Source organism: Phascolarctos cinereus, unplaced genomic scaffold (assembly GCF_003287225.1).
Source record: "Phascolarctos cinereus isolate Bilbo 61053 unplaced genomic scaffold, phaCin_HiC Scaffold_2;HRSCAF=192, whole genome shotgun sequence".
NCBI classification, from domain to species: domain Eukaryota; kingdom Metazoa; phylum Chordata; class Mammalia; order Diprotodontia; family Phascolarctidae; genus Phascolarctos; species Phascolarctos cinereus.
In genome coordinates, this window is record NW_027555625.1 from 370,801,781 (window position 1) to 370,873,869 (window position 72,089).

Genomic DNA, 72,089 nt, shown 5'->3' on the forward strand with positions numbered 1-72,089 from the left:
TGACTCCAGGGCCGGTGCTCTATCCACTGTGCCACCTACCTGCACCCATTTCTCTCAGAGTCGGACACTACTCACTATCCTTCCCCCTCCCTTAGCTGAGAGAACTCAGGTCAACCCTCTTGAGTGCCTTACTTTCTTCAAGTAATCCTTGTAGAACATGGAGTCAAACCTTTTGACATCCTAATTTCAGTCCTTTGGATGTTGCTGGCTCAGTGTCATGGCTAAACTTTGGCACTCCAGCTGTGGTCTGACCAAAACAGAGAAACCATCATCTTTCTCCTGAACACTTAAGCCTGCCTCTCAGTGCAGCCCATGATCACATTAGTTTTTTTGGCTACCACACTACACCTGGCTCAGTGACCCCTAGATCTTTTTCAATTGTTAATAATACTTGCCCAATCATGTACTTAAATTATCTGAACTCCATTATAAAACCTTGCATTTATCCCTACTACTGAATTTCACCTTATTAAATTTCAACTGTCAAGATTTTTGGAACCTGTTATCCATTATTAGCTATCCCAACTTTGTAAAATCTGCATATTTAATTAACATTCTCTTTGCCTTTATGCAAGTTACTGATAAAAATGTCAAAAAGTACAGGGCCAAACACTGAACTCCATGGCACTTGACTGGAGATCTGCTGCCACACTGACAACAAACTCTTCTTTTTGGTTTTAGGCAATTGGGGTTAAGTGACTTGCCCAGAGTCACACAGCTACTAAGTGTCAAGTGTTTGGTCTGAGGCCAGCACTTGAACTCAGGTCCTCCTGACTTCAGGGCCGGTGCTCTATCCACTGCACCACCCAGCTGCCCCAACAGCAAACTCTTAAACTATCCTTTGAGCCCAGCCCCTCAAACACTTTGGCATCTCTCATTTCTTTTGTGTAGTTCCCATCTCTTTTCCCAGAATAGTAAGATTCTAGGTAAGCTATACCTATATTTCCCTGATCTATTCAGTAACTAGCAATAAAGGAAATAAAGTTAGTCTGACATCGTTATGAGGGGCTTAGCTATCTTATCTCCTTGTTATAAGGTTATTTCAATCAAGGACAACGAGGCACTCACTCTTTTATTTCCTCCTTATTTATCTTACCAACTCCCAGTTAGCCATTTTTGTTGTCATTTCCACTGTTACATTCTTTCTACCGTACAAAACACAAGTAAAATGACTGAGTAGCCTGTCATGGGTTAGCAACCCAAGCAATGCCCCTTTCATGTTTGGCACTCCCAATACGGCTGAAACGAAAACCACCCATTAGTAATCTTTACCGTCTCTCACTAGTTTTCACCTCGTTCTGAGTTTAAGTACCCCTAGTTATTTGTATAGAACTGCCATGCTTACATTCATCTTCTTACCTGTCTTTAATCTCCATCTTTTTTTTAAAAAACCTAAGTCGTTGAGCTCCCTGCGTGTGGGCACAATTTCCCCATTTTCCATTAGAATTGTTTTCCCTTTGTGCCTTCAGAATTTCCTTGTTTCTTGTCCCACCTGGGCTAAAAGGTTCCTTTACAGAATTTAATTTCATTGGATCCTTCCTTTGCTTCTATCTACTCTTCCTCGGACTTGGGACAGATGTCAGCATCTCATCTACAAATACTAGGGAGTAGTCGCTTTTCCCAAAAGATCCCATCATTTCCAGGGAATAAGCATTCCTATCTGTTCCATGAAATATCTCTATGCAATTACTCTCTATCTCCATCTCCTAAATTTCAGTATTAGATCACTGACTGCCCTAATTTTATATGCTCTGTGGGGATCTGAAACTCATTATATAAAAAGAAAATTATCCCAAAACTTCCCACCCCCACCACCTTTATCCAGTAACCAACTCATACATGAATCCCTCTCCCTTCACCTGGGCATTTCTAATCTGCCCTTACCTCTTCTTAGCTTCCTTCAAGGCTTGCATCAATTGCCACTCTCTACAGGAAATCTTTTTGTACTGGTGCTCCCTTCTTCAAATCATCCCCTTTCTATCCCCTGTTGAATTTTAGTTCCTTGAGGTCAGGGCCTGTTTTTCGTGTTTGTATTCACATAGCACTAAGCCTTCCCTAGCTATGCTGGCTATGTAACAGTGACTTCATTCTGTCTTCTGATGAATACAAGACCCAATCCTAAGGAAATAAGCAACTTCCCAAATGTGAATGCAATGAGGTCTGAACTATCTGATCCCTGGCAGACTGGTGAAGAGGGTATCTGGACCACACTACCTGCTAGAATCACCTAGGATCTTCACTTCTAACATTCCACAAGAATCTTAGCGGATAAGTCTCCAAACACGTGATGATGGTGCAGTGGCAAAAAAAAAAAAAAAAAAAAAAGTTAGACAAAATGTTCAAGCTAATCCCAAGGCTGAAAGTTGTCACTCAGAAAAACTATTTTTGTGGCCACTAGAAAATACTCACTTTTAATTATTTCACATTAACCACACTGAGTTTTCTGTAAGTCACTTAGAAGCTAGTTGGCTGGTTAGGGCCTCTTCACAAAAAAAAAACGAAACAATGTTCTTTTCACATTTATTTTTCTTAAAAAATCCAGAATGGATCAAAAGAACAATTATCAAGGAAGTAGGTACCCAAAGCAAAAGCTAGAAGGTGGAGAAAACAATGCTTTGGGTAAACTGAAGAGCCTTATTAATCACTTTGTTTCAAAAGAACAGTTCTAGATCAAAGTAAACCCCATCTCTTTCAATGTAGTTTCTCCCTTCTCTGGCAATGCAGCTGACCCTGCGTGGGCTATCGATAAGGAGTCCATCAGTCATGGCTGATCAGTACTTGGCTTACTAGAAGGACCTATCCCTACTGAGTCTTTTAAGGATTGTGGTCCCCTACCATCAATTTTGTGACATGGTTTTGTTTCACTCCTTGGAAAAACAGTCACTGCTGCAGACAACTGTATCAAGCCTTTATAATGATCAGTGAATCCCCCCTGCCCCTTACATGCAGCTGGAAAATAGATAAGCTGGGGGTGAACATTTAGAACTCTATCATCTGAATTACCTGTCAAATGATAATTAGCTAATACACTCACTAGATTTATACGTCAAGGAAATTATATATAGAATACTGCAAAAACACAGTAAGACTGAAGTTTGCCCATTTCTGCTCAGGAAGGTCCTTTTGCCCCTTTGTTCCCAAGCTTCACAAATGTTTTCCCAATTTCTGCTCCAGTCAAGGTCAACTGGCAACATTACTGCTTCCCCTCCTTCTGATCTTCCTTCTGTTCCCCAGAAGTAGAACTTCCAGATCCTTCTCTCTCAGATGCCATCTACAAAGAAAATATTTGTAAAATTGTTAAACTAAAGCCCTATTGTTACTTTGTTTTAGCTAATATAGCTTCAATTTCACATTCTTCTCCTAACCCTTATAAGTACCCCACTCATATCATCCTACATTTATTACCCAAGAAGAGAAACTTTTATAATAAAGTTTTAATAGCTGGTAGGGTCTTCTACCTTAGCTGAATTCAACTATAAGAAATCACATCAGCCACTCTGCCTATGGGGCTCCCCACTCATCACCATCCTTATCAAAGCTCAAAAAAACAAAACAAACCTCCATACCTTTTTATATGCCATTTCAAAGAGCTTTAATGATGCTTGTTGGAGAGTAGATGCTGCCTGCCTGATGTTTTCCCCTGTTTCACTATCTTTGCGAGCCAAGAGCTCTCTCATTCTAGAGATTTCTTCTTTCAGTTTATTGCACTGAAGGAAAAAAAGTTTGAACACACATGTAATTATTGGTCTATATACATTCTTACTTTCTCCTTGCTTCTTGTCATTACCAAAACAGTATTTTTTGGACTGATGCTGGTTTAAAAACACAACTCACCTCATCTGCTGGAAGTTGGTCTTTGAATTCTTCCATCTTTGTTTCAGTATCGTGAATAATTCCTTCTGCCATATTGACAGCTTCTACACGTTCCTAAGTGAGATAATAAGCCCCAGTATTAGAGTGGGATGTTAACGCATAGTCTCCTAATCAGTCTAGCAAATATAAGAAAACAGGTTCTGAGAAGACAGCAGAAAATATGAAAGACAAATACCAGTTTCATAATTTCATCAGTATAATTTGCACAGCCCTGCTTCTATGCAATTTACTGTCTTCAGAATTGCCAAAAACACTGAAGCTTCCAGGCCAGCTCTCTTATCTACCGTGATAAGCTGCCTTTTCGGTTCCATATTATTATTAAAGTAAGTGTTTATTTTTAGGCAAGATCACTCTACTCCTCCCCCGCCAGCAAAATAGAGACAATAAGTTACAGGAGATAAAATGGACTACAGCAGTCTGAAATGACTTCAGAAGGATTAAAAGGATAGGTAGCATAATGGGTTGGCAAAGAGGAAGGGGAAATAGACAAAACCAAGAAGAAAACAAGAATAAGCTGAAAGCAATTACTTTCTTCCTCCTGTCTTCCTCAGCATACTTCTCTGCATTCTTAACCATATTCTCAATGTCATCTTTGCTTAACCCACCAGAAGACTGGATCACAACTATAGTAAGAAAAAAGGATAAAAGTACTGGTTAATTTTCCTCTTCCTCACACAGTATATCAAAAGGTAGATGGCACTGTTCATTGACTTCAAGTAGTAGTAATTTGTAGTCCAATTTGAAATCAACACCAACATCCAGTGTAGGTGATCAATCACTGGCAAATGGAGAAGGAAATGGCAAACTACTCTAGAATCTTTGCCAAGAAAACCCCAAATGGAGTCATGAAGAGTTGGACACAACTAAAACAACTGAACAAGCAAGCCAGCAAACAAGTTTTGCCTTTCAGGTAAACCAACCCCAAACTTTATATCAGAAAGGAAGTTAGAAGTGGCTCTAAAGTTCAATGTTCTGCTAGGATCAACAAGCCTACAGATTTAACTACTTCATGGCCAAGCCACTACCAGGCAGGTCTGGAGCACATCCTTACCTCTCCTTAGCATCAATGAGGTAATGGGAGAAGAGAACAAAACTCACTCACTAGCCTCTGAAAGCTAGAGGCCAGAGGGAAACTACAGCCTAACAGGTCTAGCCCAAATTTCTTTGTACTTACTCTACTTTTTATAAACTCACTTTGTTGTTCACGTCCTGTGCCTTTATCCTTTGCAGAAACATGTACAATCCCGTTAGCATCGATGTCAAATGTGACTTCAATCTGTGGAACTCCACGTGGGGCTGGTGGAATTCCAATCTGAAATATAACCAAGACTTTAGTTAGAGTAAGCTCACAACAGAAAGGGACCCATGCCTTCCATTCTCAATTCTACTCATTGTTCTCGTAAATAACTAATTTAGTCAGAGACGAGAACGTTTCCAAAAGATTAGGATGTTTAGGTGGTGGGGGTCCATTCCATCGACAAGTCTCAAATGCCCTCTGAGAAATTCTAACTCAAGAAACCAAAAATGGTTTGCCAGTTAATCACAAATATTGCCATTTTCTCCAATGTACACTCTGATTCTGTTACTTAGAAACTCCTGGGTGAAGCCTCACGCCACCTCGATTTTATAGGTGACAGTCTTAAGTTTACTCAGGAGAGAATTTACTCTTTGTGGAATACAAGGCTTTTCTAGTTTCAGGACCACATACCAAAGTAAACTGTCCGAGAAGCTTGTTGTCTGCAGCCATTTCTCTCTCTCCTTGGCACACTTTAATTTCCACTTGTGTCTGACCATCAGCAGCTGTAGAAAACACCTATGTTGAAAGGAGACAAGTCAATGGACAGGAAGGAGCTCCTAAGGCTCCCCTTTCTCCCCTATTTTTCATGAAAAGAGAAAGTCAGAAGGTAACTGTGTATATACCAGTTTCTTCCCTGTTGGGAATGGAAGTGCTCAGAAATGCAATAAGACAAGCAGCAGCTACTTCAGCATTTAGATGCCAGCCAAAAATCATTGTAGAAGAAGCGGGTAAAATGCAAGATGTGAGTCAAACTAATGGAAAAACTATTTAGAGAAACATATACGCTTATCAATTTTTAGTCAAGGACCTAGAGAAATACTTTTAGAGGATTTATTTTAAAAAATTGTATTTTGTGCTCAGTTTTAAAAGTTACCACATACTTTTTTTTTCTTCAGAATGAAGGGTTGACAAAAACATCACAGCACAAATACCAGAAGTTTTAGTTTCTTAGAAAACTCCTCCATACTCTACTCCTGTCAAAGACCAAACAAGCACACTGACACAGACTCCATAACTTTCTTCCCAAGGCATATGAGAACCGTTGGTCAATGAGCCTAGCTCTTGACCTCTCTTTCTGAAATCAAGATCTGGATAGGCTAAGGCACTTATTCTTCCCTACCACCAGAAAGCAACATCCATTGCTACCAGTCATCAAGAAGGAGAAGAATTTCTAAGCAAGGCCAGGCTACCTAAGGAAAAGTTCAGGACTAGGAAAACCGTAATGAGAAGAGCAGACTAAGTCTAACTGCTTATGGCTGTCTGGGAAAACAGAGCCCTAAAGCTGCCTTCTTCCACAAAGTAAATAGCCTCAACACAGGCTGGAGATGTTCTCACCTGGCTCTTCTTAGTTGGAATAGTTGTGTTCCTATTGATCAGTTTGGTGAAGACGCCTCCTAATGTCTCAATGCCCAGAGACAGGGGAGTGACATCCAGAAGCAGAACATCGGTGACATCGCCAGCTAACACACCTCCCTGAATGGCTGCTCCAATAGCCACAGCTTCATCAGGATTGACAGCTTTACTAGGGGCCCGGCCAAAAAGTTCTTGTACTGTCTGCTGAACCTAGGGAATCAAGGAAAAAGTCTGGTCACTCATGGAGTCATTCAACTTCCATCAGAACCAATCCACCTCTGGAAAATTAGGGAATTCTCCATGGGGGGGGAAGGAAGTTATACCAGTATTTCAATTTCCCTCAAATACTCCCCAAGTGGGAGGGGCTACTTCTAACACAAGCCTTTACTTAGAAGTTTTCAGGTTGTGATTGAGTTCTTAGTTTTACTTTATAATTTTTCTGATCCCTTGTTTTCCAAAGAAAAATTAACCTTCACAGATCAAACTCTACTTCCTCTCAAACTTAGAAGTTTTCAGGTTGTGATTGAGTTCTTAGTTTTACTTTATAATTTTTCTGATCCCTTGTTTTCCAAAGAAAAATTAACCTTCACAGATCAAACTCTACTTCCTCTCAAACAGCTGCTAAGCCAGCAAAGAACACCATTGCTCCAGCAGGTAGCTGGTGTTCTCTACAATGGTCTCTTCAGAATGAGGCACTGATGACAACACACATCCCTGTACAGACAGATACTCCTGCTAAAGAGAATGACAAGTTCCATTTCTTCCCCCATGCAACGGAAGCAGGCTAGACCTCAGAGGTCGTAAAGCATCCTAATAGCCATCCCAATTTGAAAAGGTCAATTTTACTTTCGCCCAATATGTAGGAACTCTAGCATGGAGAACAAGATCACTGGATGGAAATCCCACAAGATTTAAACCCTTGATTTCCCCCCCATTTAAAAGACTTATTCTTTCTTGAACCTGCCTTGATGGAAGATACTGCCCTCCTAACCTTGGAGAAGATTCCAAGGTTTACTAGGATTGCTAAAATATCCCCTACCCAAAGGACCACCAGCCCTCCCTTTACTCTGTGCTACCTTGGGCATTCTGCTCATTCCACCAACTAGGATGACTTCTCCAATGTCACTCTTGCTGACTTCAGCATCTTGCATGGCCTTCTGGCATGGGGCAACAGTCCTCTTGATGAGATCTGTGACAATGCCCTCAAACTGAGCTCTAGTTAGTTTCATGTTTAAGTGCTTGGGCCCAGAAGCATCCATAGTCAAATATGGTAGGTTGATGTCAGTCTGCAAAATTAACATTCAATGTAAGCAGAGAAAGCCAGTGGTAAAGTGCTTAGTACAACAGGATTATTTAGAAAGTCACACAGATCCTACAAAGTTGGAATATAATTTTCACTGAACTGTATAAAGCAGTGAGTCCACAGATGCAATTTCCAATTGTCCCTGCTTCTTTCAGCAGAGAAATGCCTCAAGAAATCTGGAAATTAGGTCATAAAACAGCTCCAGCAAAGAAAAATCAAACATTAATACAACCAAAATCAGGGTCAGAAGGATTGGCTTGTAACCAAAAACACAGAGTTATAATACTCATTTCTTATGTTGTCAAGGGTGAAATAATTCTGCTCTAAATCGCACACACCTGAACACTGCTTTGCCTTTAAGATGGATATTTAGTTACAAATGTCCTCAGTATAGTAAGCATGAGGATTGAGAATATGTATGTTCTGCTACATTCATCCCAATAGCAGGTTAACATTAAAACTGCATGGCCACAATTATATATACTTATATTCTGGGCTGTGGATTATGGCTGCTATCTCTCTATCCTTCCCTCCTCAAATATCAATACTGAATGGATTACAACCCTGTATGAACTTAATGTCAAGAACATGCAAGAGAACATGTCTGATAAACTTAAAACAACTAAGACTGGGTTCTGAATCCTTCCTCAGTCAATTACTAGGGGTGATCCAGGGCTAGTCACAACTCAGTTTCTCTGTCTGCAAAATGGGGGTAATAATAACCTACTACACAGGGTTGTACTAAAAATCAAATAAGATGATACAGATCAAGTGCTGTGCAAACTGCCTTAACTATTATTACCAATGTGTTGTGGAACAGCACAATTAATCACATCCTGAAAGCAACTGCAGTTAGGAAAGCACTAGATTATCCTGCTTCTCTATAACAATGGTACCTTGGGTCCTTCTAGACCACAGGTTATCATCAATACTATCCATTTTCAGGAAAATACTAGAAGTCCTTCAAAGAAAACAATTTATAAAAAACAATGTATTTTTTGCTCAGTTCTAATAATTACCACTTCCCCCCCCCCAAATGAGGGATTAAACAAATACATCATAGCACAAATACACCAAAAACATCTTTAAACCTTTTAGAAATGCTGTCCCCTCTCAATCTCTTCTTTCCCCCTCTATTGCTCATTAGCCTAAGTGCTAGGGAAGTACTAAAAGAGTGAGAATCTCCTATAAGATAGTTAGCTTCTATGACAACAGTATCTCTAAACCTGACCATCATTTCATATACATACACCATGCCACTGGTCACAAGAAAAAAGGCAGTATAAGGAAAAACATTCAAAATTACTGAACACTATTTCTACAAGCAAAGAATTTTGAAACGTATCACCAACCTGCCTTTGTCCACTTTGCTCTAAGGATGATCTACTATAGAACCTGATGACTATTTTTCGGTAGTCACTGACTTTTATCATTCGTCCTGAGGGGCTTTCACAGAATAGTTAAGAGTGAAAGCTGACAAAGCAGCCACATCCAGTACATTTTATATAGCACTTTGGACAATTAGTACTCTATCACAGTGTAATTCTTTCAGTATTAAAAAAGGAACTATTTTTTCAAGTAATATCTAAAAGTTAAGGAAGTAAGTTTCAGCCCTCAGGCCTCGGACAGGCCGAGTGACTTAAGATAAATTATTTCAGATGGCAGAAATGGCAAAGAGAGCATGCCTTTGACCTGCACTGTTTCTAAAATATGGAAATTAAAATTCTGTTGAAGATGGTGATAACATTTTACTCAAGGCACAATGATATCATTAGACGCAAAAGTTATCGCAATGAGCTTATTCTAAACATTCTGATTCTCACCTCACAAAGGCCAGTACTGCTAAAAACCATTACTCACAGTCACATCAGCAATACCTGAGCTCACTGCTGTTTTGAACATAATTCAATGGCTGTATCACTTCCAATAAACAAAACTCCTGATCTGGATATTTAAAAAAGTTCAAACAATCAATTCATCAAAGTGAGGTGTGATTCATTTCTCTCACCTGCACAGAAGAAGAAAGCTCACACTTGGCTTTCTCAGAGGCCTCCCGTACTCGCTGAAGAGCCATATTGTCTTTGGTCAAGTCAAGTCCTGTCTAAAAGATGAACCATACAACATATTTCAATTTGGTAAAGCACCATTATTTTGACAGGAAGAAACTGTGCCTTGGACTTCAATATTCTGTATTTCTTCCCCTCCCAAGCACCATCCCTTACAACAAGGAATTTAAGGAAAAAAAAATAAAGAGAGCCTCACACTTTTATTATTGTCATACTGAGCAAGCATAATTTGTTTATTTCTATGCCTCAAATTCCTGATTTGTGAAACTGAAGGGGGTAAGGATTGGACCACGTCACCTCCCAGGTCCCTTCCAGCTTCACTGAGCCTAAAAGTGGGTGGGGAGCCAGTACAACATTTTTCCAGCTCTTGTTCACAAACCAACCAATTTTACTAAATAGTATTCTAAAATGTGCAAGACTCTTTAAAGTTAGCTACGTTAGTCAATCTAGTCACCAACCTCTCTCTTGAACTCCTTCACAATGTGCTGGAGCAAGGCCTGGTCAAAGTCTTCACCCCCTAGGAAAGTATCCCCATTGGTAGATTTCACCTCGAAGACACCTTTCTGAATTTCCAAGATAGAAATATCAAAAGTTCCACCACCTAAGTCATACACAGCAATGCTTTAAGGAAAGGAAAAAGAAAGGTGAAAAAAAAAAGACATTTTAGTAAGACTGGACAAGGAAAGTGGATTTCCAATAAATGGGTGAATGTGAAGCTATTTTACTGGGCATAAAATGTCAAAATATGTTTGTTAATAAATTACTTTAATACCGATTCATTTATTTCTGACATTGGTAGTTTTAACAGGTGTTCAATAAAAATGAATTGAAACCCACTATATTAAGAGCAAACGAATGTTGACAGTATCTAATTACACTTTTAGACACCCAACATGTACCAATTCAATTTACAACATTTAAAAATTCTCTCCTGCTGCTTCTGAAAGATCCAATTTTCTTAAGATGAAAGTATGCACACACATGTGCACTGAGATCCCATATGTACTAGGGAAAGGGCAAATTTTTAGTCTAACTATAAATCTCAAAACACCAAAGGAGCACAAATGAGTATGTGTGTATGAATATATACATAAATAAATAAACAAACAAATAAATAAATAAATAAACTGTTCCCATAGGTCAGACAACTCAACCTTTTATTTTTTTGGGGATGGGGGAACTTTTGCTTACATTTTGTCTTCAGATTTGTCTAAGCCATAAGCCAAGGCAGCAGCTGTAGGCTCATTAATCACTCGAAGTACATTCAGGCCAGATATTTGCCCAGCATCTTTGGTGGCCTAGAAAAGGGGAAAAAAAATTCTATATTCTTCATTTTAAAGTATCACTGATTTTTTTGAAGAGAAGTCTGTGCAACCTCACCTGTCGCTGAGAATCATTGAAATAAGCAGGCACAGTGATAACAGCATTTTTTGCTGAATGTCCTAGATAGTTTTCTGGAAAAGAATCAAAGAACCGAAATCAATGGGGGCATTTTATTTGAGCTACACAACAATTTACACAAGATATACTCATTCCTATGTGACTCTCTGAGCCAATTAAAACAGTGAAGACTTCTGAAATACTTTAAAGCTTTTGTTTGTAAGTCACAAGACTGACTTCTTTGATCCAGTGATTCCATTGCTATGACATTATCCTTGAAATACAATGAAAAGGATTTAAAGACCTATCTATTCAAAGGATACATGACAACTATATTTCAAGTTGCAGCTATATGTACAATGGTCTGAGATTTAGAAGTATATTAATATAATGAAATATTATGTTACTACAAAAACATGAAGAACCAAAGTTCACTATTTTGTTTGGTTAATTAGTTAGATATAACATTAGTCCTAAAATTTCTTCATTTTGAATTTTATTATTTTTGATATCTTTTTACTCCCCCACTTCCCACAAGGTGTGCAGGCCAAAATATAAGATCAGTTCAACAAATATTTAATTTCTTTTAGCGTTAATACAAATTTCTCAAAATTGGAAATTCTCTTCCTCAACCTTCCATTCCAAAGACTCATGAACAATGTCTCAGAGATGATATTGTTAGAACTTTTCTATTTTTTTTATAATAACTCCACCTACTGGGAGAAAGGAGGAAAGGAAAGAAAAGCTGACCAGCTCCGACTTACACTAGGTATCAAAATCAGCAAACCAACAATTCTTTTAATTTGTAGAGGCTATGAATTAAGTACCGAATGTAGGTATGATGTTACTAACAGGACTGATGTTATGTACTTATGATTTTGCTTTAAAGTGTATTTTATTAATAAGTAGAAAATAAAATCAACAACAATCTACACAATAAAGCCTAACAAATATTAGTTATCCATATTTTCATCAAGTTAAAAAGGATAAACACAATAAGGCCTTCTCTGACTTTCTTGTTTTGTTTTTAAATCAGGACCAACTACTTACCTGCAGTCTCCTTCATCTTCATCAACACAAATGCACCTATCTGACTTGGAGAGTATAACTTCCCATGGGCTTCTACCCAGGCATCACCATTGGAAGAACGGACAATTTTGAAAGGAACATTTTTACTGAAAAGACACAAGAATTTGTGTTTAAATGAGAAAACTTGCTAGGACAATTCTTTCACCAAGTGTCTATCAAGGGCATGTCTGCAAGCAAACCAATTCTCTTTAAATTAACATAAACTTAAAACAGACTTCAAAAGAACTAATCATTAGTGCCTAAAAGGGCAAAATTCAAGACACGGAACTGTCAAGAGCTCATAAGACTTATCCACTACTCCCTAAAGGAACTGCTATTTTAACATTTGGGGGAAGGTCCACCTAGATGTAAATACTACTATATATAGCCCAGCAGACAGTTGATTAGTAGGTAAAAATCTATTTTTTCCTACATATAATTAAATGTTATTCATATGATCTAGGAGTACATAAGACTCCTAGCCAAATCTTTAAAATCAAAATATATAGCAAAGATAAAAAATAAAGACAATCTAGACACATATAATTTCTGAAACAACTTTTATAGATGACAACCATTTGGATTGTCACTTTTTAAGTTAGTTGACCCTTTAAGACAACATCTACCCAAACAATTCTCAGGTTTTTTTGGGTTCTGAGTAGTAATTTGCAAATAAATTTGACTCAAATATTTATTAAGCACTGTGTTAAGAATGGATGATAAAAAAGCAAAATGAAAAATATAGTCCCTGACCTCAAGGAATTTAAACTCAGCTACAGAATCTAACACTAAAACAGTTAAGGGGAAGATAATTTGATATGGGAATGAATACTAACACCTAAGGAATAAAAAACGGATCAGAGATGGCACATACACAGAACACAAGATTACACACACAACTGAAAGGGACCTTAAATGTCATCTAGTCCAACTCCCCCAATTTTAAATAGGAAACCGAAACCCAGAAGATGACCTGGCTACCATTCAAGTAATGTGTGGTAAAAAAGAGAATTCACAACCAGGCCCTATGACTCCAAATCGAGTGCTCTTTCACCTGTACCATGCTGCTGAGTCTTGAAGGAAGTTAAGGATTCTCTCGAGCAGAGGTGCATTCCAGACAGTTAAGGCTTTAAAAAACACCACTAAAAGGATCTAAATTACAGTAGTAGAATAAGGACGAGAAACTGAATACAGTGGAGATAAAGAAAAACAAAGTGAAAGGTGACTTAGATCATGAAAATTTTAGTGAAGAGAGGGAATGAGGGGTAGGGTTACAGCTAAGGGAGATGGGAGAGGGAAGAGATTTAATACTCACATGTCTTTCTGCACTTCAGGATCCTCAAATCGACGGCCAATGAGGCGCTTGGTGGCATAGAATGTGTTGTTTGGGTTGGTGACTGCCTGTCGCTTGGCAGGCATGCCCACAAGGCGCTCATTGTCTGCTGTGAAGGCTACAACTGAGGGAGTGGTTCTGGCACCTTCAGCATTCTCCAACACCTAAAACCTCAAGGTGGTACATCCATGAGAATCCATGGAATAAAGAGCCTCCATGCAAAAACACAGCAAACTTTATACGGAAAACCCACAAGAAAGAGGAACTATAGTGGTGGCTAATTACAGTTTTTTTTAAAAGTTCAAGCTGATTAAAAAATCTTGGGGGCTGGGGGAGATTATCTGCTAACACGTTGGATAATTAAGATGTTTATGAGGCCCCTGCTTTGCCTTACAACCATTTCAGTGACTGCTAGGGGATTTTTAAAACCTTTTAAAACCCTAAAGTCTTCAAAGAAACATACTAATCAGAAATGGTAACTTTCCTGTTTATTCTGTACAGAATCCTCCTTTGAATAAATACATCAAAGGCACATTATCTGTCTTTCTGAAGACTCAAATGAATCCCTAAATAATTTTTTGGGGGGGCAGGGAGGAGAAAAGAACAGACCTATGGTTTTATTGAAATAAGGAATTCTAATGAGGAACTCCCTCTCCCATAGAACGTCAGCACCTGATCTGTAATTCAGTATTAAGACTGTTAAGCAACTTGCCTCCAGGATCACAGAGTCCATATCTGTCAGAGGCAGGACTTCTAATAGATGACAGACGCCATTTCTATAACCACTATGACAGAATGCCTCCCTCTAAACATTTTTTCTTCTAACAGTATCACACGCTGAAGTTAGGGGGGAAAATGGCACTAAGGAAATGGGAAAATCAAGTAAGATTTGGCCTGGTTAAGATGATCCTCCTTCTGGTGAGTAGTGGACAAGTCTTAATAGATTCAAGGGAGCCCAATTTCTTTTGGCAGAGGGTAAACTGAGAGATTCACAGGCAGTGGGGCTTAATGGAGGCAGCCTTCAAGGACTCAATGAGCTCAGGAACAAGAGAAATATCTAAGAAATCAATACAAGGAAAGCTTTAGGGAAATGACCAAAATGAGATAATGAATAGCTTCTTATTAAAAGGATGGCTAATAAAGTCGTCTCTGAGAACAACTAGATGCCTTATTCAGAAGAAAAGGAATGGGTAAAAGGTTGGTGCACTAGCATTTATATTAAGAAGGTATACTCATGAAGGAAAGTGGGAGATGTATGGGAAGGTTAAAATGATAATATCTGGGTAAAATCAAAGGGGAGAAAAATAAGTGATTGTCAGTGAAATGCATAACAGACCCTAGGACAGAATGATGGAATAAGGAGTTTGGGAAATAGAACACAAGCCTGGCACAGAAGCATGATAAGAGTACTGACAGATTCCAATTATCTGGACATCTACTGGAGCTGACAAAGCAGAGCAACGAATAACTTCTTGACTTGCTTTAGAGACAATTTCAACCTCTCAAAAAGTGGAGGAACCATCAAAGGAAAATTCTATTTTGGATCTGAATGTTATTAACAGGGGAAGAACTGATGGCTGAAATGGAAATATAGGGAGAATTGGGGTAGAGAGTGACCACTTTAGAGTTAGTGATAGAGGAAGGGTAAGGATAGGATTCCATGGACTAAAATATTTCAGGACAAGTCTGCTCAGAAAGGATGAGAAATGTTCACCCATGAAATTCGGAAGCTATAAAATGAAAAAACTTCAATGAAAGAAAATGGTGTGTGTTTGGGAAAAAAAAAACCCCACCAAAAATGGTCCTATAAAAATAGTACTAAGTGGCTGAGCAAGTTGTGGTATATGAATGTAATGGAATACTATTGTGCTATAAGAAATGATGAACAGGCTGACTTCAGAGAAACCTGGAAAGACTTATGCTCTGATGCTGAGTGAAGTGAGCAGAACCAAGAGGACTTTGTACACAATAACAGCCACGTTATGCAATGACTAAGATTGTTAAACTGAACCCTTCTCAGCATTACGAGGATCTAAGACATCTCCAGAGGCCTCAGGATGGAAAATGCTGCCCACATCCAAAGAAAGAACTATGGAAGTCGAATTGCTATCATTTATTTTTACCTGCTGTTGAGTTTTGTTTCATCTTTCTGATGGTTCCTCGTATTGGTTTTAATTTTTACTTACAACTTCACTAATGTTGAAAATATGTTTAATGGGTATGTAAACGTAATGCCTATATCAGATTATGTGCCGTCTTGGGGAGGGTGGGGGAGAAAAATTTTCAACTCAAAAGCATATGGAAGTGACTGTTGATAAATCAAAATAAATTAATACAAAAAAAGACAGCAAAAAGAAATAGTACTAAGAAAGCTAAACTTCAGAATGAATAGAGATTGGCAAATAGAGTTATGAACGAAAAGGTGTTTTTTGTTTTTTTAAGCTACATTGGAAGAAAAAGCAGATCAAATATAGAACAGGACCTCTCAGTGGGGAGGACAGAACAACAACTGACAGAAGAAAAGGCAAAAATGGTCAATTAATTGTTTGCTTGGATTTTAGAGGGACAACACAATTAATCAAATGATGATGGCTTTTCTCCTTGGATGTGCACTGATACCCAAGATTTAAGGAGACGGTAAGAAGGCACATAGTTATGCTTAATGAGTTTAAGTCACCTGGCTCAAATGAACTCCAGACATCCTCAGGCCCTAAACAAAATGACACGTGTGACTGCTGAGCCACTGAAAGTAGTATTTTGAAAGATCATGGGAAATGGGAGAAGCACGATAAGAATGGCAATGGCAAACATATCAATTTTCAAAATAAAACCTAGGGTAGTTGGCAAACATCTTTTAGAAAGAGCCAGCATGGCTTCATCAAGAACTGGTCAAATCAAATCAGATGCCTCATTTCTTTTTTAGCAGGCTTACTAAATTCTAAGGAGAATGCTAATGAGTATTGTCTGCCTAGATTTTAGCAAAGCTTGCTGGTAAAGTATATTGTACTATTCTAGGGAAGAGCTATACCTTAGATGATAACACAATCAGAAGGATTCAGACTGGCTGGACAGCTACACAGAGTTAACGATTCAATGTCAACGAGGTCCCCAGGGATTGTACTCTAGGGATCTGTGCTTGGCCTTGATCTATGCTGCTTAACATTTTTATCAATGACCCAGATAAAGGCATAAATAGTATCTCTCTCAAATTTCTAGATCAAAGGTGTCAAACTCACTGCCTGGGCCACAATTGGCCTACCAACATTCTCAATGTAAAATGTAATTGTGAAATATTTAACAAAATAAATAAAAAATAAGATACAATATAGATAATGTTAATATGTGGTTTTCTAAGTCAATAAGCTATAATCTTCATGTATAGTTTAGTGGCCCCATTTCTTTGAGTCTGACATCACTGTTGTAGATGACCCAAAGGATAGTTTGACACATTTGATGACAGAATCAGGATGCAAAAAGATAATGCCAGGCTAGAGTATCAGGCTGAATCTATTAAGATGAAATTCAACAGAGAAATAGTCTTCTATTTAGACTAAAAAAAAAAATGATAAAAAAAAAAACACAACCAAAACCAAAACCCATAAAAGTATAAGGGGGAGGAGGTATAAATAGACAGCAGATCTGAAAAAGATCTGGGGGTTTTAGTGAACTGCAAGATCAGTGAGTAAGCACTGAATTGGAAGGCAAAAAAAGCTAACACAATCCATGCCTCATTAAGAGGAGCTTAGCTTACAGGAACAGGGAGGTAACAATTCCATTGTGCTCTATTCGTGTTAGATCTCACCTGGAATACTGTGTTAAATTCTGGCTACCACAGCTTAAGGACATTATAAAGTGGAGTCTGCCCAGAAGTAGGCAACTAGGATGTAAAGAGCCTTGAATACATGTCATATGAGAATTGTTCGAATAAACTAGGCATATTTAGCCTAGAGAGAAAAAATACACAATGATGTATTTGAAAGTCTGTAATTCGGAAAAGGGATTAAACTTGTCACGTCTGGCTCCAGAGGCAAAATCAGGAGTATCGGATAAAATTGCATAGAGGCCAGCTTAAGCTTTATGTCAGAAAAACTTATTAACAATCAGAACAGTCCAAAAGTGGAATAGGCTGCCCTGAGAAGTGTGTTCCCCTCTAGTTGGAGGTCTTCAAGTAGAGGCTGAATGGCTGTACACTGGGTATATTATAGGGAAGATTTCTTTCATGTATAGATAGGTTGTACTCTAAAGGGGTCTGAATCTCTTCTAATTCTCTTATTACAGGATTTCAATAAAGAGAGAGAGAGAGAGAGATGAAGTTAGCTCAAGCTGCTAGATCAAGACATAAATGAAAACTAAGCCCTTCTATGGGCCAGTTAACTTTGTTCTGCTCCTCCAGCACAGCTTTCACCCTCCCTAACCAAAGGAGCTGCAAATTCAGATCACAAGGAAAGTCACTCTCAGTCACTCTTTTGAGTACTGGTACTCAAAAGCCCTGCCAGAAAACCACAAGCATATCTTTTCATAAAGAAGGTTAAATTTTCATTTCCTTTGGGGGGGAAAAAACTATTCCAAGTTCATGGGTGACTTAAAAGCTAGGAGAATGAAAGAAAAAAACTCAGGAGAAACGTTAACACTATTCATGTAGGTTACTTGTAAATTAGAATTGAGCTAATAAATTCCATGACCTTAAAAGTTTCATTCAGAAGAAAAGTCATGCTAACAATCCAAGTTTCTCAGTACCCATGCTAAACCTAAACAGCAAAAACAAACCAAAAAAATCAAGTATCTATTTTGTATACAAAATTACGACCTAGGGTAAATATCAAGGTGCAAAAACTCACCTTTGCTTGTTTCCCTTCCATTACTGCCACACAGGAATTAGTTGTACCCAAGTCAATACCAATAACGGCCCCCTTGATTGCCTCAGATCTGAAAGATAACGTATAAAACGATGTCAATTACAGATGTCAACCAGAAATTTAGTACTGACTTCCTTGCAATGCAAATTCTGCCACACTTACGCATAGTCTCTTCTTGAAATAATTCGAAAAGCCTCATGACTAAGACCATTCCAGCCATCCTTTGAGGAGGAAAAAAAAAAAGATTATTAGCCACCACATATGGAAATACCAAACCTAGCACTGAATTATTATAGAAAAACAAAGTCCAGAGAGGATTTGGCAGATCAAGGACTAGGACCTAGTGGAAAGTCTTTCCCCTACTGCACTAATTTTAACATAAAACAACTCTTGCCACAAATTATTGCCCAACATAACGTAAGGACTGGTACTATTTGTTTTGTCTTTGTATCCCCAGCGTGTAAGGCACTTAAAAGATTTGAACTCAACCATTCTTATACCACTGTGACTATACAGATTGCAGATTCTTCATTTATACAATATTTGTATACATGGTATTATGCACTAAAACCAACTATTTTTTTAAAAAAAGTATTCAAAATTCCTAATGATTCTAAGTAGAGCTTAGAAATCTGATAAATCAGCTGAAATTCACATTTCAACAATAAGGCCATTCTATATGAAAGCAAAGTGGGTTAATAAAAAATTTCAATTTGATTTCCACCAGCACTTGAAAATCTATCAAAGTTTAAGTGATTCCAAGCCACTTCCTGTGACCTTGTGACACAACTGGTTAAGAGAACTAGGATTTATCTAGCAGAGTCAAGGACTTGGGAGGTGGGTGGGTGGAGAGGAAAGAATCCCCAGAATGGCCTCCAAAGTTTGTCTAACTCACAAACCCTTAATGAGTAAGATCCCTGCAACCTTGCCTCAGCCTAGAAGCCAATTCTTTATATAATCCATGTGAATAGATGTAAAAAGAACAAATACTTCTTTGGGCATATTACTTCACATGGAGTAACTGCAATCAGAACCCTTTAACTTTTCCCACAATCTATGCATGTAAAGTCAACACAGATTCCTTAGGTTTTGTCTGAAATCACAACAGCTACTTTATGGAAACTAACTTTGCACTGACTGCTGGGAGGGAAGAGAAAAAAAGAGAATGCCACTCACACAAGACACAGGAAAGGCTCCAGGAATCATTTTGAACAACATCTGGCCTAAAATAAATCTGGTACCCAGGGAAGAGGTGCCTTGCCTATGATCTAACAGTCAATTAATAACATAGCCAGGACTAGAACCCAGATCTACCGACCCCCATATCCAACCCACAGATGTTCTACCCTCCACCCCCCCAGATCTGCTAACGGCCAACGATGAAAGAGACGAGAGCCCCGATGCTCCAACAGACCAGACTTCCGAGGGTGGGAGCGCCCTCAGCTCCTGGTATTCTCACCTCCCTTTTCTTCGCACACGTCCCCCTCTCTCCAGGAGCGAGCAGTGTCTTTCTCACGTCCTGGATGACACGTGCCTCATTAGAGCTCACCCCCCCCCCAATTCAAGGGCCCAGGGAGCTCAAGAGAGAGGCTCCTACCTCGGACCTGCTAAACCTCCAGATAATATAGCAAAACCACAGACGAGGAACACTAAAAAGAAGTACAAGAGATGCAGGGGCTGCAATCGAGAGTCAGAATGAACTAGGTTCAAATCCTACCCCTCACATTTCCTAGCTTTGTTACCCCGCATCCCTTAAACTAGGAGCTTAACACACGGACCAAACACGCCCCGTGGCTCTTCTCCCCCCGCCCGCGGAAATTTTTACGTGAAGCGGTCCAGCCCCGCCACTGCTCTCACCGGTCCCGCAGGCCGGGCTGGCCCTTATGGCCCCCGCTGACCTCCATAGCACGGTGGAAAAAGAACGGGCCGTGACTCGGCACGGAACCGAAGGGTGGCCGGGCTTCGAGGTCCCAGTCGGGCTCCTCCCCGGCCACAGCGCGGTAGAGGGGGTCCCGGCGCCCCCAACCGTCTACGCTTCCCTCCCTCCCCTATCAAGTTTTTCTCTTCGCCTCTTTTTTCCCGGCGGGGGCTGAGGATCCCACCGTGGCCGCTGGGTCTCAGTTTCTCTGAAATCCCGGCTCGGCCGCCCCACAGCCCTCTCACGTCCCCTGAAGGCCTACAAGAAACCGCTATCCGCTAAGGCCCTAAAGCCAAGGCCGAGCAACCCACTCACTCGGCGGAGGCCGGCAGGCGGGCCCCGGGAGGCGACTCCGGTGAGGCGAGCAACGGCGGCGCGGCTGGCGCTGAGCATGGCGGATAGGAGGACAGGGGTCGGCGGCGAAGTGGACTGAGGGGGCCGGGAGGTGCGCAGCACAGCGGTCGCGGCTCTTCTGGAAACCTCTAACCACGTGGGGGTGGGGGCGGGGGTTGGGTCACTGCGTACCACAAGACCGCTCTCTCCCGGAGGAGCCCACGTAGGAGCCTGAACATAAAGCTTTCATGCTATGGCTCCTTGGACCCAGATTGCCCAGGTATCCAGGGTGTGGTTTGATTGAGAGGAATAGGGAACTAATTTTGGGGGGCACATCAGGGCTTTGGGCCCCGGAGAAAGCTTGCAAAACTAAGTCAATTATGTAGGCACTGCTTTAGACACCCTGGGTCCTCGTCGGCCCGCAAGACTCAAGGTCACACCGGATAAAATGCGAACCTCTTACTGTCGCCTTGCGTCAGATACGTGGGAGGAGGGTGCCATTACGCCTGCGCAGCAGGCGACGGCACTACCGCCAGTGGCGCAGGTGCACAGGAAGAGGCGGAAGAGAGAAGGGGGTGGGATGGTAAAAGATTGATTCTGAATTTCGTTGGCTGTCCTCCGCGCATGGTTGTTGGGAGAGCGTAAGCGCTTCTGGAGGAGGGGCGCGTGCGCGTTAGGGACACGCCGGTTCAGTAAGATGGGCGTTGTCTTCTTATCTTGTCTTGGCCGGCCGCCATTTTACTGTAGAATTTTTAAAGATGCGAGGGACTTAGTAAGGGTCAATTGTCGTCCTTGCCAGTTAGTCTTAGCCTTAATTGTCGCAAGACTTAAAAATACAAATAATCCCAGGTCTTTTAAGCAAATTTGTACAATTTCTGTATTACAGACAACTGAGTGACTTAAATGAGCAATTCCTTCTTTCTTCCAGCAAGCATTTTGTTAAGTGCTTGTCATGTGCCAGGCACAGTGCTGGGCCCTTAGGATACAAAGACAAAACTAAAAGACCTAAGTAAGACATGCAAGATAAAAAAATAGCGTGAGGGTGGAAAGGTATCAGAAAATGCTGGCTGTAGAGGAGCTGAGCCTTGAAGGAAGCTGGGAGGATTTCAAGAGGCAGAGGCAAGGGAAGAATGCAAGCCAGGTTTGGGGGGACAGTCAGTCCGAAGGCATGGAGGTGGGAAATGGAAAATCAGGTATGGGGAACTAGCAAGTAGGCCTGGTTAGGTTCCTAGAAATTCAGAGCTTTGTTCATATAGGTAAAAGGGAATTTAAATTACCCAATTTAAGGGGAAGTACCAACACAGATTTTTATTTACTCCATGCTCATTGTCACTGTGGATTTGCTTGTTCCCTGTCAAGTTGTGAAAACCAAGGTCAGCATGGGGCCTCTGAACTCAGGTGATTATAGCTGTGGTAAAGTGGGTAATTGTGTATGGCACCAAACTTTCTGGCAAGAAAGAAAATATCTGTTATGCAGATCCATGATTGATGCCCACAATTTTAAGGAAACATGACTTCAGTGAAATAAAGATGTGAGCTGTGCTTCCCACTCCAATCCCTGCAATCATTTTCAAAGAAAAATTAGTACTACCCAATTTCTTCAGTCAAAGCCAGTCTTTTTGGTATTGAAAATAGACTAGTTTCTTCCCTTGGAAGAGTTTAGGACCTGATAGAGATAGAATTATTCCAAGTAAGTGAACAAAAAAAATCCATATAAATACAGCAAGTGCACAAATAGAGAAGTATTATGAAGCTGCTGAAGGAAGTACACATGCTAATTCAATTCAGCAAGCACTTATTAAAGGCCTGCTCTGCAGAGCACTATGCTAGGGGATGAGGATACAAAGATAAAATAAAAGCCCTTGCCCTCAAACAGCTTACTTTTTTATTCTTACAACATGTACCCAAATAAGTAAATACATAGCGATTGTAAGAGTGAGAGAAAATAGTGGAGTTGGGGGTGGGGGTGGGGGGAAGAATCAGGAAAGGCTTCCTCTAGGAGGTGACACCTAAGTTCTGCTTTGAAGGAAGCTAGGGATTCTAGGTGGTATAAGTGAGGAGGGAGTATAGTCCAGACATGGGAGACTAATTGTATAGAAGTACTACTCAGGCAGGAGATGAAATGTCACGAAAGGTCAGTGCAACTGGAATGAAGAGTGTCTGAAAGTGAGTAATGTGAAATAGGAGCTGGATTGTAGAGGGCTTTAAAATTCAAGGCTAAGGAGTTTGTATTTTATCCTAGAGTCATTGACAATTTTTAAGTAAGGGGGTGACGTGATCAGAACAGTATTTTAGGATTTGTTGTTTGTCCTTTGTTCTCCAAGAGGACCGTGACATCAGGGAGGTGATGCCATGACATGCAAATGAATTGGATTTAAGTGAGGGAGGGCTATGTAGCGTCACCAGCCTCACTTTCTCCTCCAGAGCCTACAAATTTGTTAGCTGTATACAGGATGGATTAGGGAAGAAACTGGAGGCAAGGAGATTAATTAGGGGGTCACTGCAATGGTCCAATGAAACGTCATTATGAGAGAGATGTGAAAATAAGATTGACAAGTTTTAACAAATGATTGAGGTAAGGAAGAGAAAAGGGGGTTCATCATCATAAAAAATTAAAAAAAAATTTCTCTCACTTTTCTCTATCCTTTATTGTCTTATTAGGGTATATGAGACATTCAAGGAGGACTAGTACATGTGGTGTGAGGGCTGCTTTTCAGGGATGCTCATCCACCTTTTTTTTTTTTTAATTAATTTATTTTGAATTATCAACAATCACTTCAATAAGCTTTTGAGTTTTAAATTTTCTCCCCCTCCCTCCCCTCCTCCCTCCCCAAGATGGCACACAATCTGATATAGGCTCTACGTATACATCCCTATTAAACATATGTTCACGTTAGTCATGTTGTAGGTAAGAATTAGAACCACTAGGAGGAACCACCAGAAAGAGGAAACAAAACAGAACAGAAGAAAAAAATAGCTAATAGCAAAAAAAATAGCTTCGATCTGAGTTCAAACTCTATAGTTCTTTCTTTGGATGCGGATAGCATTTTCCATCATGAGGCCTTTGGAGATGTCTTAGATCCTTGTATTGCTGAGAAGGGTTAAGACTATCGACATTAATGCTTATCTGCCTTTGTTGTCCACCTGTCACCCAGCTCTTACCTGTGGCTCCAAGAAACTGCTGCATATGCAGTGGCCACACTCAGGTAAATCTGTCTCAACAGACAAGCTAAACCAGGTTGAGGGTAACCAACAGGCCTGAAATCTGTCGAAGAGTTAGGGGGATGTCTACCTCAAGCATATAAAGACTTCCCCTGAGGGAATGGGAATTTGTTCCAATGTTCATGAAGGCTGCTAAAGCGGATTCAGTGGAGTGTGTAGAGCTTGGATTGCCATGGAAGAAACCAAGGTCATCCACTGCATCCTGGGCCATTTCCAGTTGTCTGGACTTTTGTCTTCTTGCTGGACTCCCACTGGACTTCCACTCAATGACTCTGGAAGAGAGAGCGAGGCTGACAACTTCGTACAACTCTGCCTCACTTAAATCCAGTTCATGAGCAAGTCAAGCCATCGTGTGATGCCATCAGTCCATTTTGAAGATGGAGGACAGGCAACAACAGTTGTCATCACTTTTATTTGTGTTCTGTCTTCTTTCCTTATTCCTTGGAAAGCAGCACTAAGTTGATGATACATATTTGTAACATTTTGTTTTTCTTATTTTCTCAATAGATGGAGGAGGGAGGAAATTGAGAACTGAAAAATAAAATAAAATTTTTTGAAAAAAGGACAGCAGGGCTGAGGAGGTTGCTGATCTCTGTTCTGAGGGCATACATTCTAAGACAGGCAACAATGATACAAAAGATCAAATAAATAAATATTGAACCAAAATGTAAGTAGGAAAGAAACTACAAAATAGGGATACTGTGAACAAGACATTGACTCTCCCCACAAGGAGCTCAATGTTTATATTGCAAATAATATTAAAGGGTAACCATATTTGTAGGTGATTTGGTAAGGACAAATAGTTAGACACTTACATGTAATAAACAGGTAATTTGTATGATTGTAGGCCTTTTACTTTTTTCTGCTGGTCCTCCTGTGAATTTACTTATGCCTCTCTATGCAGATCTGCTTCCCCCAAGGCAGGACAGTATTAACAAAAGTTATTATTAAAATTAAATTGAATTAGGCGGAGAGCTTCTTGAGGCTATGATTCTGTCCATTTATTCATGGTGTTTCCAGTTAGCTGTTGACCACAAGGGGGCTTAGGAGGAGAATATGAATGGATTAAAATTTGTAAAGGTAATTCAAAGTATTTACCTTTTTTTTTTTTTTGAGTCACTATCATCGTGTTCCTAAATGTTTCTGGACTGGCCCTTAGAGACCCTTCCTCTCCCAAATCTGTCCTCCAGTCTAACTTTACAGACTTATTTCTTATTCCCCTCAGCACTCTACATTTCAGTGAAATTAGCCTGCTTGCAATTTTCCGAACTTATCATTACATCTCCTGCCTTTATGCTTTTGCCCAGGCTATCCACCCCAAATCAGTATAATCATTTTAAACACTCTGCTTATATAGTATATAGATGAAACCTATATCTATAACACAGGTTCTGGTGCTGAAGTTTAGCCTTGTCCAATCTCATCCAGTTAGGAAAGAGGTCCTGCCAAGAGCCTATCCCTGGCTGACTGACATTTTTCTTAATGCTTCTGCATTATGTGATTAGCTGACTGGAACCCGTTATGGAAATCCTACATTCTGATTGCATCAGAAGAATGCTTTTAATATTCTTATGAGGACTGGGCTCATCAGCCAGTTATACCTATACTAAACCTGGACATAGGAATGAGGGTTCAGCTTATAGATCTCTCTGCTTCTTATTTATTTTTTCTGATGAACACCTAGGGATAGCTTAGAGAGTGGTTGTAGGAGGCACCACTGGGTTTAAGAGTTCCTGGAAAGAGCTCATTGTTCTGTCTCCCTTGGGGCCGCTAGATGAAGTTACTGAATTATTCCAGACTTCATGGCTCCCAATTTCTGTAACTCATGTAATACAGAAACAAGTGTTGGCGGCTATTATTATATTTTATATAAAAAAATGGCGGAGGAAAGGAAAGAAGTCACAGGGTTAAGAAAGGAGAATCACCGTGGGTGTACACTGACAAAGTGCTGCCATTTGCCATAGTGATCAGGGATTTTCTGCTTAATTTCTTCTTCTTACAGGAAAGAATTAAAGGAAAAATTGTTGGAAGTGTCATGATTAAGGGCAGCTTCCTTGAGAGCCATGAGAAGGAGAATTTGTCTTTAGGGCAGCAAAGGTCATTGGTCCACTTGGCTCATTGTTCATTGGTCACAGTCATTCCACAGGCCTCACTTATATTGTTAAATGAGCAGTTGTCACTGTGCTAGCTAGCGTAACCCCTTCTTTCAAAGTCCTTGAAGAAAATACAGAAGCACAGATCGCATGCTAAGTAGTTGACTCTGCAAAGTCTGCATGCTCTCAGGATGGAGGTGACCTGACCATGGATCCTTGAGCTATCGCTTCCTTCTTCTTCTTCAGGATGCTTTTTTTTCCCTGGAACTCTCCATATAACAATCCCAGAAATCTTTACACAATTCATGACTTCAGTGGCCAATCAAATCCTGAGAAAGCTTTCAGACTCTCTATGGTTACCATGGCTTAGGGCCAGATTCCAGTGCAGGGTTATATCTGAAAAACATTCCCTCCTCACCTCTCTGGTAGATTGTTTAGTTTCTTTTTAAGGCTTGACTCAGCTCAGGTACCACATCCTACAAGAAACCTGCTCTTCCCCTAAGTGGTTAGTGTGTTCTCTTCTTCCTGAAAATACTTTGCATATACTTATCTGTATACAAGTTGTATTCACTCTACTAAAATATACAGTCTTCTTGGGGGAGAGTCCAGGGGTGTGGGGAACCTGTGGCGTCGAGGCCACATGTGGCCCTCTAGGTCCTCAAGTGTGGCCCTTTGACTGAATCCAAACTTCACAGAACAAACCCCCTTAATAAAAGGATTTGTTCTGTAAAATTTGGACTCAGTCAAAAGGCTGCATGCAACCAAGGACCTAGAAGGCCACAGGTTCCCCACCCCTGGCAGTAGACTGTTTCATTTTTGCCTTTGTATCTTCTGTGCATAGCAGGCATATAAATGTTTGAATTAAATTTTTTTGAGTGCTGTGCAAATTAATATGGGCTGAAGATTTGAATGAAGTGAGGCAAAGAGAGGCAGAAAGAAATGAAGCATACCAACAGAGGTCAAGTGACAAGTAAATAAGGATTCTAATAACCTTTGGACAATAAGCCCAATAACAATGGAACTGTAATTCTTCACACTACTATGGCTTACTACTAACGTCATTACAGTGACAATGGAAAGTTTTAGGACAGGCATAAAGTTTTGTGAGTTACTACATAGAAAGTGTCACAGAAGCCTTGAGAGATCATCTGATTCAGGTAGGTAAATATATGTCTACTATTAGGCTAGATGGTTGTTCAATTGTTTCAAAATATAGTATTGTTTTATTATAGAATATTTATTTGGGCAGAGTTATTGTTTTTACAGCATTTTTTATATATGACCTTTTATATAGTTTATGTACTTATATCATAGATATTGATAGAAATTATTTGGATTAGGATTAATGCAATGTGGGTACAACCAGTCACCCCTTCTCCTTAGGGTTATATCTGGTTTTATTTCTCTCTTTCTGGATTGGCTTGCACACTCCAGATTGCATTCATGTTGGTGGGAATTTCCTGGGGAGGGTCATGGTTTTTCTCTCTGGTTTTCCAGAGGAGTATAGCCACACTACTGTTAACTCACTCTTAGCATCTGAAGTGTATCAGAGATACACAGAGATTCACAACAATAGCTTTCAGAGCTCCTGCCGGTATGGTTCCCATTTAAATAAATCAACCAAGATGACACCATTAACTCTTAATCATGAAGCATTTACTGTACCGAATGTAAAAGTAGAATAATTATAAAAGTCACCCATAAACCAGGGCCACATTTTCCTTCCAAAATACAAGGTGTCCACGAGAAAGAGTTGGCATAAAGTTACAGAAACCTAGCAAAAAGGCACATGAGTAGGAATGGCAATTCACAACTGGACTTGATGTCCTTGGTCTCCTTAGGGAACAGTATACACCAAATCATTTGCTGGGCAGGTCCTCTCCTCTGCTTGTTACTCCCTTCAAATCACTCCTTGGCTAAGTTCTGAGACAATATTATACTCTTTTAGCTAAAAGCAATTTTCTTAAACACTGGCTCCGCAGAGCTGTTCATGTCAGCTCTCTTTGGTGTCCTCTGAGTGGTTTTCTCCTCCAAATCCCAAGGTAAAGGACCAGGCCAAAAAGCCTCTACATTTTCCCAGCCAACTCTATTTAGTAAGAGAGGATTTCCACCTTTGTGCCTCCTCCCCAATCCATTCTCAGCAGTAATGCTTTTCTTCCCGTCAGCTCCCAACAGGAATGCTTTTACTCCAATCAGCTTAGCTCCCAGCAAAAAATAAAAATAAATAAATGCAAAGCCTCTTGTCCTCCAGTCCGCTCAGCTGAGGAACAGCTCTGGCTCTAGGCTCTTTTTTCAGTTCTCAGTTTGATTATTTTTCTGTGAGCCATCTGCTCAGCTGGACTTGGCTAGGCTCAGTTCCCTTTAAGCAGTAGAAAGCATTCTCAGTTATAAGCCCTTCCTCCAAGTGGACTCTGCTTATCTCTTCGAGTAGCAGGGAGCATTCTTGGGTCTCTGCTTTGCTTCTTCAGTCTCTTTTCTTGTCTCTTCTGTGCTTCTGTTCTCATTCTGCTTTTGGTTTTCCCTTGTGAAATGACTTACTCCTGTCTCAGAGTGAGAAACTAAAAACCTGATTTCTGTTAGATGCACCACAATAGGAACTATGGAATTGTCTCATATTTATTAAAAGGTTCAAGTTTTTAGACTTTCCCAGCAAGTCTTCTCAAAATCTTCACTATGTTGGGAAAGAAGACACCTTGTTCATCTTTGCCTTTAGTTAATACTTTTTGTCCCCTTTCTCAGAGGTTCTTTCAAAATCGGCCATGTTTCTTCTTGTTTTCACAAGTAGAATTGTCCAAATACAAAAGAAGAACTTTATGTTAGAATTTGTTATAACCAAGTCTAGACTTGCCTCAGGTCATTTCACATTCCTTGAAGTGGAGAGAATTTTATTTGGTGTCATATCCTGCCTGTCACTTATTACCTAGATGGCCTTGGGCAAGCCCCAACTTCTCTTGACCTTATGTTCCTTATTTGTAAAATGATAAAGTTTTGAACTAGATGACCTCTAAATCTATGATCCTATGATTTGTAATAGTGTAGTACCATTATTAATGTGACCCTGGTGTCAGAGTGTCCCTTCTGATGCAAGAACTTCGGTATAAAATCTCTCTGGCTCCTAGAGAATACCGGGAATTCCAGTGTTTAGCATTCTACCTTTCTCAAAAGAGCCCTTAACTTTCCTGCAAGCCTTCAGGCCAATGTTATAGTTAAATAGAAAAGATTGTACCACAAAGACTAGAAAGGACTATTATCCTTCCCTGGACCTGCTCAGTCCACGTGATTCGAAGTACCAGTGAGAGGGAAGGTCTAAGTTTTTGCCTCTAGGTAGAGTCTTTGTGCATTTTGGATACTTGGTTTTTTCCCCACCTCTACTCCTTGGTTTTGTGGTTCCCTGCTTTGTTGATCTTTCTCCCCTTTTCAGAACTCTACTAATTATTCAGTGTCCCTGCCTGGCATAGGCTGCTTCTGTCCCAGAGAGGAGTAACTTGGGCACAGTGGTCTTTAGCATAGACCTTCCTCCAGGTCTTTGAGAAGTTTAGTGTCCCAATTTGCCCTACTAATGCATCTAGGTTCACAAAATATCACTCCTTGTTTATGACTGTCATCTGTGGTCTGCGTGGTCAGATAGCTGCCCTCTTGCACATATGCTTTGGGAGGTCCACACAAGAAAGGGGAAGGACTTGTACCTAACTCCTTTGCTACAAGCTCGCTACATTAATTGTACTATAATATATATTTAGGTAGTTAATGATAAATATCAGAAAATACTTTTCTTGCCCAGCTTTTTATATTATGCAAGACCCAGCAAAACAATGAAGGCAGTTCAACCTGCGAAATAAATTATAGTTACAGTATAAAAACATAATCTATTAAGATTAACAATGAGCTCTTTTTTACAAAAAAATCCTGTCTCCCCAAAGAGGAATTTCCTCCAAACTACCTGCCATTTTTATGGTAATTACCATCAGCGAAAAAATGTTTTAAATGTGTCAGATTGCTTGAATGTGTCCTTTTCATTCTTCATGGAAATTTTATGCAGATCTGAGGAGTCCCAGCTTTCCCCTTTTTGCTTCTACTTTTAATACGTTTAAAACACTATCATCTTCAAGCACTGGAGGGCAGTGCTCTATGTTGCACTGCTAAAATCTGGTCCAACAGAGAGCACCCCAGTGAAGCATGTAAAACACGACATCAGGTTGATATCTCTCTCCCTGAGGGCCTGTGACAATTAGCAGGTTTCATTTTACTGAGTTTACTGAGCAGATGCCTGGTAATACACCAGATATTCCTCTACAGAGGAAAAGAGAAATGAAGAATAAAACTGAAAAGTGAGCAACAAACTAAAGAAAGATGTAACTTTGATTAACCAAGTTGTTTGAACCGTGACTATAATGTGGTTTTAATGCACAGAGAAAGAAGTAGTCAGTTAAAATGGCTATGGATTTCCATTCACATAAAAGATATAGTTGGCTGTAGGATTCATTACCGAGACGTTTTCTCCTGAATGATCCATGTGAGAGGGTAGATAAAAATAGGGATGCTTCTCCATGGTGACATATTAAATTATAATTAATAAAAGATAAGATAGTTGTTGAAATTTTTGTTTTGGGGTCCAGAATTTTATGATATTTGACTAGTATCACATAGTAGAATTAACACTTGAATGGAAATCTGGAGATCTGGAGAAACATAGAAACAAAGAATTTTAAACTTTAAATCATCTAGTCCAGTATTTCTCAAATTTTTGAAGAATGAAGACTTTTTAATATAAAATAGTTTTATACACTAATCCCTCAGCCTGACCCCACACATGAAGGTAGGTATTGATTGAGGAAAAGCATACTGACAAGTGCCTACTATGAATTTAGTAATGCTTTTAAATGGATTCCTATTTTATCAGTATCAATAGCATCTACTACATTTGAAAAACCTATTATTTGTGCTATATGTTTTATTGGAGCTAATTAGAGATCAGAATTATAATGCTTGTTGTACATATGGACTCCTTATAATATCTCACGCCTTCATTTTGTAGCTGAAGAAGTACTTGGCCAAGGGTCCCACAGTCAGTTATTGGCTGCCTAAGTTGCTTTGGTCTTGCTTTTTTTCACTGTAAAGTGAGAAGGTTAGAGCAGATGATCTCTAAGAACCCTGGCTGAATTATGAGCCTATGATCTATGATAGGATATAAGTTATCACATGACTCTTCCATCCTTCTCCCTCTGCTTTCCTTTAAGAGACAACTTTATTTTAGTTTCCTAGTGGTTTTAAGATTGAGAAACTCATCTAAGAGGTGAACTGAGAGTAGAAGGTGGTTGGTGGGCAGAAGGAAAATGGCCCAACACTCCTTAGGCATTCAGTGGGCTAGGGTTGATGGGGGGAACCTGCCCAGGAGGACGATCCTTATCAAAGGTTACTCTGAGACCTACTAAGAAGAATATGAAGGGTATGTGCCTCTGGGCACCTTTTAAGTATGTGTACACACACACACACACACACACACACACACACACACACACACACACACACACACACACCCTGCAATTAGATCAAACACATTTTCTTCCCAAACTCATCTTCTACCATTTGGATATTCTAGTAGGTAAATAATCATAGGATCATATAGTTAGAGCTGGAAGAGACTTTAGATGTCCTCTAGTCTAATTCCTTTATTTTCTAGATAAGGAAACAGCCAGAGAGGTTGTGATTCACTCTGGGTCACACACAGTAGGAGAAACGGGCCTCAAACCTATGTCCTCTGACACCAGATCCAGTGCTTGTTCTACTACTGTCACTTGTCCTTTCAGCTCATCAAGTGTAAAGGCCTACAGGTCCTAGCTGTAGAGCTGGATTCTCAAGCACAGCTCAGAGAAGGAGCAGAATCTACAAAAGCCTAGAGATTATGCTGCTTTGCTGATTTCCATTAGCAGGAGGGGGGGATTATAGAATAAAGGTTATTTTGACCCTGGGAATCTGTGTCTGCTGTTAGCCTGATCCCTTCCCATGCTATTGCATAGTTTCTGAATGCCCTTGCATGATTACTGTCCTTGCATTTAACTGAAGTGGAATCTCTCAGGACTATGAGGATGGTTGATGGACACAATTTCCTGGAACCCTTTAGTCTTCTCTAAAATTAGGGCAGCTATGTGGTACAGTGGATAGAGTATCAGGAAGATCTGAGTTAAAATTTGGCCTCAAGCACTTAACTAGCTATATGACCCTGGGCAAGTCACTTAACCCTGTTTACCTCAGTTTCCTCATCTGTAAAATAAGCTGAAGAAGGAAATGACAAACCACGCCAGTATTTTTTCCAAGAAGACCCCAAATGGGGTCACAAAGAGTTGGACGCAACTGAACAACAACAAAATGTAGTGTGTAAAAATGGACAAAACATTCCAGATGTTATGTGTCCAGGGCAAACTATTACCATCCACCTTTATAGGTACTACACCTCTATCACAGCATGGGAAGTTTTAGGATTTTTTTGGCTTCTGTCAAACTGTTGACTAATATTGAATTTGCAGTCCATTAAAATTCCTAGATTATTTTTTTTTGTAAGAACAAATGCCAATTCTGTAATGCCAATTTGTGGAGTTGATCTTTGAACCAGAGTGTAGAATTTAATATTAGCCTTATTAAGTATCATTTCATTTGACTTGGTCTAGCATCCTAGCCTGTTTAGATCTGTCATCCAACATGTTAGTTATCCCTCCATCCTTTGTGTTGACTGTACAGTTGATGAGCACAACATCTATCAGTTCCCATCTAAGTCACTGATATAGAACCTTTCACCTGGATTACCAGTCAGTGGGGGTCATCAAAAAGACTAAAGAGTCTTTGGCAGCTGAAGAAATTTTTTACCTAGAGATCGCAATTTTGAAAAAAAAAATGAGGAAGAGAATCTGTCTTGCCATTCCACGAGGAGAGCAGGGTTACAGGGGGTTAGAAAGATGCATCTTGGTCTGGGATGCTCTCTCTCTATGACTGTCCCCATCCGTAACCCCAGGGCTAAATTGGCAGGTTGTTAATGAGAACATTGGAGGGTGAAGGAATAGCCCAGAGATTACTGGGAGTGATTGGCATTTCCCGGAAGTTTGAACTGCCAGGTTCCACTTGAGAACTTTGCTTTTTCCCTTTTTTCACTAAAGGGGTTACCTCAAAACCCCAGGTCAATCACGGGCTGACAATTTGTAGGTCTCTATTTCCTGCCAGTCTGAACAAGAAGAGAGAAAGGAAAAGGGACAAGTAATCTATCCTTCCCAGGCCCAACAAAAAAGTGACTGTTTACATTTTTATTATCTTGATTGTAACCCTTTTACTTCTAATGGTATTCCAAGAGTTTGACATAAATGTAATTGAGCATAAACAGCTGACTCCTCTGGCTAAAGTACACCTTATAGAGTGTTGAACCTACACCCTGGCCACTTCCTGGAAAATGTGTAACTCTTTGGTTTGATGTGGCAAACTCTGGTTTGTTCCTACTCCTCTCCTTCCTCTGTGATAGTGGCAGAGGAGATGGAGTGCTGGGTCACTTAAAAAGAAGGCATAACTTCCGTATCTTGCTCTTCTTTACCCCCTTTGGAAGGTATGATGAATGGCTTCCTGTGAAGAGTGGGTATAAGACAAGCAGCAATACAGGAGGCACTGGAGGGTTTTGGGACCCTGGCCTCTAACAGGTTCACTCGATCTGGGCAGCCAGAGGGACAGGAAGATAGCTTCAGAGGGGTTAAATAAGCATACTTTATTCTAATCTAGTCTTTTCAATGGGCTCCTGATAATGGGAGCACCAACTCCTACTGCATTTGCTAATCACCCTTCTCGCAGGGGCCGGATGAGAAGGGGAGGCAACTACTCCTATGTCTTGATGGGGTCAGTCAGTTGAGATGGACACGGCATACCAGCTAGTGCAGCCCCCTAAATCCCCTCACGCCTCAATGGAGGCTTGTTGAGGCAGGTACGTGCATTCCTGTATGCATTACCCAGATTCCAAAATGGGTTCCCCACTCACTGGCCAGTGCCCTCTTGCTTTATAGGGCAACAGACAAAGAAGGTATATTGCCAACAATAGCCTCACAATTTTACATTACTTCATCCCTATAGCTCACTGTGCAAGCATGGTAGAGATGTTTTCAATCATAGCTCTTGGGAATTATCTGTTTTGGCCATGGATCCTGAGACCTATTATCTAAAAAGAAATAACAAAATCTTCCTTACACACACTAAAATCCACCTTACTTACAGTGGGAGGAGGACAGCACCCTTTATCTCACCCTGGCAGCATATTGGCTACAAGTATGTGGCATCTAGAACAGGAATTCAGCTGGGTGAGCTTTACCTGCTTTTTTCTGCTCTGTGTTTGTTTCTTGAGCATCGGTGAGCAAATGGTGATCTTGAGATGGACAGTTCTGGTTTTGGAGACATGTGTTCCCGAGGTCAAAGCTCCCAAGTTCTCCCTCACTTGGAGCTGAATGGCTTTCTGTGTCTCAAGGGATGACACCAGCAGGAGAATGAGCCAAAGCGCTGGCCTGGCTTTCTAGAAGACCGGAACCTGGAAAGAATTCTTGGGATAGTGCAAAACTGAGGTGAAATGTGAAATGTCAATTCAGCAGTCCCGCAAATTGTTTCATATTCTACTGCATAAGTCAACCTCCTGGGAGAATATAATAATAGCTCTAAGTTACTGCTTCTTGTTTAAGGTTTGTGGGGGTTTTGGCCAATTTAAGTTGGTAAGTCCTTGATGTTTAGTTCTTGGTGTTCCTCCTTTCATGTGGAGGGGAAATAAATACCTGTCACATACTTGACTTATATTGTACATTGAGTCCCTTTCTACTCCAAACAGGGAGATCACAGACAGTATCCAAACATAAGCTATAAGTAATTTTCCCTGAGGCAGAGACATAAAGAACCTAAAAGTATAAGAAAATGAGCCCAGTCTAAGGGCAGTTTGTGTTCCTGAGGTTTGGCTGAATTGTCCCTGCAACGCTAGAATATGTTTCTGACCTAGAGTTATTTCTCTGGTGAATTTAGAGGTGGAGTGGAGCAAGGTATTTTTAAAAATTAAATTATATCCTTTTCATCTTATCCTTAGTTAATTTATGTTTATTTAATTTTATGGTCCACGTGTATTTTATTGCATTCTGGTCCTGAGACTGAGCTAGCTATGCACGTGATCTAATGTAGGACTCAAGTTTAAATTCTGTCTCAGTCCCTAGCTGGTGGCCCTGTGTAAGATAGTTAATTTTTCTGGGCCTCAGTTTCCTCATCTACTCTATTCCCCAGTAAAATAGGGATAAATAATATACCTAGCTCACAAGGTTGTTGGAAGGATCAAATGAATAAATATGTGTAGCATTTGGAAATCATAAAGCACTATATAAATGCTAGCTATTAACATCATCATCATCATCAACAACATTAGACTTGACTGAGCTAGGCCAGGCCCAAAATAAGGGGTAAATAGCGTTTACACACAAAAGTAAACACAGAGACACACACACACAAAGTAATTTCAGAGTGGAGAGATTGGAGAGATCAGGAAAGGCTTCATACAGTAGATGGCACTTAGGATCATACTGGAAGGGACCTTAAGAAGCCACTGAGTCCAGCTCCCCCATTTTACAGATGATGAAACTGAAGCTAAGAAAGATTAGATGACTTCTCAAGGGTCACAGAGCTAGTAAGTGTCGGAGGCAGCATTTGAATACAGGTCTTTCTGCCCAAGCTTAATGCTCTATCCACTATGCCATTTAGTTGCCGCCTTTCTTAGCCCCATCTTATAGAATTATAGGATCAGAGATTTAGAGCAGGAAGGGACCTGATCACGAAGTTAAGGCTTGAAGGAGAACTAGGGATTTCAAGATATAAGGAGGGAGAACATTTCAAGCATGGAAAGTCGGGGAAGGGAATCAAAATTTATATAGCTTCTGCTATGTGCCAGATACTATGCTAAACACTTTACAAATATTATCAATATTATCTCATTTGATTTTCACAGCAACCCTGGGAGGCAGGTGCTATTATTATCCCCATTTTCCAGATGAGGAAACTGAGGCAGGCAGCAAATAAGTGTCTGAGGCTGGATTTGAACACTGATCTTTCTGATTCCAGGCCCAGCGCTCTATCCAGTGGGCCACTCAGCTGCCTCAGACTACATTGTGCAAAGGCAAATAGTCCGCAAAGATATGGAGGCAGTATATGAGAAGCATCACATAGGTGAGTTCACTGGAACATGTAATATGTGGATGGGTACTCGACCTGTGATTTCACTGGTCTAGGGAATACCCAGATTAAAAAAAACTGTCTATCAATGCAGTTGATTATATTATCTATATTGTATTCTATTTTTATTTTTTAAAATATTTCCCAGTTACATATTAATCTGGTTCTCTGACTCTAAAAACATGGAATGCTTCACAGAATTGTGTGTCATCCTTGTTCAAATCTAACATTTTAATTTTAGTATTGGCACTGTCAAAAATCAGTCTAAAATCATTTTATCTGTAATCTATGACTTAGATCCCTTAACTCTGGCCACAACTCCTGCCTAAATTCCCATTTGGTTGGTTGTCTCCCCCTGGCCCCCCCCAATTTATAGCTATGATTTGTGCCTTCACCCAGAACTTTTCTTAAGAACTTAAGACTTGTAGCTTCTGGTTAGGTCTCTACAAATGTCGATAAAAAGACACCAACTCCTATGCAAGACTCAAGCTAACAGCAGGTGAGATAGGAAAGTATTTTATACCCATCACCCCCTCCCCTCAATAATACAAAAGAAAAGACTCCCCTGGAGTCCATCCACATGCTAGATATCTCTGCTGTTCTCTCTGGTAAATCTCTTCTTCCCACCAGAGATCTGCGTATTTGTGATTTTTCAGACTCATAGCACTACCCTGTTCTTTAGATTCCTCAGAAAGGAAATACATTTGGGGATTGGTGAGGAGTCAACTCCCTCATCTGTTTGGTGAGTTTGCCCTCACAGCTCCTCTAGGGAACTATACTATTAGGGAATGATAGTGTTAGGGAGCTATATTTTTAGCACTGTGTGGGACAACGACCCCAACCCAAATTAAACTCAGAGACTTCTCAAGGTGGAAAGCAAAGGTTACCTTTATTACACTCTCCTGAGATGGCTGTCTGCTCCTTCGATACACGTGGAGAGAGAGACCGAGTAACAGGGGCTGCCTTATGAAAGCAAATCTCCGCCCACCACGCAAACAAGTTTCCACCCGCCACTATCCCTTACCCCCTGAACTGGGGGTGGGCTTACATTCTAAGCTTGAAAATTTCTTCCTATCCTCTTAACTGGGAGGTGAGGCTTACATTCCAGGCACGAAATTCAAAGACAAGGAAAGAGGCCGGGAAGCTCAGGTTGGGGATGGGGCAGGGCTTATTCTTTCTGTTAAGTGTTTAAAAACAGGGTCTGAGTGGGGGAGAATTTTGAAAGTAATAATCAAGAATTATTTGACCCTTTGAGGAGCCTTCACTTCTGAGAGTTCATTTCTCACACTACCTTCTGAACTCATTACCTTAATTACACTGAGAAGTCTTCACTGGGACATCCCATTCAGCACTTTCCTAAAGCTTTAGATCTCCCCTGAAAGGAATTTGGTGCTTGGGTTTATTAGAGAAGTGACCCCCTTCCTACTGGACCTGTACCATCTAAATAACTCATAGTAATAAAGAAGGTCTAGATTTGTTTCATGGCTCAATTCCTTGTTGCTCCTTATCCTAAGAAGATTGCTTTTCTTTTCTACAGAAGGTTGAATCCATGATCTCTCTCTCTCTCTCTCTCTCTCTCTCTCTCTCTCTCTCTCTCTCTTTTCGTGGTGAGGCGATGGGGTTAAGTGACTTGTCCAGGGTCACACAGCTAGTGAGTATCATGGGTCTGAGGCTATATTTGAAGTTAGGTCCTCCTGACTCCAAGACTGGTACTCTGTCCACTGCACCTGCCCCCCCCATGATCTCTTGAAGTGAAAGTTAAGTCTGAGAGTTCTTACCTCTGCCTCTGGCTGCTGCCATCTCTGGGCAGAGAAATTTTACTACTGTTTCTCCATGGCTAGGTCTAGGACCTCTGGGTTGGGGAACTCTTGCCACCCTAACACTGTTCCAGACTGTTGCCATTTTTCAGGCTGAGCCTTTGCTACTACCTCTGCATGGCTTAGATTTATGGAGCTGAAGAAGGTGGTGGCCCCTAGTGGGGCAGGTTTCACCCCTACTTTTACAAGCCCTGGTCCAGGATTATAGAGAGGTCCTTTACACCTACTAAGATACCATAAAATTGCCCCAAAAGGCCTCATTCTTTGACCTTGTTAAATTGTTCAGGCTCTCTTTTGATCACCCTTTTACATAGCCAGAAGCATAATATGAGAAACTTTATCAAATATTTTGCTGAAATTTAAGCATACTTGATCCACAGCAAGAATTCTTAACTTGTGTTGTATGAGGGACCCCTTTGGCAGTCTGGTAAAGCCTATGGACCTCTTCTCAGAATAATGTTTTTAAATCAGGAAGATAAAATACATATGATTACAAAGAAAAAAGGTTTATTTTTTCTCATATAAATTCATAGAACCCCTGAAGTCTATCCATGTACCCTTGAGGGAAGAGGAATCTGTGGACCCAGGTTAAGAACTCCTGGTCTACAGCAGTTCTATCCACTTGCCCTTTCAGAACAGAGATGATGTTTGTTTGGTATGCCCTGTTATTGATATAGCTGCACTGGTTGTGGTAGACCAGGTCTGAGAGTTCAAGTTTGATATAAGAATAAAAAGAGACATTGGTATATTGAGCAGTTAACTAAAGGAGTTTTATTCAGCCATTGTCAGGAAAGGATATTTATCAATAATACCATCTTGATTCAGTTAGGCATAGCTTCATTGAACCTGTGTTGGTCATGCCGGTCTGCTAGTCATAAGCCAGAGGAAGGAGCAGATGACTCTTTATAACCTAGTTATTTCCCATTTAGCCAACTAGGAAACTACTTTAGTAACCCAATTAAGCCTCAAGGCATATTTTCTTTTAAGGAAAAACTGTCCTTGAGGAAAACTAACCCAGTTTAATGGCAAGTCCCTAAGAAGTATATTACTTCTGCCATACTGGCTTTTAGAGATTATAATAAAAATATGTTCAAGAATTTTGTTGGTAAGTCAAGCCTGTCTACAGCTTGCAGAATCCATTGTCTTCATTTTTAAAAAAAAATGGGATATTTGTCCTCTCCAGGCCAGTATCACCTCTCCTATTCTTCAAAATCTTTTAAAGCTCATAGCAACTTAATCATATCTGCAAGTTCTTTGAGTGTGGTAAGATAGAGTCCATCTAGGACTGGTGACTTGAATTTGTTGAGTGCTATATCTTTTTTGGTTGTCTCTATGCTTATCTTAGGCTCCTGCTTGGACTGGGAAGGATAAGATAAAAATGAGAATGCTAAAACTGTTGAATTCTTATTTTTCTTGGAAGAAAACACAAACAAACAAAAAAGAATTGAGTAGTTTAGCATCCAGAATGTCATCAGTTATCATCATCTTTACCCCCAGGCAGCATGTCCTTGCCTTTCTTTGATTTTGCTACGGTCCCCAAGAGAGTTTTAAAAACATACATGCTCAGAAAAATACGGAGGAACATGGAAAGAGATCTATGAAGGGAGCAGAGTGAAGTAGCAGAGCCAAGAAAATAGTATACGTAGTCACTACAACAGTATACATGGAAAGAATAATGAATGACACATCAAAAAATCAAAAGTAAATGTAACAAAATTATAAAGGTCAAGTGGGACTCAAATTAAGAGATATGAAAAGACGCCCCCCAACGTACCCCTTTATGGAGGTGGCGGGTCCACAAGTGTTACACATTGTACGTGTTTTCAAACTTTTTTCAATGTATTGGTCAGTTGTGCTGACATTTTTTCTCTTTCCAAAAAATACTGTTGTCACATGGGATGACTCTGGGGGTTGTGGGAAGGATACATGGGATACTATGGTGATATAAGAAATAGAAAATATCAACAAAAAATTATTTTAAAACACAATAATAAAAAATCCATAAACCTTTTTTGTTTGTTTGTTTTCCTTCACTTTTTTTGCCTATTTCTCCTTGCTGTAGCCTTTGGTGGTGTTGACAATTCTTACAGAACTGTATTTCTCTTTTGTAATCATGGGGGGAGGGGAAGGGGGGGTTTATATAGGCTTAAGGTTGAATGGAATACCATTGTGAAGACTTCTCAGTGTAATTAAGATTTGGGACAAGACTATCCTGGATCTGGTAGTGGGTCCAGGAGGTGGGATAGGGTTAAGTATAGATTTCTGTAAGTAAGATCATCTTTTTTTCTTTTCTTGGTGTCAGATATTACTGTTTGGAATTTGTCTAGTTGTTAAAGCTCTGGCCTGGCCTTTGACCTTACCCAGATATGTTTTCTTTTTTGGCTCCCGTTCATCTACCAGACCCCAGGAAACCCTAAATTCTTCAAGTCCCCTTATCTCCCTTTGACAGGATTTTACTTAGATGTCTTCCTGTTCCCAACATTGTCTGTTCAATCCCTAAAACCTTCCAAAACAATTGTAAATTCTCTTCCTAACTGCACATTTCTTTTAATTGCTTCTTTGACATTATCTCAACAAACTAAGACATATAGAGATGTATACTGTGTCCTTTGTCCTGTGTTAGAGTCTGGCTTGTGAGATTGTGAGCCGAGTTAATGGACAGCTGTGAGGGAGGGGGAGCTGAGTCTTCAGGGTTACGTAAGCTGATTTCTACCTCTGTGGGCCTTCTCCCGTCATCAGAGCTTACTGATGGACTGATGGAGGGACATCCAAATCTCGAGATTTGAAATAATAATAGTTATAGCTATAATGAACTAACTTTCTGTTTCTCCTTGTACACCTCTGTGTTTTGTTTTATTTTTAATTTGAGTGGCATTCCACACAAGGTTAAATCTAGGGCTATTTGTCCAGAGGTTCCCCTTTGTCCTTCCCATATAGTGTGTTAGTGTGGTCCACTCATTAATTACACACACTTGGTTAAAATGCAGTGAAAATCAACTTATCATTATCTGGAAAGAAAACTTATTGTAAAAGTGTGGACAGCAAATAAAATTTAAGGGTAAGTTGCCAGATCTCCAGGCACCAACAAGGCAGGGAGAAGGTGGAAGTGTAGAGGAGGATAAATTCATCCCTTCCCGTTGTAGCAGCAAATTCCAGGCAAATATCAACCCTGATCAACGAGTTAGATTAAGATCCAACTGTTGATGATTATATTCAGTTTAGGATAAATGCCTTTCCTTTGTAGTCTATCTCTGCATGCCTTTGGCCTCCAAAGGTACCAGGAATGCCTCCATCTTTCATTCTCACCTCCAGCTGAGGGAAAAGAAAAAACCCTATACTCTTTTTGTTGAGAGAGCTGCATGTCTTTAAAAAATTTGAATTTGTTGGCAAATCCCCTGTATATAGACATAGCAGTCTAAAGGCAGCTCTGTTTCCCAGCCCTCATAGGAATAATTTCTGCTTGTGTATTCAGTGTTTTATTCTTGTGAGCATCCCATCTCTCCTGGACCAATTTTCCTTTCAAAGTATTAGGTAATTGGATTCTAACTCTTTTTCAATATCATGTTCTCTCCAATGGAGTTCATCATCCATCTGTTGTTTCTACTTCAGCAACTAGTCCCCCTTGTTGGTCTGAATCAGGCCCAGAATAGCAATTCTCCTTATCATTTCCTCCACCTTTGGAAGATTGAAATTATCATTAAGGCAAACTTATCAGTTGCTATGCTTTTGGGGGGAGGAGGGAGAGAGACAGAGAGAGAGAGACAGAGACAGAGAGACAGAGAAAGAGGGAGAGCGCCAGCAGATATCCATATGGTTGAAGTTACTCCTTAGTGAAATATCATATCTTTATTCCAGGTTTGACGTTTTCCCCAAGCTTCTTATCCAATTCCTCTTTCTGTTCTGGTGGTCTTTAGTTTACCTGTAATAATAGTGTCACATCTGTTTCTACCTCCCAACCAGTTGTTATTCACTATGTTTCTCCCCTTAGTTTCTGGGATTTCATTAAATGAGTTTTAGTGTATAACAGAATCTTAATATATACAACAGAGCTATAATTAGGCTGGGGCTTTGTCCCTGGGTACCAGAATTTAGGGGTGCTGATAGCACTTGTATGTCAACAGGTAGAAATAGTTGAGCTTATCATCTAACAAGAATAATTAACAGTAAGTTATACTTTTGCTGTGGAAAGGTACTAGAATGGCTGAACAAACTGGTATATGAATATGACTAGATGTTGTATGATAAAAATGGTGGATACAAGGAATTCAGAGAAATATGGAAAGACTTGTATGAACTGAGGCAGAGGGAGGAAATAAGCAGCGTCAGAGAAACAATATATATGAGAACTATAATAAAATAAATGAAAAGGACACTAAAAGGCAGCTAAACTCTGGTGAATTGTAATGATCAATCTTGGTCCTGGAGAACAGGCAAAGAAACATACCTTGCTTCTCAGGGCAGAGAGGTAAAGGACCACCATGGAGCCACAACCAGGGCCCTGCCCCCAGCAATGCCGTCACTGCTAAGGTTCCAGCCACAAAAATTTTCCCTTGCGTTTTTGTAAAGGTGTCATAAGAACAGAAATGGGGGCAGATTGATTTGGCAGTAGCAATGAGCCAGGTTAGACTGTAGGGAAGGATCACTAATTGCTACACTGAGTGGGACATTTAAAACCTACAAAGTGGATTGCTTTTTGGCAGATCAGTGTGCCGAGGCACCATGCCAAGCAGCTGTGTCAGTGAGGCAGTGTAGAGTGCCATCTGGGTGGGGAGCTTGGGGGGGAGTCACTCTGCCTATGACACAAGTGTAGGGGACCCCACTTCTCTCGTGGGTATCTGGAGTTTAGAGCCAGCAGAACCTGAACTGCTAGGGAGGATACAGCTACCAGGATGTATGGAAGATATCTCTTACGATATAGCCTGGATGATGAGATTGCAGCATGAGGCTATAGAACTCTGGCCCACAGAGGCAACATAGGGTAATAATGGAGATCTCTGATGGGATCTCTGGTGATCTGTGGCCTCCAGAGTTCATGGGGCAAATTGTTTGGAAGTTATGGTGAAGTTATTCCTTTCTCCCTAATTATAACTAGTATTAGGGAAGAAATGCCTGATATTTTTCTCTACAAAAAAGGTCTGGGAGAAAAATAAAGGTATTAACAGTATTGGGAATTTAGACCTTTATAGGAGCTGCTTGAAGCTTTACAGCTTTTTTTTTTTAATCCAATTTCATGCAGTGACTGTGTTCAAGTCTAAAATGGTGTACATTTTACTCTTGGTCAAGTGAAGCTGCAAGTTATAATTCTACTCCGCCCCCTCCTTTCCTCATTTTATCTATTCTGTTACTTTTGAAATAAGGGAAGAAACAAGTATAGGATTCCGGGAAGCTGATGGAATGAGGTAGAATATTACCTGGCTCTCCTGAATTCGTCTACAAATAATTTAAAATAATGCCTCAAAGTGAACTTTAGAACAATATAAATAATTAAAAGTCAGGGTAAAGCAGTTGTCCAGCCAAAGATAACTTGGGAGAACATTAGGAAAGACCGGACCTCCTAGTGTGGAGGTCTGGCCTGATTAAAGGGCAGATTCCCCTGAATCAACCAACTACAAGTCCTGGAGGCAGCTGTGGAGGCAGCAGCCTCAGCTGCAGGAACTTTCACCCCATAGACATTGTGGTGCTAAGAGGGCTGATAAAGGGAAGATTGCAGGGCCCTTTGCTGGCCCGGCTGCACTGACCAGACGTGGTCACAGGCTGTGGTTGTGGGCAAAGAGGAGGGAACACATACCACTGGTGAGTGTGGTAACAGAGGGGTGGGGACCTTGCTGGCTATGAACACTTGCAAGAAATCAGCATCTGATTTTGATTCCAGGGTAGAGGAGTGAACCAAAGCTTACAGCTGAGGGAGGGACTGAAGGCAGTAAGAACATTTGCAGTGACAGCATTGATAGAGGCAGGGCCCTGGTTGTGGCTTGGGGGTGGAGAGGTACCTGAGGTCAGACTTCCAGATAGAGTTCAGAAAACAACAGCATGAAAAACCCAAAGCTTGAGACATTTTCTTCCACACCTCAGGATTAGAGCCCAACTCTAACATAAAGTTAAAAGTCAAGAAATAAGCCACTGAAAATGAGTAGACAAAAAAAGAAAGGCTCTGACCATAACTACTATTATGATAGAGAAGATCTAGTTTCTTTTTTATTTCTTTTAAAGATTCATTAATTTATTTATTTTTAGTTTTCAACATTCATGTCCACAAGATTTTGAGTTCCAAATTTTTTCCCCATCTCGTCCCTCCCCCAACCCCAAGACAGCATGCATTCTGAGTACCTTTTCCCCTAATCTGCTCTCCCTTCTATCTCCACCTCCCCTTCTCTTATCCCCTTCCTCTTCTGTTTTCCTGTAGGGCAGGATAGATTTCTATACCCCACTGCCTGTATATCTTATTTCCCAGTTGCATGTGAAAACAATTTTTAAATATTTGTTTTTAAAACTTTGAGTTCCAAATTTTCTCCCTTCCTCCCTCCCCACCCACCCTCACTGAGAAGGCAAGCAACTCCATACAGGTTATACTTGTATAGTTATGCAAAATACTTCCATAGTTGTCATGCTGTGGAAAACTTTCCCTTCATCCTATCCTGCCCCTCCTCCCCCATTTATTCTATTCTCTCTTTTGACCCTGTCCCTCCTCAGAAGTGTTTGCTTCTGATTACCCCCCTCCCCCAATCTGCCCTCCCCTCTATCATCCCCCTGCTCTTTTCTTCTTATCGCCTTCCTCCCTATTTTCCTGTAGGGTAAGATAGTTTTCCATACCCAATTGAGTGTGTATGATATTCCCTCCTTAAGCCAAATCCAATGAGAATAAGATTCACTCATTCTCTCTCATCTTCCCCCACTTGCCCTCCACTGTAAAAGCCTTTTCTTGTCTGTTTTATGTGAGATAATTTGCCCCATTCTACTTCTCCCTTTCTCCTTCTCCCAATATAATCCTCTCTTACCCCTCAATTTTATTCTCCAGATATCACCCATTCATCTTGAACTTACCCTGTGTCCTCTATCAATCTATACATATAATTTTTCCCTCTCCAACTACCCTAATACTGACAAAGGTCTCATGAATTACAAATGTCATCTTTCCAAAGTAAGAATGTAAACAGTTCAACCTTAGTAAGTCCCTTATGATTTCTCTTTCCTGTTGACCTCTTCATGCTTCTCTTAAGTCTTGTGTTTGAAAGTAAAATTTTCTGTTCAGCTCTGGTCTTTTCATCAAGAATGCTTGAAAGTCCTTTATTTCACTGAATGACCATTTTTTCCCCTGAAGGATTATGTTCAGTTTTCCTGGATAGGTGATTCTTGGCTGTAATCCTATCTCCTTTGTCTTCCGGAATATCATATTCCAAGCCTTGCTGGTCCCTTAGTGTAAAAGCTGCTAAATCTTGTGTCATCCTGATTGTGTTTCCACAATATTTGAATTGTTTCTTTCTGGCTGCTTGCAATATTTTCTCCTTGACCTGGGAACTCTGGAATTTGGCTACAATATTCCTAGGAGTTTTCCTTTGGCGATCTCTTTCAGGAGGTGATTGGTGGCTTCTTTCCATTTCTATTTTACTCTCTGATTCTAGAATATCAGGGCAGTTTTCCTTGATAATTTCTTGAAAGATGATATCTAGGCTCTTGTTTTTGATCATGGCTTTCAGATAGTCTAATAATTTTAAAATTCTCTCTCCTGGATCTATTTTCCAGGTCAGTTGTTTTTCCAGTGAGATATTTCACATTGTCTCCTATTTTTTTGTTCTTTTGGTTTTGTTTTACAATGTCTTGATTTCTCATAAAGTCACTAGCTTCCAATTGCTCCATTCTAATTGAAGTGTTTTCTTCAGTGAGCTTTTAGACTTCCTTTTTCATTTGGCCAATTCTGCTTTTGAAGGCATTCTTCTCCTCATTGGGGTTTTGGACCTCTTTTGCCATTTGGGTTAGTCTATTTTTTAAGGTGTCCTTTTCTTCAGTACTTTTTTGGGTCTGCTTTAGCAAGCTGTTGACTAGTTTTTCATGATTTTCTTGCATCACTCTCATTTCTCTTCCCAGTTTTTCCTCTACTTCTCTTACTTGCTTCTCAAAATCCTTTTTGAGCTCTTCAATGACATGGGATTGATTCATATTTTTCTTAGAGGCTTTGGATGTAGGAGCTTTGACTTTGTTGTCTTCTTCTGGTTGTATGTTTTGATCTTCTTTGTCACCAAAGAAAGATTCTATGGTCTGACTTTTTTTATGCAGTTTGCTCATTATCCCAGCCAATTAGTTGAGTTTTAAACTCTTTGTTAAGGTAGGGGTCTGCTTCCAGTGTGGAGAATGTACTGTCCCAAGCTTCAGGGGTTTTGTGCAGCTGTTTTCAGAGATACTTCTAGGGATGTGTAATTTAGTTCTTCCAAGGTGGTGTGATCAAGGGCAAGGTGTTTCCTCCTTTCCTGGCCTGTGCTCTGGTCTATGAGTGATCACAAGCACTCTTTTCTGCCTTGAAACTGTGAGGAGGATTCCTTCTTACCACCACCACAAGCTCCATCAAGCTAGCACTCCTCCTCGCCCTAAGATCGTCACTCAGAACTGTGACCCAGATCCAAACCTGGGCAAAGCAAGAGAATCCTGCCTCAGCACCAGCAACGCAATCCCCCTCTGATAAGCCACTCAAATCCCCCTCAGTCTGTGGGTCAGAACCTCTGGAAGCAGCCACTGCCCCAGGGCTGTGCCAGGACTGGGGCTGGGACCAAACTTCTCTCTCACCACAGTCACAGACTTTTTCTGTTGACCTTCTAAGTTATCTTTGGCGTTTGTGAGATGAGAAGTCTGGAAACTGCCACAGCTGCCCATGATTCAGTCCTCTGAGGCCTGCTCCAGGTTCACTGAGGCCTGCTTTGCCTGAATGCCCACGCTGAACCGTGTTTCTCTCCCAGTCTGGCGCGATAGATCTTTCTAATCAACCATCCAGGTTGTCTTGGGCTGCAAATTATGTTTCACTCTGTCTTTTTGTGGGTTCTACTGCTCTAGACTTTGTTTAGAGACATTTTTTACAGGTATTTGGAGGGGTCTGGGGGACAGCCCAAGCAAGTCACTGCTTTTACTCCGCCATCTTGGCTCTACTCCCCCAAAGATCTAGTTTCGAACTTAGAAGAAGATAATGAGGTTAAAACAGCTACTTCTACTTCAGAGAAAAATGTGATATGGTCACAGGCCCAAAAAGAGTTCTTAGAAGAGCTTAAAAAGGACTTTAAACATCAAATAAGGGAGGTTGAGAAAAAATTAGGGGAAAATATGAGAAATGTAAGAAAATTATGAAAAGAAAGTTAACCAACTGGAAAAAGAGATCCAAAAACTAATGGAAGAAAATAATTCCCTGTAAGTTAGAATTGGGCAAGAAGAAGCTAATAACTTCATAAGACATCACGAAAAAATAAAACAAAATCAAAAGAATGAAAAAAAATGGAAGAGAATTTGAAGCATCTTATTAGAAAAATAACTGACTTGATTGAACAGAGACAATCTAAGAATTCCTGGACTACCTAAAAGGTACAATAAAAAACCAGTCTAGATACTATATACTTCAAGAAATTATTAAGGAAAATTACCCTGAATTTTAGAACAAGCAGGTAAAATAGAAATGGAAAAAATCCACCCATCACCATCTTAAAGAAATCCCGACATGAAAACTCACAGGAACATTATAGTTAAGCTTTGAAGCTCCCAGGTCAAGGAGAAAATACTACAAGCAACTAGAAAGAAATGATTTAAATACTGTGGAGTTTACAGTCAGGATAACAAACTGTTTCTGCATTAAAAGACTGAAAGGGTGCACAACATGATAATCCAAAAAACAAAGGAGCTGGGTTTGCAATCAAGAGTAAGTTACCCAACAAAGCTAAGTATAATTCTGCATAGAAAAAAAAAGAATATTTAATGAATTGAAAGACTTTTAGGTATTCATGAGGAAAATACCAGAACTGAATGGAAAAATTGATGTGTAAGAATTAGGAGAAACATAAAAAGGTAATTTCAATTAACTATATATTTATTTATTTATTTAATTTTTAGGCAGTTGGGGTTAAGTGACTTGCCCAGGGTCACACAGCTAGTAAGTATCAAGTGTTTGGCCTGAGGCGGGATTTGGACTCACATCCTCCTGACTTCAGGGCTAGTGCTCTATCCATTGTGCCACCTAGCTGCCCCTAAAATTTTTTATTTTTTATTTTTTTAGGCAACTGAGGTTAAGTGACTTGCCCAGGGTTACACAGCTAGTGTCACGTGTTTGGTCTGAGGCTGGATTTGAACTCAGGTCTTCCTATTCCAGGACCAGTGCTGTATCCACTGTGCCACCTAGCTACCCGAAACATAAGAAGGTAAACATGAAAGACCAGTTATAAGGGATTTAATGAGGTCAAACTTTGCTTCTTATATGGAAAAATGTTATCTATTGCTCTTAAGAATGTTATTATTTCTGGAGTAGTTTGAAAGAGTATACATAGATAGAAGGCTTGGAGTTGAGTTGAATATGATGGGATGATCCTAAAAAATAAAATTGGATAGGGAAGAAGTAAAATGGAGTGATTATCTCATACAAATGAAGCATGAATGGAAGAACTAGTATAGTGGAGGGCGGGGTGGAGAGCTGATAGTGCCAAAACCTTATTCTCATCAGAACTGTGTTAAAGAGGGAATAACATATACATTTAGAAGGTTATAAATGTATTCTTACAGAGAAATAGGAGGACTAGGGGATAAGATAAGGGATGGATTCTTAGAAGGGTATGCAGCTCGAGAAATAGGAAGGTAAGGGGAGAGGATAAGGGAGGGACTCTTAGAAGAAGTGCAGATTATGAGGCAGTGGTCAGCAGTAAATTAAATGTCTGAGGAAGGATAAGGTAAAAAGAGGAAGAGAAGGATAATAGTGAGGAAAAATAGAATGAAGAGAAATACACAACTAGTAATTATAACTTTGAATGTGAATGGGATGAATTCACCCATGAAACAGAATTAGATAGCAGAATGGATTAAAAAACCAGAATCTGACAATATGTTGTTTACAATAAACACATTTTTAAATGAGAGATATACATAGAGCAGAAATAAAGATCTGGAGGAGAATTTATTGTGCTTCAGCTGATGCAAAAAAAGAAAAGCAGGAGTAGCAGTCATGATCTCAGACGAAGTTAAAGCTAAAATAGATTTAATTAAAAGAGATAAATAAGGGGAGGCAGAGCCAAGATGGAGGAGGAAAGGCAATAACTAGCCTGAGCTCTCCCCAAAACCACACCGAACACCTTTAAATAATGCCATAAAACAATTCCCGAAGCAGCAGGACCCACAAAAGGATGGGGTGAAATAATTTTCTAGCCAAAGGCAACTTAGAGTTCAAATCCATTCTCAGACCAGACACTTGACCAGCTATGTCATCCTGGGTCACACTAGCTGTGTTAGCCTGGGCAAGTCACTTAACCCCAATTGCCTCGGGGGAAAAAATCAAGTAAGAGAAGTAGAGGAAAAATTGGGAAGATAAATAAGAGTAATGCACGAAAATCATGAAAAATGAGTCAACAGCTTGCTAAAGGAGACCCCAAAAATACTGAAGAAAATAACACCTTAAAAAGTAGGCTAACCCAAATAGCAAAAGAGGTTCAAAAAACCAGTGAGGAGAAGAATGCCTTAAAAAGCAGAATTGGCCAAATGGGAAAGGAAGTCCAAAAGCTCACTGAAGATAATAGTTCCTTAAAAATTAGAATTGAACAAATGGAAGCTAATGATTTTATGAGAAGCCAAAACCCAAAACAAAACCAAAAGAATGAAAAAAAAAATAGAAGACAACATGAAATATCTTGTTGGAAAAACAACTGACCTGGAAAATAGATCCAGGGAAGATAATTTAAAAAATATTGGACTACCTGAAAGCCAAGATCAAAAAAAGAGCCTAGATATCATCTTTCAAGGTATTATGAAGGAAAACCGCCCTGATATTCTAAAATCAGAGGATAAAATAGAAATTTAAAGAATTCACCTATCACCTCCTGAAATAGATCCCAAAATGAAAACTCCCAGGAATATTATAGCCAAGTTCCAGAGTTCCCAGGTCAACGAGAGAATTTGCAGGCAACCAGAAAGAATCAATTGTAGTGTGGTGGAGCCACAGTCAGGATAACACAGGATTTAGCAGCTTCTACACTAAGGGACCACAGGGCTTGGAATATGATATTCCAGAGGGCAAAGAAACTAGGATTACAACCAAAAATCACTTACCTAGCAAAATTGAGTATATGCCTTCAGGGGAAAAATGGTCATTCAGTGAAATAGAGGACTTCCAAGCATTCTTGATGAAAAGACCAGAGCTGAATAGAAAATTTGACTTTCAAATACAAGACTCAAGAGAAGCATAAACAGGTAGATAGGAAAGGAAAATCACAAAGGACTTAATAAGGTTAAACTGTTTACATTCCTACATGGGAAGATGATACTTGTAACTCATAAAAACTTTTTCATTCTTAGGGCAGTTAGGAGCGTATATAGACAGAGGGCACAGGTGTGAGTTGAATATGAAGGGATGATATCTAAATAAAATAAAATTAAGAGATGAGAAAAAGGAATACTCTGGGAGAAAGGAAAAGGGAGGGGTAGAATGGGGTAAATTATCCCACATAAAAAAGGCAAGAAAAAGTTTTTGCAGTGGAGGGGAAGATGGCGGGGGGGGGGGAGTTAGTGAACCTTACTCTCATCAGAATTGGCTCAAACAGGGAATAACATTACACACTTAATTAAGTATACAAATCTATCTTATCCTGTAGGGAAGTAAGAGAGGAAGGGATCAGAGAAGGGGGGAGATGATAGAAGGGTGGGCAGATTGGGGGAGGTGGTAGTCAGAAGCAAAACACTTTTGAGAAGGGAGGGGGTGAAAGGAGAGAGAGAACGAACAGGGAGATGGAAATAGGACGGAGGGAAATACATTTAGCAATCATAACTCTGAAAAAAATTTTGAAGCAAGTTACTCTGATAAAGACCTTATTTCTCAAATAAACAGAGAACTGAGTCAAATTTATAAAAATAGGAGCCATTCCCCAGTTGATAAATAATTAAGAGATATGAACAGTTTTTAGATAAAGTAATCAAAGCTATCACCATATGAGCAGGTGCTCCAAATTGCTATTGATTGGAGGAACGAAAATTGAAACAATTCTGAGGTACTACCTCATACCTATTAGATTACTAATAGAACAAAAAAGGAGAATGACAAATGTTGGAGGGGATGTGGGGAAAAATGAGATATTAACACACTGTTGGTGGAGTTGTGAAGTGATTCAACCATTCTTTAGAGCAATTTGTAACTAGGCCTGATGGGCTATAAAACCTGGCATACCTTTTGACCTCACAGTGACACTCTTAGATCTGTATCCAAAAACAGATAAAAAACAAAAAAAGGAAAAGACCTATATGTAAGGAAGTATTTAAAGCAGTTCTTTTCTGGTGGGAGGAAGTTGGAAATTGGGAGGATGCTCATCAGTTGGGGAATGGCTAAACAAATTGTGCTATGTGATTGTGATGGAGTACTATTGTGCTGTAGGGAATGATGAGGAGGATACTCTCAGCAAAACCTGGAAAGACTTACATGAGCTGATGCAAAGTGAAATGTACTTTGTACAAAGTAACAGCAGTATTGTAAGATGATCAGCTGTGAGTGATTTAACTATTTTCAGCTGTATAGTGATCCAATACAGCTCCAAAGGATTTATGATGAAAAATGCCCCAAGAACTGATGGTGTCTGAATACAGATTGAAGCATACTTTTCTACTTTCTTTATTTTTCTTGTTTTTTTTGGGGGGGGCTCTATGTTTTCTTTCACAACATGACTAATATGGAAATATGTTTTGCATGACTACATATGTATAACCAATATCGAATTGCTTGCTTCTCAATGAAGGGGGGAAGAGGGAGAAAGGGAAAGGATTTGGAACTCATAGCTTTAAAAACAAATGTTAAAAAATTGTTTTTACAATTGGGGAAAATTAAAATTGGGGAAAAATGAAATATTAAAAAATTTTTTAAAAAAGAGACAAATATGGAAACTATGTTATGACAAAAGGTATCATAGAAAGAAGTAATATCAATACTAAACCTATATGCATATAGGTTTTGGATATGCATATAGCTATTGCTAGCAATTATAACACAATATCGAATAGTATTGGTGATAATGGGCATCCTTGTTTCACTCCTGATCTTACAACCAAATGCTATAGTATCCAGATTTTTAAAGGAAAAGCTAAATGAATTACAGGTGGAAATAGGTAGCAAAACTATAATGGTGAGGGGCTCTAACCTTTCCTTCTCAGAACTAAATCTAACTAAAAAACAAATAAGAAAGAAGTCAAGGAGATGAATAGAATCCTAGAAAAGCTAGCTACAATAGTTATCTGGAAAGAATTGAATGGGAATATAAAGCAATATACCTTTTTCTCAGTGGTACATGGCACCTTTACAAAAATTGACCATGTAAACTTTATAGTTAAATGCTTAAAAACTTCATAGTTAAATGAAGAAAATCAGAAATATTAAATGTATCCTTTTCAGATCATGATGCAATAAAAATTGTGTTTAATAAGGGACAATGGGAACACAGATTAAAAATTAATTGGAGAATAAGTAACCTCATCTGAAAGAATGAGTGGGTTAGGGAACAAGTGATAGAAACAATAAATAATTTTGTTAAAGAGAATGATAATAATGAGATAATATATCAAAACCTATGGAATGCAGCAAATGCACTAACCAGAGGAAAATTTATATCTCTAAATACTTCAATAAAATAGAGAAAGAGCATACCATTAAACTGGATGTGCAATTAAAAAAAAACAACTAGAAAAAGAACACATTACAAATCTCCAATTAAACACCAAATTAGAAATCCTAAAAATGAAAGGTGAGATTAATAAAATTGAATGCAAGAAGATCATTGAATTAATAAATAAAACTAGAAGTTGGTTTTATGGAAAAAAATAAAATAGATAAATCATTGGTTAATATAACTAAAAAAAGAGAAAATAAAACCAAATCACTAGTATCAAAAATGAAAAGGGTGAATATACCATTAATGAAGATGAAATCAGAGTAATTATTAGGAATTATTTTACCCAACAATATACCAATAAACTTAGCAATTTAAGTGAAATGAAATACTTGCAAAAATATAAACTGCCTAGATTAACGAGAAGAAGAAATAGAATATCTAAATAAACCTATATTGGAAAAAGAACTAGATTAGGCCACAGATGAGCTTCCTAAGAAAAAAACATCAGGACCAGATGGATTTACAAGTGAATTCTGTGACCAAGTGGGATTTATACCAGGAATGCAGAAATAGTTTAACATAAGGAAAACTATTAATGTAATTGATTATATCAATAACAAAAGTAACAAAAATCATATGATTATATCAATAGATGCTAAAAAAGCTTTGACAAAATACAGCACTCATTCTTATTAAAAATATTGAAAGCATAGGTATAAATGGATTTTTCTTAAAATGATAAGAAGCTTCTAACTAAAACCATCAGCAAGCATTATTTGTAATGGGGATAAGCTAGAGCCTTCCAGATAAGATCAGGAGTGAAATAAGGATGCCCATTGTCACAAATGTTATTTAATATTGTATTAGAAATTCTAGCACTAAGAGAAGAAAAAGAAATTGAAAGAATCAGAATGGGCAATAAGGTAATAAAACTATCTCTTTTTGCAGACAATATGATATACTTGGAAAATCCTAGAGATTCCATAAAAAGCTAGTTGAAAGAATAATTTTAGCAAAGTAGTAGGATATAAAATAAACCCACATAAATCATCAGTATTTGTATATATTGCCAACAAAACCCTGCAAGAAGAGATAGTAAGAGATACACCATTTAAAATAATTGTAGACAGCATAAAATATCTGGGAGTATACCTAATAAAACAAACCCAGGAACCACCTGAACATAATTATAAAACACTTTTTATGCAAATAAAGCCAGATTTAAATAATTGGAAAAATATTTAATTGTTCATGGGTGGGCAGAGCTAATATAATAAAGATGAAAATTCTACCTAAATGAATCTACTTATTCAATGCCATCCCAATTAAATTAACAAAAAAATCATTTTATTGAGCTAGAAAAAAATAATAACAAAATTCACTTGGAAGAACATAAGATCAAGAATATCAAAGGAATTAATTGAAAAATGTAAAAAAGGAAGTTTAGCAGTACCAGATTTTAAACTGTATTATAAGGTGGTACTTGTTGAAACTATCTGGTACTGTCTAAGAAACAGAGAAGTAGATAAGTGGAACAGAGCAGACATATAATACACAGTAATAAATGATTACAGTAACCTTTGTGTTTGACAGCTGTAAAGATTTAAGCTAGTGGGATAAAAAATTCACTATTTGGTAAAAGTTGTTGGGAAATTGAAAAACAGTGGCAGAAATTTAATTTAGACCAGTATGTTACACCACTTACCAAGATAAGGTCAAAATGCATACCTGACCTAGATATAAAGGGAGATATCATAAGCAAATCAGAAGAATATGGCATATATTATCTATCAGACTTAGAGATAGGAAAAAAATTTATGAATAAGCAAGAGATAGAGAGCATTGTGAGATGTCAAATCAATAATTTTTATTACATTGAATTAAAAATTTTTTGTACAAATAAAACCAATGTAGCCAAGATTAGAAGGAAAGCAGAAAATTGGGGGGGGGAAGGGATTTATAGACAGCTTCTTAGATAAAGATCTCATGTCTCAAATATATAGAGAATTTTATCAAATTTATAAACATATAAGTCATTCCCCAATTGATAATTGGTCAAAAGATATGAAGAGGCAGTTTTTTTTTCCTCCAAACTATCTTCTTTCCTCCTTCCCCACCCCACACTAGAGAAGACCACCATTTAACATAGATATACATACATACATATATATGTACACACATATATATGTCAAACCATACTATGCATACTTCTGTTTATCAGTTCTTTCTCTGGAGGTGGGTAGCATCTTCCTTCATAGATCCTTTGTAGTTGATTAGAGTATTTATAATACTCAGAATAACTTAGTCATTCACAGTTGTTCTTCAAACAATATTGCTATTACTGTGTATGGTGTTCTCTTGGTTGAACAGGTCTTTTTTTTGATGAAGAAATCAAAGCTATATATAGTCATGTGATGGTAGAATTCACTTGTAAATCCATCTGGTCCTGATACTTTTTTCTTAGGAAGCTCATTTATGGCCTAATCTATTTCTTTTTCCAATATAGGTTTACAGTTTTACCAACAGTATATTAGTGTCCCAATTTTTCCACATCCCCCCAACATCTGTCATTTTCCCTTACTATCATTCTAGCCAATTTGATATGTATGAGATGATACCTCAAAGTTGTTTTAATTTGTATTTCTGTAAACTGATCCAACCATTTTGGAGAGAAATCTGGAATTATCCCCAAAGAGTTATAAAACTGTGTATTCCCTTTGATTCAGCAATACCATTCATAGATCTGTTTCCCAAAGTAATCAGTGAATAAAGGAAAAGAACCTACACATTCTAAAATATTTATAGCGGCATTTTTTGTGGTGGCAAAGAACAAGAAATTGAGGGGATGCCTGTCAATTGGGGAATGACTGAACAAGTTGTGGTATATGATTGTGATGGAATAATACTGTGCCTTAATAAATGATGAGCAGATTAATTTTAGAAAAACATGGAAAAACCTGTGTGAAATAATGAAGAGTAAAATGAGCAGAACCAAGAGAACGTTGTATACAGTAACAGCAATATTGTTTGAAGAACAGTTATGAACGACTAAGTTATTCTGAGTATTATAAATACTCAAATCAACTGCAAAGGATCCATGAAGGAAGATGCTATCCATCTACCAGAGAAAGAACTGATAAATAGAAGTATGCATAGCATGGTTTTACATATATATGTGTGTGTATACATATATATATATAATATATATATATAATATATATATATATATACACACACACATATGTGTGTGTGTATATGTGTGTATGTAATAGTGGCCTTCTCTAGTGTGGGGTGAGGAAGAAGGAAGGGAGACAGTTCAGAACTTAAAATGTAACCAAAAATAATAAATAAAATTTAATTTTAAAAATGTAATAATAAAAAAAAAAAGAAATAAGAAAGAGTTTTTTGGTATATGTAGGGTGAGTTTCATCCTACGAAGTCTCTGACATACCTGTGAGGTCAGAGTAAGATCTTTAGTTTACACAGTAAAATATAAACTCTTCAGTAGAATGTAAGCTGCCTGAAGGCAAACCTTTTTTTTTTTTTAGTCTTTGTAATCCCAACATCTAGCACAGTGCCTTGTGAGTAGCAGGTGTTTAGTAAATGTTTGCTGAATTGAATTACCCATACTCTGCACATTTGTATGTAGTTATGATGATACGGATTATATAGAATATGGATTGTTGTTCATTCAATAGTAGGTCTCCTATGAAATTACTTGTCCTCTCTTTTGCCATGCTTCCTCTTATGTTGTCCCTAATACTTTCTGTGGTACCAGGCTCATTAGATCTTGATGAGAAGTTTTCTTCTTCACTCTCCATTTCCAGTTCTAGTTGATTAGAATTCCAAGGCTCTAGGCAAATATTTTTTATTGGCTCTTGCTAAATGCATTCCATTCCTTACTAAGAGCCCTTTATACTTATGTTTAAAGCTGTAGGCTAGCAATCCAAATCTCATTCTCAGACATCATCTCCTCAATCAGCTCTTTACTTCCCAAATTTGCCTTGCTTTTGTAAATCTCCTATCTTTAGTCAGTAATAGTAATGAAAATACTACCTATGCACCTAAAATCGTGTGTGTGTGTGTGTGTGTGTGTGTGTGTGTGTGTGTGTGTGTCCATCCTTTTGGTGCTTTTGTTTTTCCTTGTGTGAATCACAAACTGCACATGATAGATGTTACTTCTGCCAGTTTTGGGGGAGGCTCTCTGTCATATCCCAGATGACTGCCCTGGGAAGACAACAGACCTTGCCTGGTTTTCACTCTGAAGTTAAATTGCCAGGAAGGAGTCAGGACAATCAGTAAGGTGTGCAGATGGCTATATATGTCTTTGTAGGGTTTAGTTAGAAATGGTAAAAATGGCATATTTGGAATTTTTGTTTGTTGGTTTTTGAAGAGCCCTGAACTGGGAGCCAAGAAAGATCAGGTCTGGTCCTGGTTCTGCACTTCCTGGCTGTGTGACCTTCAACAGTACTTGAGCCTCTCTGGGCTTCAGTTTCCTCATCTGTAAAATGAAGAACTTAAATTAAGTAATCTCTAAGGTCTCCTTCAGCTTTAAATGCTATTATTCTAACTCATCATTTCTTGAAATCATAGAATTGTTTGCTTCCCATGAGTTTTCTAATTTTCCCTGTTTCTGTCATGGGTACCATCTTCCCTCTAGTCACCCAGCTTCACAACTTCTGAACATCCTTGACTTTTCACTCTCCCTCACTCCTCAAATCCCCTTAGTTGCTAAATCTTACAGACTCTGTCTCCACATCATTTCTCCCATCTGTCTCTGTCTCTCTACTCAAACAACTACTACTTTAGTTCTGGTTCTCATCACCATTTTCTTGGACCATTGCACTTGCCTCTTAATTAGTCTCCTTGTTTTTCTGTTTCTTTTCTAATCTATACATCCCATGGTTGCCAAAATAATCTTCCTAAAGCACAGGTCTGACTATGACACTTTTCTATCTACCTCCCGGGGTTGTTGTGAAGATCAAATGAGATAATATTTGTAATGCACTTGTATAGTTCCTGACACATAATAGGCACTTAAGAAATGCTTATTCCCTTTCCCCCTTTTCCCCCTGCTACAGAAACTTGAGTGGTTTCATACTGCCTTTAAGATATAATAAATACTTCTCTGGCATTTTAAGCCCTTCATAATCTGCCTTTAACCAATCTTTCCAGACATTTCCCTATGATACTCTCTCTTCCAGCCATACTGGCCTGATTGATGACTGTTCCTTGAACTCAACATTCCATTTCCCATCTCCTGACCTTTGCATAGGCTATATCTCATGCCTAGAATGTTCTCTTCTATCATTTCTACCTTTTTAAGGTCCTACTCAGGTGCAACTAGTGGTGCAGTGGATAGGGTGCTGGGCCTGGAGTAAGGAAGACCTGAGTTCAAATCTGTTCTCAGACACTTACTATATGACCTTGTGCAAGTCATGTAACCTCTATTTGCATCATTTTCCTCAACTGGAAAATGGGGATAATAATAGTACCTACCTCATAAGGTTATTTATTCCCTTCCCTCCTCTTTTGCAATTCTTTTTACACAAGGCCTTTTCTAATCCTTACAGTAGTTAGTGTATATGTTGTATCCCTTTGGTAGAATGTAAGCTTCTTGAAGGCTGTGTTCCCAGGTCTTGACAAAGAGTAGGTACTTAATAAAATCCTTGTTGAATTGAGAAACTTACCGTTGGGTTTCTAAAACAGCACCAGAACTGAGCCGCATTTCCAGATTCCAAACTCGGGGCACAGTGTTTGTTTTCTTTACATTATAAGAATGTATAGGCGGTCAGTTGGACAGAACAGTGTATTGAGCTGTCTTCTCTGAAGACGGTGTCTGGGGGTCTAACTAGGCTGCTTGATGAGAAATCACAGCAAGACAACACAGCCACCAAACTGAGAAAAAAAATTAAACTGACAGAGTACTTGATAATTCCAAAGAGTCACACAGAATTCGTCTATTACAGCAGCTGTCAGGACGTAGGCATAGTTCAGCACTGTGATTAAAGTGACCTTTCCTGTTAGCTGCTTTTTTTTTGGTCAGAGATGTAGTGGATGGCTATAGCCCTTTCATCATTTGGTGGTATAATGGGTAGCTGAAGCTATTTTTCTCCTAAGGGCCAGTTATTTCTTTAGCTTCCCCCCAAACTTCATCTTCAGCAGGCAGGAGCCATAAATTATGTGACATAGATGACTTTTCATCTTTCTGGGGAATTATAGACTGCACATATAAGACAATTCACGTACCTCTGCATAATGAGGTGAGTTTTATAAATCATAAATCTTTACTTAACATGCAGGTGGTGTAAGATGCCAGGTTTAGGAAAACTGATGTAGTCGCCAGCTTCATGAATGCCATAAATCATTCATGCTAAGGTAGCCTAGAATTGCTTAGTCCTAGGAGACAGGCCAATTTCAAGGTGGTTGTTAAACACAAAAATGTGAGACTTGCTGATTGTTTTTCAAAATCAAATGCACTTTTTATTTGAAGATTAAAACCCAATCACCTTTCTGTTTTTCAGTTCTCCAACATCCTTTTGCCCTCAAAGAATCCATCTGCCAATAACATCGTTTCTTCCCTTTTCTTTGAATTTTGTCAGAAATGCATTACAAAATATATAACCTGTAGATTTGTAATCAGGCCCTTTAATGTGCTGGAAATGGGATTTAGATTTCTCAATAAATCTTGAGGCACATTATTAGAGAAAATCCCTCTGGAATTTTGAGAGTTTTTCTTCTTGTGCTACATTTTATATGAAATTGCTGTGAATTTAAGATATACTGACCCTAGTTGATGAGTTGGATGGATCTCTCTTGCATTCTGATACCTGATAAAAAGAAGATAAGGAGGCACTGCCCAAAGAGAATTGACCCCTGGGGCCAGAATGCTTGAGTCTGATTAGAGTGACTGTACCACTCCAAGTTCCCAGATCTTAAACAGGCCCAAAGCATTTATTCAGATATCAGACTGGTTGTCCCTTTGAAACAAGTTTACCTAATAAATGGCTGGGTTTGCAAGATAGTGGCCCACTTTAGAAGAGAGAGGAAACCTGTGGTACTTTTTGTTGGAAAGCCTTCCAAATAAGGAATGATCTTAAATGAGAATGTGTACAAAGTGCTTTGTAAGATTTAAAGTGTTATGTAAATGTTAAATGTCTTCTATTAATTATAATAATGATAATAACAGTAAAAGTTTGTTTCATGTGGTTATAGCACAAGATCATAGATTTAGAACTGGAAAGGATCTTAGAGGTCATATAATTTAATGCTTTCATGTTATAAATGGGGAAACTGAGCCTCAGAGTAGTCAAGAATTCTTTATATAGCATGGTCTCAAGGTCCTTCACCATTCTCTTTGTCTTCTTCTGGATGCTTTCAACCTATCAACGTCTATCCTAAAGTATGGCAACCCAAACCAAAAACAGTGTTCCAGAAGTGCTCTAACCAAAGCAGAGTATAATAGGGCTTATATCTCTGTGGTCCTGGACATTATGACTATCTTAGTAGAAGCTTTCTTTTAGACTATAAGCTCCCCAGTGCTAGGAACCATGTCAATGTCTTTGTATGATGTACCAGTCCCAACATAGGGCCACAGGCCAATTCACATGTAATATATTTTCCTCAGTTTCGAATATCAAAAATTTTGGGGATCAGTGGACCTACCAAACCATAGGAGAGGGAGCTACAGGAGTAGAGCTTTAGGGGGCTACTCAAATGACTGGAAGATGTTAGATTTCCAGGAGCTGAGAGCAGCACAGCCTGGGCTTTGAATCCAGCACAGTGTATACAGCTGGCACCTTTAGGAACCATGGAAGAAAAGAGGGATAAAATGAAATGGGCATCTACCGGGCTTCATAAAAACTATATATCCTGGATAATATACTAATTAAATATTAATATTAGAAACACCCTTCAAAGGGATTGAATAAACAAAGGGCTGGAATATGGATAAAATTACACCATCTTCTCTGCAGTCCTTTGGTGATAGCAACATTATTATACACAGGCTAGGCTAGTTTTCCCTTAAAAGGCAATAAAACTGTCCTCAAGGTTTTATTGGTCTAGATCAGCCTTTCTTAAACTGTGGGTCACGACCCCATACGGGCTTGTGAAAAATTTGACAACAGTAAAAGGTTTCTGAACACACAACAACCAAAAATTAATTAAAAATCCAACACGTAATGAATCTGAAGTGTTTCTGGCAGATCTGGCCTGTGTTGCATCATTCAACTTCACTGTGGCCTTAGTTCTGAACACAAAGAATGCTCACTTTGCACTGAGCTTGCTCTCAGGCCACGCAACGCCAATGAATGCTGCTGAAATTCAAAAAGGGGTCATGAGTGGAAAAAGTCACCTGGTCTAGGGTGACTATGGCTCAAACCATTGACATAGCTTCTTGGTCACCTAAAAGTCACAAGGAGCCTGGGGCTCCTCAGAATTGACACACACTTCAGACTGAGCATACTATTTGGGTAAATGTGGAGGCTAGAGATGATGTTGCACCTACCTGGACCAATGCTGGCACACCTGAATCAACGCTGTATTCTTGCTGAATATCCTTTTCGTGCTATATTTAAGTAAATTCCATTTGTTAAATATTAGGTGGTCCATGAGTGTCTCATTCCATTCTAATCTTTAGCCTGAACCACTAAACCAGCCTGAGCCAGGCATGGCTCAGAACGCCTCTTTGACTTGGAACTATATTTCATGGTGATCTTTGACCATTTCCTTCTCTCACTCTCCTCATGTACATTTTCTAGGTTTTTGTTTGTGTTAGAGTTTTGAATTTCTTTTTAAAAGGACTTGAAAAAATAGTTTTCAAGAGAAGAAATACAAATGATCAGTAAATCAACTGAATTATTCAAATTCACTGTTAATTATAGAAATCACATTCGAACAACCTTGAGTTATCATCTCTTACCTATAAAATTAATACAGATGGCAAAAATGAAGAAATTCAATGTTAGAGGGACTGTAAGAAAGACAGATAAATGGGTCTGAAGTGATATTCTTTGATTAGTTTAAGAATTCTGATGAAGGAAACTTTTAAGTTCCGTAGGTCTGGAGATTCTGGGTCCCTTCATCAGAATTAACTCACAGCAAAGGGAGTTTCTGCAGTGGAAAAGGTGACTATGGACAGGAAGAGGAGCTAACCCCCTGCCAGAAGACAGAAGATCTGGAGTGAACTGCTTGAATATCTCATGCGATTCTTCATCCTGTTCTCTGAAAGGTCATCAATCAATCAACAAGCATTTATTAAATACCTACTGTGTGCTGGGCACTGTGTTATGTGCAGGGGATATAAGTATAAAGAATGGAACAATCCCTACTTGCAAGAAGCATACATTCTTACAGGGGAGACAACATGTTCATCTATCCATCTCTCTCTCTCTCTCTCTCTCTCTCTATATATATATATATATATATATATATGTATATATGTAGCATAAATATAAAATGAATTAAGTACAAATATATGTAAGTGTAGTTTGGGAGAGAGGGCACCAGTATTCTGAAAATCAGGAAAGGCTTCATGCTGATGATGGTGTGTGAGGTGCATCTTAAAGGAAGAGAGGGACTCTATGAAGCAGAGGTAAGGAGGGAGAGACCTCTAGGCATGGGGACCATACCAATGGATCCACCCAACGTATTAGAGTAGAAGCCTTCCTCCAGGTCTTTTTTTGCATTTCTTGGGGTCTAGTGTAGCATCTTGGCTGTCATTCCTCATTTTTGTTGCGTGACTGGCTCACCTTCTTTGCCTCAATAATATCTCTCATGCCACTTCCTACTTGTCACCAGAAATATACTAAAACTTAGTTGTTCCCACTGGCATGTCTCCATTATACTTTGGGTCCTCAGTAACCTACATTCTTCAGTAATTACAACTCTATTATTTCCTATCTTTTCAACAAAGAGGGTGGTGAAATTCCTCATCTTTCCTCAGTAGCCAAGAATGGTCATTATAAAAACATTGTTTGCCTTCATCTTATTGTTCCTCTAGTTTGCGTTATTGTAGTCATTATGTATATTGTTTTCCTGGTTCCACTTGCTTCACTTTGTATCAGTTTATACAAATCTTCCCTTTTTTCCGAAACGATTCTTTATATCCATGATTTCTTACAATTCAAGAATATTTTATTATATTTGCCACAATTTATTTAGCCATTCTACAATTGATGAGCACCTGATTTGTTTTCTTGGGAAGATTACTTTGGTGTCTATGTGGAGGATGGACTGAAAAGAGGGAGACTGAAAGCTGGCAGGCCAATTAGGAAGCTCTTATAATAGTCCAGGTGAAAGGAGATGCCTGAACGAGGGTGGTATCTGTGCCAAGGGACAAAAGGAGACAACTGAAGATACATTGTGGTGGCAGAATTGAAACTTGACAAATAATTGGACATGCGGAAAGGTGAAGGAGAGGCAATAGTACAGAATGACTCTGAGGTTATAAGTTTGGGTAACAGCAATAGGAGGGTTTAGAGAAGGGGCAAGTTTAGGGGGAAAGAACATTAACTTTATTTTTGTTATGTTAAGTTTGAGATATCAAGTAGGTAATTGCTGCTGTTCATTAGAAGGATTAAGGTTAGATACATAGATGTGGAAGCCTTCTGAGAAGCGATTATAATTGAACATATGGGAACTAATGAGATTTTCAATGGAGAATGTATAGATTATGAAGAGAAGAGGGCCTAGGACAAGACCTTGAGTTAGGCTAAGGAGGGGAGAGGTATGAAATGACAGAGGGCAGCTAGGTGGCACAATGGAAAGAATGCCAGGCCTGGAATCAGAAAGATGAGTCTTCCTGAGTTCAAATCTGGCCTCAGACATTTCCTAGTTTTGTGACCCTGGGCAAATTGCTTAATCCTGTTTGCTTCAGTTTCGTCATCTATAAGATTAGCTGGAGAAGGAAAAGGCAAACCATTCCACCATCTTTGCAAAGAAAACACCAAATGGGGTCATAAAGAGTCAGACATGATTGAAACGATTCAACAACAACAAATAAAATAAGAGCTAACTGGAATTATAGGCTCTAGTAAAGATTTTTTTTTTTAAGAAAGAGATGTTGAGGTTTAGAGGTTTATGGGTTCTGGGACCTCAAAATCACATGGGTCCTGCCTGAATGAATTTGACCCAAGCCTTCTTTCATCCAAAGACAAGGTTTATTAAAGCTCCACCGTACTGGCCAGACTCTTAAGGAATCTGAGCATTTGTATCGCTAACACAAGGGGGCCAGATTATACAGAATCTGAGCACTTGGCTAGACTCTTAAGGAATCTGAGCACCTTAATGGAGGCTAGATGGACCTTACTTACAGAACGACAGTGGGAGAGATCTAGGAGTGGCCAAGTAATTTGGTATAACTGGAGGAGGGGTCTGGGAGAAGAGGTAAGATGGGAGTAGATAGTAAACTGGGGTTACTGGAGGAGGGGTCTAGGGAGGATCTTGATGGGAGTGACTGGGAGGTTCAGAATAGGATCTAGATAAAATCAAGAGTGGAAGTAGCCAGGGGCCATCAGGAGGTAACAGACAATGAAGGGCCAGGCTAGGTTAAAGGTAATAGAGAATTGGGAGACTGGGCATAGGGGATAAGGAAAGGTCAGTTGTTAGAATTATAGCCTCGGGTGAACTCTAGAGACTCCCTTGAGTTCAAGGAGGTTCTGTAGACAAATGGGACCCAAATTCTTTTTTTTTTAAATTAATTTATTTATTTTTAGTTTTCAACAATCCCTTCCATAAGCTTTTGAGTTTTAAATTTTCTCCCCTTCCCTCCCCTCCTCCCTCCCTAAGACGGCATATGCAATCTGATATAGGCTCTACATATACATTCCTATTAAACATATTTTCACATTAGTCATGTTGTGAAGAAGAATTAGGACCAATAGGAGGAACCATAAGAAAGAAGAAATAAAACAAAACAGAAGAAAAAAGAAAGAACAGTATGAATAGCAAATAGTATGCTTCCATCTGCATTCAAACTCCATAGTTCTTTCTCTGGATTTGGATAGTATTTTCCAGCATGAGACCTTTGGAGATGTCTTAGCTCCTTGTATTACTGAGAAAAGCTAAGTCTATCAAAGTTAGTCATCACACAACGTGGCTGTTGCTGTGTGCAATGTTCTCCTGGTTCTGCTCACTTCACTCAGCATCAGTACATGTAAGTCTTTCCAGGTTTTTCTGAAATCCACTTGAATGGGATGTCCCAGTGAAGACTTCTCAGTGTAATTAAGGTAATGAGTTCAGAAGGTAGGATAGGGTTAAGAATAGATTTCTGTGGTTTTTTTTTTTTAGTGACATATATCACTAGTTAAAATTTGTCTAGTGGTTAAGTCTTAACTTACTTTTTAATCTTATTCAAATGCATCTTTGTCCCTAAAGGAATCTGGCTCCAGAAAACCCTTAAAAGGTTCCTTATCTACTCCCCTTATCTCCCTTTGACAGGATCTTATTCAGATGTCTTCCAGTTCCCAGCATTGTCTGTTCAATCCCTAAGACCTTCCAAAACAATTGTAAATTATCTTCCTAACTGCACATTTTTTTATTGCTTCTTTGACATTGTCTCAAGGAACTAAGAAATATAGAGGTGTATACTATGTCCTTTGTCCTATGTTAGAGTCTGGCTTGTGAGATTGTGAGCCGAGTTAATGGACAGCTGTGAGGGAGGGGGAGCTGAGTCTTCAGGGTTATATAAGCTGATTTCTACCTCTGTGGGCCCATCTCCCATCATCAGAGCTTACTGATGGACTGATGGAGGGACACCCAAATCTGGAGATTTGAAATAATAATAATAATAATAATTATAGCTATAATAGACTTTCTGTTTCTCCTTGTACACCTCTGTGTTTTGTTTTATTTTTAATTTGAGTGGCATCCCACACACACTTGCTCATCATTTCTTATAGCACAATAGTATTCCATTACATTCATATACCACAACTTGTTTAGCCATTCCCCAATTCATGGGCATTCCCTCAATTTTCACTTCCAAGGAAGAGAGGTTGTTGAGTGATAATAGTAGAAGGGAAGTCTGGAAGTGGCAACAGGGAGCAAGAAGTATTGAGTATTCTGGCTTCCCTTCATAGTGAGTTAAGGGCTATGAAAGAAATAGTATCACTATTAAGGCACTAGTTGGTACAGTCGATAGAGCTCTGGACCTGGATTCAGGAGGACCTGAGTTTAAATCTGGCCTTAAATCCAGCCACACTTAGCTGTGTGACCCTGAGCAAATCACTTAAAACCTTGTTTGCCCCAGTTTCCTCATCTGTAAAATGAGCTGGAGAAGGAAATGGCAAACCAGTTTAGCATCTTTGCCAAGAAGACCTCAAATGGAGGTCATGAAGAATTGGACCTGACTGAAATGACTCAACAACAATAACTATTAGTGCCAGGAAGGATGACCTTGGGTCACATATGTATCTCAGTGGAGAACAGAATTTTCTTACTCTTAGGTAGTTGAGGATTTAATATCACAGCATTTGGGAGAGTAAGAAGGGGGTGGTGTTTGATAACCATTAGGGGAATGAGTTCAGTCAGAATATCAGTAGATGGGAAGAGCTTATTCAGTGGAAGTTTCAAGTACAAAGACAGACTTAAATGTGTAAAGGCTTCTCTAGCTAGCTGTCTGGGTGAGGTTGCCCAGGGTCACACAGCTAGTAAGCATCTGAGGCTGGATTTGAACTCAGGTCTTCCTGATTCCAGGCCCAGTGCTCTATACTCTGTACCACTTAGCTGCCCCTGGGTGGGGTGTGATATCGTAAGAGCTAAAATATCCCTTGGGGCTATGAACTAAAGGAGCTGATAGACCAATCTCTGTGGATAAGAGGTTGCATGACATCTAAAGACCAGTAGGTGGCAGCAGACAGATACAGAGCTGCCTGGCTGGGGCTGAGATGCCTTACAGAACAACTAGGCAGAGAACTCCAGCTCAGAAGAGAAAGCAGCTTACAGCATTATCAGCATCTCTGCAAGAGAGCAAGTAGCTGCATTAGAGACAGAGAGGGTCCAGTGGGGAACACCCTCCATTGTCTGTTATCTACGATAGCCCCCCCTTCTTCCAATCTTGATCCTATCTAGACCCCACTCTGTGACATTCCAGTCACTCCCATCGAGATCTTCCCTAGACCCCTCCCAGGTTTACTCTATACAAATTTACCACCCATTCCAGATCCTCTAGGGACTGTTATTTACTAGCCCCCAGCTCAACCTTCTCCTGCCCCTTCTTCCATCAATTCAGTGCCTGGTTGAGATGGGGTTGGGATCTGAACCCCTAAAAGAAAAAGACCATGTCTTTGGGATCTGGACCCCAAAAAAGGAAAAGCCCTGCCCTTTCCCATGGGGACCAAGTCCCTGAAGTTCACCTGGGGCAATCGGCCTTTCCCAGATAATTAACTTCCCTTTCATTATTTGTACCTGGCCCCACTCTAGACCTCTACTTCTTGATCCTATCTAGACCTCAGTCTCCCTTGGCCACATGGTCCAGGTCCCTGGCATTCTACCTCCCAGTCACCCCAGTTTACTGGCTGCTCCCATCCAGATCCTCCTAGATCCCTCCTCACAGTCACCTCAGACTACTTCACCACTCCTAGATCCCTCCCACAGCCTTTCTGTGTATAAGATCCATCTTGGCCCCCCGTTAAGGTGCTCAGATTCTTAAAATCTGGCCAATGGCTGAGATTCACTCCAGCCCACTTGTCAATATGAGTGTCACAAATGTTCAGATTCATTAAGAGTCTGGCCAATATGGCGGATCTTTAATAAGCCTTGTCTTTGGCTGGAAGAAGGCTTGGGTCGAATTCATTCAGGCAGGACCCACGTGATTTTGGGGCACCAGAACCCCTGAACCTCTAAACCTCAACAGTTATGTCTTCTTTTCAGTTCCTGCCTTCGTACTGTTGAGATTCAGGGGTGCTGGGACTGCAAAATTTCGAGAGCAAGAGATGTGGGTCCTGCCCGAATGAATTCAACCCAAGTCTTCTTTCAGCCAAAGACAAGATTTATTAAAGATCCGCCATATTGGCCAGACTCTTAAGGAATCTGAATATTTGTGAGCTGTTGGCTAGATTGTAAGAATCTGAGCACCTTAATGGAGACAAGGTGGACCTTATATACCAAAAGACTGTGGGAGGGATCTAGGAGTGGCCAAGTAGTTTGGGTTGACTGGAGGAGGGTTGTAGGAGAAGGGGTATCTTGATGGGAGTGGCCAGTAAGCTCAAATATCCCATGGACCACATATGTTCTGTATGTATGTCCCACTGATGCTCTGGTAACTTGTAAGAGAGTATTATGGGACGAGGTTTTCCTTGTCATTTTGCTATGCTATTTAATTAAATGCCTTTTGCTTTGAATAAATGTATTCTCTAGCTGACTGGTAAAACAACAACAATATTACTGGGGGCTTGGGAGCTAGGATTCTGAATAGATACAGATCCACAAAATATCTTTAACCTGGAGTAACTTTCAGAGAGTCAATGTGTGAAAAGTCCCCAGTTGAAACATGTAGTTGTTGTTTGTCCTTCAGAGAGGGCCAATGACATCACAAGTGTGATGTTTTGACTTGCAGGTGAATTGGATTTGAATAAGACAAGGCTGCACAAAGTCATCACTCTTGCTCCTTCCTCCAGAGTCATCCAAGTCCAGTGACAAGACAAAAGTCAAGATTGACTGGCAGTGGCCCAGGATGCAGTGAGTGACCTTTGCCTTTCTAAATTAAAGTCTCTCCTAGGTCTCAGTTTGTCTGAGGTTATGTCATTCAATGACTAAGGGCTAAGTAAAAACTGAGAGGAAAGATGGCACAATTTACCATCCCAAAGATATCAGTCTGGGAGTGAAAGATCCTCAGAGTTTCAGACAGAACAGAAAATAATTGCTATTTATACTCATTCTAAGCCATCAAAATCTAAACAATGGGCTGCAGAGGTTTGGGCTGGGTCTATTGTCGGCCATTCAGTGAAAGCCAGAATGATTTGGGTTTAAAGGCTTGGTCAAGTATCCCTTTAAAACACAATAAGCTTTTTTAAAATCTGTTTTTCAGAGCCATATTTCAAGAAATCAAAAATGAAAACTGTTGCAGGACAGCTTTTTGGAAAAAATAAAAAAGGAGAAGAAGGTGGAGGAGGAGAAATAACACTAATATTTGAATTGGGTCCCTAGAGCACAGCTATTATTACTCTCAGATAATATAATACAGACAGCTAATCTTCTCCTAAGAACCAAGTTCACTCCTTCCCACAAATACGCATAGCATCCACGGGAGGAGCTGGGTCAGACTTAGACCCTAGCAGTGGTGAGGTACATGTGTAAGAAATGTGTACGACCAGGTTTAACTCACATCACCTGCGCTGGAAATCCATCTCTTTGTGTAGAGACCTCATGCAGAACCCTTGTTGTTGTTTGTCCTTCATTCTCAATGTTTATTGACTGACTAAAGTAAGCTGCAGCGTATTAGCGACAATGACGTGGGCAAGAAATGGTACAGAAGGTCTTAACCAGGAAATATATAGTCAGAAAAGGAAGTAGGCCAGTCATGTAACAAGACTGAGGGATAACAGCTGGACAGCTGCCCAGGTACTTATGTAATTTCTAGGAGGTGATGGATGAAAGTAGAAAAGGATAGGAAAATGTGGATGAGTTGTTCAAGGACCCACTGAAGTATTGAAGAAAAGGAAGAGGTGGGGTTGGAATGATGAAGTCAGACTTACACTTTAGAAAAATCACCTTGGCAGCTGAAGGAGGATAGATTCTCTCAGACTTCATGATCTCCAGAAACTCATCATTTTGCAAGATAAAATCAACTCTGAAACTCACACATCCTTAGATCATCTTCCTTCTGGCTGCAGGACTTCATCCTGCCCATGATCCAGGTAACCTCCCCTCAACTTTTCACCTTCTATGTGCTGTCTTCCCCTATTAGACTGTAGCTCCTTGAAGAGCTCACAATCTAATGGGAGTTTTTTGCCTTTCTTCGTATCCCATAGTGCCTAACATGTAGTAGGCACTTAAGAAGTGTTTACGAACTGACTCAGACTGGGTTGAATTAAGGAGAGACTTGAGGCAGAGAGATGATTCAGAAGATTGTTACAATAGTCCAGGCCAGAGGTGATGAGAGATCAGACTACAGTTGAGGCTATCTGAATGTCGAGAAGGGGGACGTGTATGTATGTATACACACACATACATATACATACACACAAATATGTATACATATATATGAGAGCTGTTTTTAAAGTAGAAATGATATTTGGCAATAAGTTGTATATGTGGATTGAATAAGAGTAAGGAGTTGAGGGGGTGACACTGAATTTGCAAACTGGGTGACTAGGAGGACATTGATGCCCTTGACAGTTATACAGAAGTTTGAAAGAGGAGAAGGTTTTGGGGAGGGCAGACAATAAGTTCTGTTTGGGAATATTGAGTTTAAGGTGCCAATGGGACAACAACTTCAAGATATCTTAGATGTCATTGGAGATGTAACTCAGGAGAGAAGCTAGAGCTAGCTATATAAATCTGGGAATCATAGAGATGATCAATGAGCCCAGGGGAAATAATGAAATCATCAAATGAGATAATACAGAGTAACAAAGAGAAGAGGGCCCAGTTCAGAGTCTTGGTGGATGGTTTGTGGGTATGGCATGGATGAAGAACCAGCAAAGAAGAGTGAGAAGTGATCAGACAGGAGAACCAAGAGATTGATGTCCTGAACACCTAGAGAGGGGAAAGTATCTGAAAAGAGAATTTGATCAATAGAGTCAAGTGCTACAGAGGTCAAGAAGGGTGAAGACTGATAACCAATAGGCTATTAGGATTTGGCAGTTAAGAGTTCATTGGTTATTTTGGAGAAGTCAGTTTTAGTTGAATGATAAAGTCAGAAGCCAGATTGCAGACAATTTGGAAGAGAGTGAGAAGAGAGGAAATGGAGGCACCGAGTGTAGAAGGCTTTCTCAAGGAGTTTAGTTATGAACATGAGAAATACAGGGTGATATTTAGCAGTAATGGTCATATCCAGTGAGGGTCATTTTAAGGAAGGACATGTTTGTAGGAAGTAGGAGGGAACCTATAGGTAAGGAGTGGTTGAAGATAGAAGAGAGAGTAGGGGAGGATAGAATGGGTATAGAGCACTCTTCTTGCTGGAGAAGTTGTCAGTAGATGGGATCAAGATTGCATATAGAGGGGTTGGCATTGGCAGGGACTCTTCTCTGCGAACAGAATGAAGGAGGAGATAATAGGGGAAGATAACTTGGAAGATGTGAGATGAGGGGCAGCTAGGTGGTGCCGTGGATAGAGCACTGGCCCTGGAGTCAGAAGGACCTGAGTTCAAATCCAGCCTCAGTTACTTCACACTTACTAGCTGTGTGACCCTGGGCAAGTCACTTAACCCCAATTTCCTCACCAAAAAAAGGTGAGATGAGAAGAAGGAGTTCTTAGTGCCTTAAATTTTCCAGCTAAGTAAGTGTTAATGACATCAACTGAGAGGGTGGAGGAAGGGAGTGCCATGGGAGATTTGAGGAGAGATGCACACGGTAGGAATAGCTGCTACAAGAGCTGGATAGTGGATATCAATTGGGGAGGAAGAGAATGTTTGGCTTAGGTCATAGAGGGTCCATTCAAAATTATATAGCATAAATTTGTAGTGGACCTGGTCAGCATGGTTTGGCGAGTTCCTCCAATCTCCATTCAGCAGAACATGAGCAAGAGGGAAGGAGGCAAACAGTGGGAGTAATTCAGGTCTGAGATTTGTCAAGGTGTGACTGGCAATAGGACGAAGCAGCGAAGGGTTGTAGAGTATAGGTTAGTGTAGAGTTGGTTCACCAAAGGGTCAAGAGTGGGAAGAGAGGGTAGTATAGGGAAATAAAGGGATAAGTGTTTACATAGTACCTGCTATGTGTCTAATACGGTGCTGAGCTTTACTACAAAGATGCTCTCATTTAATCCTCACAACAGCTCTGCAAGGTAGGGGATGTTAATTATTATCTCCATTTTATGCTTGAGAGAACTGACGCAGACAGAGGATCCCACAACTAGTAAGTGTCTAAGGTCACGTTTGAAGTCAGGTACTCCTAATTCCAGTCTCAGCACTCTTAACCACTATGCCGCCTAGCTGCCACAGCTAGTCCAAACAGGAGGTAATAAGTATCTGTAATAGGGTGG

The 72,089-nt window shown here is 39.6% G+C and overlaps 1 protein-coding gene and 1 non-coding gene across 2 annotated transcripts; both read right to left on the minus strand.

Moving 5' to 3' along the window:
• Positions 1-2,508: 2,508 nt before the first annotated feature.
• Positions 2,509-20,945, minus strand: HSPA9 (heat shock protein family A (Hsp70) member 9). Its single transcript, XM_021005066.2, has 17 exons — positions 20,763-20,945; positions 18,692-18,750; positions 18,512-18,599; positions 13,656-13,837; positions 12,323-12,447; positions 11,273-11,346; positions 11,084-11,190; positions 10,351-10,513; positions 9,835-9,927; positions 7,600-7,809; positions 6,506-6,733; positions 5,582-5,686; positions 5,068-5,185; positions 4,402-4,496; positions 3,835-3,927; positions 3,567-3,707; positions 2,509-3,271 (listed from the first exon to the last, which is right to left on the minus strand). The coding sequence occupies exons 1-17, from the start codon at positions 20,838-20,840 to the stop codon at positions 3,194-3,196; spliced, it is 2,037 nt and encodes a 678-aa protein (XP_020860725.1). The 5' UTR covers positions 20,841-20,945; the 3' UTR covers positions 2,509-3,193.
• LOC144456046 (small nucleolar RNA SNORD63) lies at positions 6,023-6,096 on the minus strand. The gene has a single exon (XR_013484952.1). It is a non-coding gene; the product is annotated as a small nucleolar RNA SNORD63 (small nucleolar RNA).
• Positions 20,946-72,089: the final 51,144 nt, after the last annotated feature.

Bases quoted from the DNA above. Each gene is read 5' to 3' on its own strand.
- HSPA9 (XM_021005066.2), bottom strand. From the start codon at position 20,840: ATGCTCAGCGCCAGCCGCGCCGCCGTTGCTCGCCTCACCGGAGTCGCC. The intron at 12,448-13,655 runs GTGAGTATTAAA...GTGTCTTTTCAG, and splicing joins CCTGAAGTGCAGAAAGACAT to TAAAAATGTTCCTTTCAAAA. The intron at 9,928-10,350 runs GTTGGTGACTAG...TTCATCTTTTAG, and splicing joins TGAAGGAGTTCAAGAGAGAG to ACAGGACTTGACTTGACCAA.